Genomic DNA, 72,089 nt, shown 5'->3' with positions numbered 1-72,089 from the left:
ATATTATGTCTTTTGCTTTCCCCTGTACTTTGTTGATTACCGTGGTGGTGTACATTTTGTATTGTTGTGGCGTAACAAGGGATCGAAAAGCATCTAGTGTTTCGTTCGCTGTTGTTAGCCATGCGTTTAATTGTTTCTGGTTGCCGTCAAAAGTCGGGATCATTTTTATTGGGTCGGGAATCTTGCATAACATCTCGAAGCTGATGGCTTGATTTTGAATTTGTTCCACGGTAGGTTGTACAAAAATGGGTTGTGCAATGGTAGCTTGATCTACCTGCATTGGGTTATTTAAGCGTGTTTCGATTTGTTGGAACATTCTGTCATGTTCTTTTTAGCAGAGAATTCATCCATCATTTCTATAACTTTCTGCATTTGCGTACTAAATTGTTCCATATTTGGGCCTTCGTTTAGTGAAAGGTTGTCAATGGATGGAACTTCTTTGATTGGAATGTGAGCTAAATCCCCTGAATCAATAGAGGAGATGCTTTCTTCAGAATCTGAAGGTTCGCGGGTTTTCTTCAGAGCAGTTTTTGTCTTTGGCATTAATAAGGCCGTTAAATGTGAAACAAATTAAAGCACACACGTTCTCTTAGAACTCGTGTGGCTCCAGATTTGTCTGCAATTGTGTTATTTGAAAACGCACACGTTCTCTTAGAACTCGTGTGGTTTCTAGAATTGTGTTTCTCTTAGAACACCACAATTCTGGATGGAGTAGGATTTCGCTTAGAACACTCCTTCCTCCGGGCAGTTAGTGACAATTGAAAATTATGTCCGAGTCTCTCTCTTAGAACGGACTCGGTGCACAAAAAAAAATATGCCACTGACCGCGGCAAGATAATTTCTTTATAGCGTAATCCCCGTAAAGAGAAAAAAACTTACCTTTGCAATCGTGTTTTGTGCGGGGTTCCTGGTTCTTCCAGCGGTGAGGTGCGGTGCGCGGCGGAGACTCAACTCGAATGTCACTGCGCGAGCGGCGCTCGATGCTATCACTTAAACAAGTTCGTTTTTCATAAATCGCGGACTCACTTTAGCTGGATTTACCAATCCTAGCTTTTGCACTGTTTTAACGCACGCGTTACTTATTCACACACTGGAACCGCACGGCTGCGCCAATCTTGTTTGGGACGGCGTGTTTGAGATTTAAAAAAAAAGATATAATTTATTTTTCACTTTATTTAAAACGACGAACGACGCGCGACACCGATACAGGATATAATAGAACTGAAACTGAACACGGGTGAAGGTTCTGCTGTTGTATTTATTGTGTAGATTTGCTGATGCGGCTGGAATCGTCTCCTGGCTGGCTATTGGCTGACCTCGATCGTCCGATATTAGGAATGTGCTGATCGAGGTCTTTCTGGTCACGAATTATATATAATTATTTTAACTTCTGTACGTGTTAGACGTTTTATGCTCTTTCCACTCTCAGTTTTGTTTCACAAATTTTTCTAAATGGAGGGGAACGAAACCTCCGATGTTGATATGACTATCGTAGATTCTCCTCATGATTGTTTTTCTGAAGTTCGTCCTTCAAAGAAAAAGAAGAACCAATTACTGTCAAATTCGACACCCAACCCAACAAAAAATTCGACACAACCAACAAATGATCCTGTTCCACTCACCTCGGTTCAAAATCCAATTAATGCTCTTCAGCATTCAATCATTGAGAATGTTCCTTCCAAGAATCATTCTCGAATTCGACAATACCAGAACGTTTCGGGATCATCGAAAACACGTTGGGTGGTATTCTTCCGTCCCAAAGGGAAACCTTTAAGGGTGACCCAAATTTGCAAAGACTTGAAGTCTAAATACTCAAGTGTCTTGGAAATTACAAAAGTGAATAAAGACAAACTTCGTGTTGTGCTCTCGGATTGCAAAGACGCTAATGGATTGTTGATAATTCTTTGTTCACTGATGTATATCGAGTGTATATTCCGGCACACATTGTTGAAATCGATGGTGTGGTTTCGGAAAAATCTCTCCAACTAAAAGATTTCGAAAACGCAGAGGGTATTTTTCATGATGTAAAACTTCCTCATGTGAAAATTTTGGAAGTAAGATCCCTGAATTCATTTTTAATGGATGGTAACGAAAAGAAATATTTCCCATCTGGTTCTTTCAGAATCTCCTTTGAGGGCACAGCTCTTCCAAATTATGTGCTCATTGATAAGCTTCGTCTTCCAGTTCGATTATTTACTCCCAAAATTATGACATGCACTAATTGCAAACAGTTAGGTCACACTAAAACCTTCTGTTGCAATAAAATTAAATGTTCTAAATGTGGAGTCGACCATGATGAAAGAACTTGCAGTAAGGATGCTGATAAATGCATTCTTTGTGGAGGTGTTCCTCACACAGTTAAGGAATGTCCAAAATACAAATCCCGTTCTATTAAACTTAAACAATCACTTAAGGATCGTTCTAAGCGATCCTTTGCTGATATTCTCAAGGCAGCTTCACCTCAGGTATCCGAGGTTTCAGAAAATCGTTTCTCTGTTTTATCAGAGGATGATGAATCGGATACTACTTTCGATCCAATAATCGCGAGTAGAGCTAGTAAGAGAAAAAATACTTCCTCCTCCAAGCCTGCTAAAAAAAGAGGGTTATCCTCTAATCAACCAGAAGCTTCTTCTCATTTTTCTGCTTCTTCCAACAATAACCCTCCTGGTTGGGGATCCTCTAACTATGACGTTCATTTCCCTGAATTGTCAAGTCATTCCAGATTCGCTTCTCAATCGGCTCCTGAACCCCAATCATTTACAGGAGGTATTTCCTTTTCTTCGATTGTTGGATGGATCTTTGATATTTTCGGAATTTACGATTCAATGAAATGTCTCATTTCTGCTTGGCTCCCTACTATCAGTCAGTTAGCTAAGCAAATGGTTTCAAAGTGGCCCCTCCTCTCCTTCATTAATTTCGATGCCTAATTTATTGAATGAGTCAGAGAAATCTACTATTTTACAGTGGAATTGTAGAAGTCTTCTACCAAAACTTGACTCTTTCAAGCAAATGCTCCATTTTTTGAATTGTGATGTGTTTGCTTTATCTGAAACATGGCTTCGTTCGGACAATGTGTTAAACATCCATGATTTCAATATTATTCGTCTAGACCGTGATGATTCCTATGGAGGAGTTCTCATAGGTATTAAATAATGCTATCCATTTTACAGGATTCCCCTGCCTTTAGTCACAGGAATTGAAATTCTTGCGTGTCAGGCACGTATCAAGGGTAGAGATTTATGCATTGCTTCTATTTATATTCCACCAAATACAATGCTTAATTATCGAAACCTTGTGAATATAATTGAGCTTCTACCGCAACCTCATCTTATTTTAGGAGATTTCAACTCACATGGAATTGGCTGGGGTGAGTCTTTTGACGATCGCAGAGCTAATTCTATTTATGATCTATGCGATGAATTCAACATGACAATTTTGAATACAGGTGATATAACAAGAATTGCTCCATCACCAGGCCGCGCAAGTCGCTTAGATCTATCCCTTTGTTCTTCCTCTTTATCATTAGATTGTTATTGGAAGGTTATCCAAGATCCACATGGAAGTGATCATTTGCCAATCACCGTTTCTATTTCGAATTATTCTGAATCGTCAGGAACTATGAATGTTTTATGCATGATTTGCATGATTTATCTAGAAACATTGATTGGAAGAGATATTCTTCAATTATTTCAGAATCAGTGGCATTAGTTCATGAGTTACCCCCGTTAGAAGAGTATAATTTTCTAGCTGGATTAATTCATGATAGTGCTCAGACGAAACGTTTTCCTGGGAATTCGTTTCGCAGTCGTCCTCCTAATCTGTGGTGGGATCAAGATTGCACAGATCTTCATAAAGAAAAATCGAATGCGTTCAAGGATTGGCGTAAATCGGGTTCCTGCGAACGTTACGACAATTACATTGAATATTCTGAAAGGTGGATCTATGACTTTGCCAAGAAGATATGCCCAGATTCAGCCCCCGCTCCACCTCCCTTCCTGGAGACATCTGATGATATTGCGCCTCCATTCAGTATGGCAGAATTTTCGCTTGCACTTCTGTCATGTAACAATTCGTCTCCGGGGTCAGATAGGATCAAATTCAACTTATTGAAAAACCTTCCTGATAATGCGTAGAAACGTTTGTTAAAATTGTTCAATGTTTTTCTTGAGCAGAACGTTGTTCCACATGAGTGGCGACATATTAAAGTTATAGCTATTCTGAAACCTGGTAATCCTGCGTCTGATTATAATTCTTATAGATCAATAGCAACGCTTTCTTGCATTCGCAAATTATTAGAGAAAATGATTCTGAGTCGCTTAGACAGCTCGATAGAATCCAACAACCTTCTCTCTCCTTCGCAGTTCGGGTTTCGTAGAGGCAAAGGAACTAATGATTGTCTTGCTCTGCTTTCATCAGAGGTTGACATCGCCTTGAGTAAGAAGCAACAAATGGCATCAGTGTTCCTAGACATCAAGGGTGTCTTTGATTCAGTTTCCATTGAGGTTCTTTTTGAAAAACTTCATCTAAATGGGTTTTCTCCAAAATTAAATAGTTTTCTGTTTAACCTAATGCGTGAAAAACATATGAGTTTTTCCCATGGTTCTTCGTCAGTTTTACGAATTAGCTACATGGGTCTCCCTCAAGGCTCATGTCTTAGTCCAATCCTTTACAACTTTTATGTTAATGACATTGATGTTTGTTTATCAGGTAATTGTACTTTGAGACAATATGCAGATGATTGCGTAGTGTCGGTAATGGGCAAAGACAGTATTGATCTGTATAATCCCTTGCAGATTTCTCTTGATAATTTGGTTGATTGGGCTTGTAAATTGGGTTTTGAGTTTTCTACTGAAAAGTCAGAGATGGTTGTGTTTTCAAGAAAACACCATCCTGCTCAACTGCAACTTAAACTTTTGGGTAGAACAATTAGGCTCTCTTTATCATTCAAGTATTTAGGAGTTGTGATTGACTCCAGAAGCACATGGGGTAAACACATAGGCTACTTGAAACAAAAATGTCAGAAACGAATAAATTTTCTTCGATCCATAACAGGGACTTGGTGGGGGGCCCATCCTGACGACTTAATTAGGTTGTATAAAACAACCGTTCTATCTGTTATGGAGTATGGAAGTTTTTGCTTCAGATCCGCTGCCCGTACTTATATTCTGCAACTGGAGAGAATTCAATATCGCTGTTTGCGTATTGTTCTAGGATGTATGCAGTCAACGCATACAATGAGCCTAGAAATTTTAGCTGGCATCCTTTCTCTTTCTGTGCGCTTTTTCGAGTTATCATTCCGTTTTTTGATACGTTGTGAAACACTCAATCCGATAGTGATAGCAAACTTTGAAAAAATGCTAACCTTAGGTACTCAATCTAAGCGAATGTTGCTATATCATGAATTTCTGACCCTGGAAAGCCCATCAGCTTCATCTGGTTACCAATCCATTCCATCAATTTTGTTCAATCCTTCTATTAATTTTGACTTGACAATGAAAGTTTATGTTAGTGGTATTTCAGGTGATCTCCGCCAAATAGTTATGCCTGGAATATTCTTGTCAAGATATAAACATATTGACTCAACCAAAACTTTTTTTTAGCTCCTAAACAACTGAACGAAATGGTATGATAAACACTTCATTCGAAAGATAAAATGTCTACGCGTTATATACTTGTTACTTTTTGATCCAAAAACTTGTTTCAATAGTCTTAAAATTGCTTTCAAAACAGGCTATTGAAATCACCAATCGGTATATAAGCGAGCGGCGCTCGGAAATCCACTCAGTTCTAATTGAACAGCGATTGGAGCATGTTGTCGCTGTTGCGGTTAAGCTCTTTATTTATCATGAAAGCGCGGATGAACGGTGTCACCAAGAGCCTGTTTGTGCACCCTAGGCCAGAAGGGAATCTATCAGGAGGAGAGTGATGCCACAAACGGTTCCCTGGGAAGACATCGCTACACGCACATACACGCGCGGCTATTAACAGGTGGTTATCGAGTTGGCATTAACCACTGGTGGGCTTCCAGTATCGAGGAAAATGTGGAAATATCTAATCGTTACTGAAAATAATCTGCCAGTTCTTCTGGGAATTTTCAAAATATATTCATGTGAAAGAGTTTAATTGAATGTTTTCTATCCATGTTACACTGTGACCAAATATGTTTCAATCAAGTGCTATTAACAGGTGGTTATCGAGTTGGCATTAACCACTGGTGGGCTTCCAGTATCGAGGAAAATGTGGAAATATCTAATCGTTACTGAAAATAATCTGCCAGTTCCTTTGGGAATTTTCAAAATATATTCATGTGAAAGAGTTTAATTGAATGTTTTCTATCCATGTAACACTGTGACCAAATATGTTTCAATCAAGTGCTATTAACAGGTGGTTATCGAGTTGGCATTAACCACTGGTGGGCTTCCAGTATCGAGGAAAATGTGGAAATATCTAATCGTTACTGAAAATAATCTGCCAGTTCCTTTGGGAATTTTCAAAATATATTCATGTGAAAGAGTTTAATTGAATGTTTTCTATCCATGTTACACTGTGACCAAATATGTTTCAATCAAGTGCTATTAACAGGTGGTTATCGAGTTGGCATTAACCAATGGTGGGCTTCCAGTATCGAGGAAAATGTGGAAATATCTAATCGTTACTGAAAATAATCTGCCAGTTCCTTTGGGAATTTTCAAAATATATTCATGTGAAAGAGTTTAATTGAATGTTTTCTATCCATGTAACACTGTGACCAAATACATTTGGTTTTGTGGTTTTTCAATCAATCGCAATTAACAGGATAGCTTCAGAAGATTATTCTTCCCCATCAGTAGGATATTTCCGTATCCAATATTGTATGCGCCCGCAATCGATTATTGCTCAGTCGCCGAAAGTTCCGAGCTCAGAGAGTTCATTCCCCTCTAGTTTGCCTTCCAAATTGCCATCGTAAACCACACCTTCTCTCGATTCAATCACACACAAAAAGCATACTTAAGCGATATTCTGGTGGTGAGACACATTCATTTTTCGTGAGGACATCGACAAGACAACATCGTTGCCTAACGTGCTGGAGGAGGTGGACGGCGAAGGATCGACACATACACGCGCAGAACTCTTTCCGTTAGGATGCCATTCAGCATCGAGAAAGTTCCGGAAAGATCTAATCATTGCTGGAAAATAATCTGCCAGTTCCTTTGGGAATTTTCAAAATATATTCATGTGAAAGAGTTTAATTGAATGTTTTCTATCCATGTAACACTGTGACCAAATATGTTTCAATCAAGTGCTATTAACAGGTGGTTATCGAGTTGGTATTAACCACTGGTGGGCTTCCAGTATCGAGGAAAATGTGGAAATAACTAATCGTTACTGAAAATAATCTGCCAGTTCCTCTGGGAATTTTCAAAATATATTCATGTGAAAGAGTTTAATTGAATGTTTTCTATCCATGTAACACTGTGACCAAATATGTTTCAATCAAGTGCTATTAACAGGTGGTTATCGAGTTGGCATTAACCACTGGTGGGCTTCCAGTATCGAGGAAAATGTGGAAATATCTAATCGTTACTGAAAATAATCTGCCAGTTCCTTTGGGAATTTTCAAAATATATTCATGTGAAAGAGTTTAATTGAATGTTTTCTATCCATGTTACACTGTGACCAAATATGTTTCAATCAAGTGCTATTAACAGGTGGTTATCGAGTTTTTTTTTTCCAAAATATATTTTTTATTAAGGCACATGTGGCGTTAGCCTGAGGGAGCCGGAGTCCAATATTTTGACAATTTTTGTCTTACAACTATGTTAGTAATATGTAACCGATTACTCGCGGTTGGCTCGAGGTTAGTATTACAAGTTTTCTCATAATTGGTATGTTGCAGTCTTCGATGCTCTATACGTGTGCCCGACACGGGCTACTTCCTATTGGGATGCAGCTGACCATTAATCAGCAACGCTCCCTAGTCTGTACCCCATATCTAGCGTGGTGCGTCTTTCTCGACTCGAGGAATCCAGGATAGAATGGTCACTAGCCGGCGCAATCATCAGTTCGTGTAGAGTTGTCATGAGCGGTACAACCTTTGGCTCTTGTTGAATGATCAGTGGACTGCACAACCTTTGGCCCGTGCATCTGTAAAGAGTGTGTGTATGTATTGCCGCGACTAAATAAAAGTTTATCGATCGGATAGGAGGGATATGAAACGGGGACACAACGAAGGAAACATCATTAAACGTTGACATCGGCGTTTCTGAGGAACAGGTATAGATGAAGCAGAAGATCAGGATCATGGCTACCTAAGATATCCCGGACGGGGATATCCGATTGTCTGCCTTTTGCTCTCAGTGCTCTAGAGAGCTGAGAGCGAGCAGCATGGAACCGGATACACGACCAGACAACATGCTCGATGTCGTGGTAGCCATCGCCACAATCACAAAGATTGTTTGCTGCGAGCCCAATGCGATAGAGATGCGCGTTTAGGTTGTAGTGATTGGACATAAGCCGAGATATCACGCGAATGAAATCACGACCTACATTCAATCCCTTGAACCATGCACTCGTCGAGACCTTAGGGATAATCGTGTGTAACCAACGACCGAACTCATCTTCACTCCACATGCGCTGCCAACTAACCAGTGTGTCCTGACGAGGAATGTGAAAAAATTCATTATAGGCAATTTGCCTTTCAAAAAGTGTGCCTTCTGAAGCGCCCACCTTAGCTAGCGAGTCCGCTTTCTCATTCCCCGGAATCGAGCAATGAGAGGGAACCCATGCTAAGGTAATCTTGAATAATTTTTCGACCAAAACACTCAATAGATGTCTTATTCTTGTTAGGAAATAAGATGAGCGTTTATCAACTTTCATTGAGCGGATTGCCTCTATTGAGCTGAGACTGTCTGAAAAAATAAAATAATGGTCGATGGGCAGTGTTTCAATGATCCCTAGAGCATAGTATATCGCACCCATTTCTGCGACATACACGGAACAAGGATCTTTGAGTTTGAAAGAGGCACTGGAATTTTCATTGAAGATGCCGAAGCCAGTGGACCCGTTTATGTATGAACCGTCAGTAAAGAACATTTTATCAGATCCAACTTTCCCATATTTTTCCGAAAATATCGACGGAATAACATTGGAGCGTAGGTGATTTGGTATTCCATGGATTTTTTGTCGCATGGACAGATCAAAAAATGACAGAGGAATTGCAAAAGTATGGGAAGCAAACTTGGTTGGAGATGCCTGGTGAAGGGTGCACGTCGTGGGTAAGGTACTCATGGTATAAAGACATAAAACTTGATTGAGGAGTCAGTTGGAGTAGATTTTCGAAGTTATCAATCACCAATGGATTCATGATCTTGCAACGGATGAGAAATCTGTAGGATAATTCTGTGAACCGAAGAGTAAGCGGGGGTACTCCTGCCAAAACTTCGAGACTCATCGTATGTGTCGAATGCAAACACCCCATGGCTATACGCAAGCAACGATATTGTATCCTCTCCAGCTTGAGAATATGAATCCTGGCAGCTGATCGGAAGCAAAAACTGCCATATTCTAACACTGACAATATCGTTGTTTTGTACAACTGAATGAGGTCTCCTGGATGGGCGCCCCACCATGTTCCGGTTATTGTTTGGAGAAAATTGATTCTTTGCTGGCATTTCTGTTTCAAATACGCAATGTGTCTCCCCCAGGTACATTTAGAATCAAAATATACACCCAGGTATTTGAAAAACATAGAGTGTTGGATCGTTTTGCCGGATAGTTTTTTTTTTGGCAGACTTATCTCACTTCTTAACTAGGCGAACCTAGCCAGAATTTTCACCTGCCCCCGGGCTTCTGAATGCCAAAGGGGGACTAGGCTCTGCGGAATGCACGTATCTGCATGCTCGTGCTGTTTTAGTCCTGACCGAGGAATTGTCGGACAATCGCGCAGGTGCTAAGGATGACCGACTTTTGGATGCCGGCCAATTCCTTCTCGATGTTCAACACCTTTAGCGCTTCCAGAAGTGTCTTCGGGATAATTCCAGTTCCAGAGAGAACGACTGGAACAATTCTTGGGACCTCCCTTAGCCCCCACAGTTCCTTGAGCTCCACGGCCAATGGTCGGTACTTGCAGATTTTGCGACCGTGGGTCTCCTCCAGATTCTGGTTTAGTGGAATAGCGACATCGATGATGGTGACTTTGCGGTCGCTCTTGTCGTAAACCATTATATCTGGGCGGTTGTGGTGGATCGAGAGGTCGGTCAGAACAGTGTGATCCCAGTACAGCTTGAAACGGTCATTTTCCAGGACAGGTGCAGGCAGGTACCGGTAGTTTGGTACGTTGTCTTCCAGTAGAGCACATTGGAGCGCCAGTTGTCGATGAACAATACGGGCCACGTTGTTGTGGCGCTCGGTGTAGGCTGCGTTGGCCAAAACGGGACAGCCTCCCATAATGTGCTCTATGTTTTCACCTGGTTGATGGCACATCCGGCAAATGTCATCAACGTCTTGATGCCAGACGTACCGCCTGCAGTTTCTCGTCGGCATTATCCTGTCCTGGATGGCTATCATGTCGGCTTCTACTACTGAAGAGAGTTCACCACGCGTTAGCCACAGATTAGATGCGGCCTTGTCGACGTGTGGCCGGTCCAGTTGATGGGGGTGGGCACCATGCACTGCCTTCTGCTTCCAAGCTGCAATCTTCTCCTCCACTGTCTGCAGATTGCAGTTGAGTTGGTACTCCGCTTGCGCCAAGTGCAGAGCGCTGTATCCTCTGTCGGCGGCGCAGACAGCCCGGTATAGCGCGTTTTGGTTGGCGCGTTCTGCGAAGTACTCGCGCAGTTGTCGTACCTGGGCAACACACAGTGCAGAAATGTCGACGATTCCAAGTCCCCCTTCTTTGCGTGGTAGTGAAACTCTCTCCAGTGCCGATTGAGGATGGTGCATTCCGGCCTCTTTGAATGCTTTCCTCATCCTCCTCTCAAGGTCCTCTAGGTCAGTTTTGCTCCATTTGACTACACCAAAACTGAAGGTCAGCAGGGGAACCGCGAATGTGTTGATCGCGCGTACCTTGTTCCCCGCGTTGAGGAAAGTCCTCAGGACACAGTTCACTCGACTCAAGAACTTGTCTCGCAGCTCCGTCTTGATGTCGGAGTGGCGAATCCCGGTGAGCTGTCGGAATCCAAGATATTTATAGGATTCGCCACGAACCATGTCTCTTATAAACTCGCCGTCATAGACCTCGTAGCCTCCGGATTCGGTAAGTTGTCCTTTCAGCAGGTGGACACAGCGACACTTGTCGAGGCCGAACTCCATACAGATGTCCCTGCTTATGTCTTCGACAACCCGGATAGCTACACCTAGACGCTGACGTGAATCAGCGTAGACCTTGAGATCGTCCATGTAAAAGGTATGGGTCACTTCTTCGTGGGCGCCGTCGCCATACCTTATTTTATAGCCATGACCGTTTCTATTGAGCGTCCTACTGAGGGGGTTCAGTGCCAAACAAAACCAAAGCGGGCTGAAAGAGTCGCCTTGGAATATCCCCCTCTTTATCTGCAGCGTTCTAGACTGCAACACATTTTCCCCATCACTAAGGTGCAGAGACGTGCTCCACTGCCTCATCGCATGCTGCAGGAACCTAACGACGACGGGATCAATTTTGTAGAGCTCCGATACCCGGACGAGAAACGAGTGAGGTATGGAGTCATAAGCCTTCCTGTAATCGATATAGGCCATGCTTAGGTTCCGCTGGTTATAAACCGCCTGGCCGACTATGGTTGCGTCGATGATGGCCTGGTCTTTGCAGCCATGCGTATTTTTTCTGCATCCTTTCTGCTCTTCTGCGATGATATGGTGTTGTTCGCAGTGGGCAGAAACTTTGGCGGTTATGATGCTGCTTAATATCTTGTACAGACTCGATAGGCACGTTATCGGCCTGTACTTTGATGGGTTCAATGTGTTGCTGTCTTTCGGGAGGAGGAATGTGACGCCACGAGTGGCGAATTCAGGGAGGTTGTGTGGGTCACGTAGCACCTTGTTGAAGCACTCAGCTATCTTTTGATGTGCGACGGTCAGCTTCTTGTGTCAGAAGTTCTGAACACCATCGGGGCCCGGTGCTGCCCAGTTCCTCAGGTACCGTGAGGCTTCGCGGACATCGTTCTCTTCGACGATGATAGCTGGCATCTCTCCAATTTCACCACAACTCTCCTCCTCCCGTCTTAACCACATTTGCCCGTCGCGATGTTGTACTGGGGTCTCCCAAATACCAGCCCAGAAGTTCGTCACATCGCTAATATCTGGCAAACCTTCGCGGTAGTCGGGCTTCTCGTCGCTAATGTGGTCGTAGAACACTTTTCCGTTATCTCTGAACATCCGATTTTGTTCCTGGCGCTTTGCAGAGTCAGAGTAACGTTTCAGCCGTTTAGTTAGGACGCTCAATTGCTGTACCAGTGTGTCGAGTTTTTCCGTCAGCTGGTGAGCTCCCAGCTGGCGAAGTTCAGTAGGCCGCACGATCACAGCAACTTGGCGACATAATTTCGCCGATCTGCTGCCTCTTTTGTACGCCATCAGTCTTTCAATTGCGGCGCGCTTGTTTAGGATCCGTTGCTCCAATCTCCTTCGCCATGGAGGCTCACGCCTTTCACGGAGATGTTGGAGCAGTCCGCCTCTTGGCCTAATACGGTATCCTAAACTTTTGGCGGTCGCCACAGCAGCACAGTAAACTTTCAGTTGCAGCTCCTCCATGTTCTCAGCATCAACCAAGTGCAGCGGAAGAACGTGCTCGTTCATGAGCTTTACTGCACTTGTCAGCCTGCGGGAATGCTGCAACTTCGGGATCCTGGGGCGCGACAATGGGTCTGTGTCGCGGAACTGTGAGATCGCCTCGTCGTAGTGGAAGACCAGATCGCGTAGTAGTTGTTGATCTGGCTGTGGGTCTTTCGGCTCAGGGGGTTGTAGTACTGTGGCCTCCACTGGTGCTGATTAGCGTGCCCCACTCGCGAATGAATTGCTCAGCCGTACTGAACTTCGTCTCGACACATCGCTTGCTCTGTTGTTCCTGGAGCTTATTTCTCTCTGCACCTGCTGCTTGATCTCGTCGACTTGCGTTTGGGAGAGCATGTTGTTGCGTACTATCGCTCTACGCCTCGCGTTCATCGCGTTCTGATCAAGCCTCCCGACGAACTCTGGATACGCTTCCTCGAACATTGTTAGTATTCGAGGGCGACCGCTCATGTCCGTCTCCAAAGCAGTGCAGATGTAATAGGCGCGGATCACGAATTCATTCATTTCGTGTGTCCACATGATCCGGCGCCTAGTGGTACCCACAAGTGTGGACGACTGTCGTCTGGCAGTCGCAACACGTCTCGTAGGCGCAGCGTTTCTTGGGTGATGTCGATGGCAGCTGTTTCCGTGTGGCGGTAGCTCTTCGGGTTGAACCCGGCTGGTGGCCCGCTCTTGTACATCGCCCTCCAGCCGCTGGCCGCTCGCTCTTACTCCCGTTCCAGGACCAGCTCCAGTTCGGGGACCCTCCTCGGGCGATCGCATTCTAAGTATTCTTCGTGAACGTAGCTCCATTTTCTGGGTGTATCTCCTTTGCCCGGGAGACAGCGGGTTGGCAAGGCCTCCATGACCCGGGAGGCCTTCCCCGGGAGAGATATAACGCTCTGACTCGCTCGCACCCCCTCACTTAGCCACTTTCGACACCCGTTCTCGGAGCCAAGACCAGGTGTGTGTTTCCAGTTCACGCCCGATCTAAAAATGTCGTCATATGATCTTCGTGGAGGCGTGAGATAGGAACATTTGAGACCAACAGGCAGGCTCCTACCCTATTTTTTTTTTTTTTTTATCTTCGCTTATTTTTCGTCGGCCTATTTCCGCCACTTTAGTGCCAATCACCGACATCAGGGAGGCGACTCCACCTGTTCCTACCTATCAGACTCAACAACTCATGAGCCGGGCCAACTTCTTTTACTTCCGCTCCGAAGGAAGACGTAACCAGAGATTTTTCACCTCAGAAAATCCCAACGACGCCAGCTGGGATTGAACCCAGGCCGATCGGATTGTGAGGCTGTTACGCTAACCATACAACCACTGGCGCCGTCATGCTCCTACCCTATGTTGATCCCCATTTGAGAACCAGATTTTTTTATTTTTTATTTTTTTTTTTTTGTTGTTATTGAAGTATAATTTTAAAATTTTCTGAAGTTTCATAAATTGCCCTACGCCCTCTCATAAAATCAAGCTTCTTTACTAATAGCTCTGTCGTTTGAGGAGGAAAACCAATCATCAGCGTTGTTTTTAGTTATGAATTGTTATCCGCTTCATTATCGTATTCTTTTGTTCTCATTGTAGTAATAATTAATTAATAAATATAAGACATTTAAAAATCCTACTAACAATCCTCTTGACTCTTTCGAACACATCTTGCTACTTTCCGCTTGAACTCGGGATACGCCTCTCGCCATTCCTTTGCTGCATCGACATTCGCCGGCGACTCGTCGTTCGGATCGGCCAGCATCGAGATCACTGATATTAAGATGGTCTCTACTGTGTGCACCGGCAGCCAGCGCTCGGACGCCTTTTCGTAGCCCCACTTGTCATCGCCAGGCTCATGCAGGATGCTGATGCAAACGTCACCATTGCGATCGATGTTCGGGTGCCAAATCTCTGTGACGAACTTCATTCGTGGTGGCCGCAGAGGGTATTCCTTCGGGAAATGCAGGTGTGCCTTGAAGAAACCGCCCTCATATAACGTGTCTGGAGGTCCGATAATGAGGACTTCCCATCTGAAGATGTCATTGTCGTCGATTAATCCGGCCGAGAATCCTTCAACTGGGTTTTTGCTAAGTTCTGCCAACTGTTTTTTCAGCAGCAACGAAGACTGGAGTTCTGACATTTAAGCTGAACGGTTAAAGTTGGCTTTCACCTAACACTGCACAAAAATGTCGATAGGGTCTTTCTTCCTCTCGTTCCGGGTTATAAATGTTGTTTTCCTGCTGCTGTCGATCGATAAACCTGTGCTTATCCTCCCGATGCCTCCAGGTGTGATAAACAAGAAAATCGATTTAAGAGCAACTACTTTCCTATTAACAAAGGTGCTTTGTGAATTTATCGCGAAAACTAGATGGCTGCCAATGAGCCAAATGAACGATGTTGAACTGCGAACTTGCTATACTGTATGTGTGTGAACAAGCATCACTTCAGTTCAGTCTTGTAGCCACTCAACATGGAGGTTCGAAGAAGACACATTTTTGTTTTTGTTTTCGGTGGACGAAATTTAGAAGTCGTTATACAATTATTACGAGAAAAATGCCAAGATATATGTGTTTTGAGTGCCAGAAAGTGCCTGAAATGCCAAATGCTGAGCCAAAGGATGAAGCGTAACCGTGTACGGGAGGTTACAGAAAAATTTTCTGCTGAAGAACTGGGCTTCGCAACAGCTTCGGATCCAGTATTATCTCTTAGTAATAGGCAAACACCAGAGTATTCCGATCTTCTGATTCCGGAAAATGCTAAGCATTTGATTTTGTAGTTTTTTATTTGTATGATTTTGACGTAGGACTACGTCTTTCATTTCTATACCGGGGTGTAAAACCAAAGTTTCGAGAACGAAAGCGTTACGCAGGAGACCGAGATTTTGAGCGTTAATAGCTCTTAAACAACTGAACGAAATGGTATGATAAACACTTCATTTGAAAGATAAAATGTCTACGCGTCATATACTTGTTACTTTTTCATCCAAAAACTTGTTTCAATAGTCTTAAAATTGCTTTCAAAACAGGCTATTGAAATCAAAAATCGGTATATAAGCGAGCGCCGCTCGTAAACCCACTCAGTTATGATTGAACAGCGATTGGAGCATGTTGTCGCTGTTGTTGTGAAGCTAATTTCGTTTATCATGAAAGCGCTGATGAACGGTGTCACCAAGAGCCTGTTTGTGCACCTAAGGCCAAAAGGGAATCCATCAGGAGGAGAGTGATGCCACGGTTCCGCTTGAAACATCGGTGCAGCCACCACACACACACACACACACACACACATACACGCGCGGAATTCTCGTTGCTATCATCGTTGCTGAAAATAATCTGCCAGTTCCCCTGGGAATTGAAAAATACATTCATGCGAAATAGTTTATTTTAATGTTTTCTATCCATATAACACTGCAACCAAATACATTTGGTTTTGTTATTTTTCAATCAATCGCAATTAACAGGAAAGCTTCTGAATATTTTTTTCCCCATCAGTGGAAATTTTCGTATCCAATATTGGATGCATAACATGAAAAACGGAAAATGTTTCACATCGCGAAAATCAAGTCATTTTCGAGCGATTATTTGCTTTCTACTCATATAATGCTGCGACCAAATACATTTCGTTTTTGATTTATTCAATCAAGTGCGATCAACGTAAGACCACGTCTTTATCGAAACCAAAAATTATTATCGAAACCACGATTTTCGCTAAATGCTCCTTTCAGTTCGACCTGTAAAAAACTTTTCTGTACTCTAATCCATCAAATTTGGAGCCCTGGAAAGGGCCGTTGATTATATGCTAAGCTAATATAGCACGCTCTCCTCGGATACGATGGGCCAGCTGGATGTCCTTGGGCATGATGTGACGCGTTTTGCATGGATAGCACACAAATTGGTATCTTCGAATAAGCCTCCTGCAGCGTCATAGCCGCGGAACTTTGGAAGCGCAAGTCGGTTTTGAAGTCCTGAGCAATTCCACGAACCAAATGCTGCAAAGGTAGCTTGCGGATCAGCAATTCGGTCGACTTCCGATAGCGATGAATTTCACGCAAAGTTCCCGGTCGATAGCGATGTGGCTTCTCCACCTATCTTGCTACTGGTGCGCTTATCCGAGCTGACTTCGTGTGCCTTACCACCGAATGACTAACGAGCTGTCTGCGAAAGACTAACGAGCTCGAGTCCTCACGGTGCGAGAGTAGAGTAAGAAATGGACGAAAGCAAAGGAAGCGTCTTCTTCTTCTTCTTTCTTTGTTTTTAAGAGGCTTTAAACTTTGCAGTTCATTCGCCTCTAGCCCAGTGAAGAGCCACAATAAAACCAGCCCAGAGGGGACTGGCGAAAGGGAAACCAAAAAAAATCACTCATCAGATCTGTCCGCTCGACTCTCGGTTAAAGAATAAGGTAGGAAGGGATCCTATGCTTCATAAGATATTTAATATATGCTGTAAAGAAAAGTAAATATTTACTGATCCGAGGACCAAAGCAGTAACGAAGCACAAGTGACCCAGCGAAAGGCGCGTTCCAAAAACAAAAAAACCAAAAGGCCCTTCTCAGGAGGATAGGAAGGAAAGGAGTGGTAAGGATTTGGGTGGGATTGAAAGGAATGGATTAGGGAGGAGTGACATGGGTAGGAAAAGGGGAAGGAGTGGGATAGGTATGGCTTCTGAAATTGTGAATTAGTTAGTTGGCATTTGTTAGTAATTTATTCATTTTTTACATGTATATATATTTTATTTAATTTTATTTTATTTTATATATGTATATACATACACATATTTATATGTATTCAAAAAGTATTGAGTGTCAGGAATCGCCATCAATTCCACTGAGTGAAATGGAGGACAACTCGCGGCCTTTAGAGAAAATATAATATTAGACTAGGAACCGCCACTCACCCTACCATCTCCAAAAATAAGGTGAGAGTCGGTTTCCGGTCCTACGATTATGAAAGTTATTTAAAGAAATAATCCGATTAAATATAATATGAATAAGTGAAAGCCTGGAGACCGCCCTCCGTCCCATCCCTCCTTAAATAAGGCGGAAGGTGGCTCCAGGTCTTTCGATTTATGAATTATTTTATGAAAAGTATGGTAAATAGTATCAAGAGATCGAGGGCTGGAGCCGCCGTCCATCCCACCTCCTTCAAAAATAAGGTGGACGGCAACTCCGGGCCGTTCGGTTTAACTAAAATAATATTGATTGATATAAAAATGCTGCAGATCAAAGGTTAAATTTATGTAATAGAAGGAATTATTTATTTGTTTTTATTATTACCCTTCGGAGGGCTGGAAACTTTCCTGGTGTGTGTGTTATTTGTGTTAGTGTTATTTTTATTTGGAGTGGAGTGGTATAGAGTGTTAGCATGTGATTGTTGATTGTTGTTATGTGGGTGTTTATTGTTGGTGTGTGTGTGTGTTGTTTCTTTCATTTATTTGATTTGTTTGTTCGTTCCTTGTCCGTTTCCGTTGAACTTCTTTGGTTTGCTTGTTTTCCTCATCAGAAGACTTATGTTCTTCAGAAGATATTCCTTTGTTCGAGATTTTCCTTTTATTGACGTAGGACTACGTCTAACCGGAAGATATAGGGGGTGAAATGGAAATCTAGGCACTGAACAAGTAGGAAAAAATGCAAGATTTGGAACGCTTATAACTCGAGCATTTCTCAATAGATCGCAAAGGTTTTTGCATCAATTGATAGGAAATATATCTACGCATCTATCATAAAGAATAACATTTCATTTTTCTTGAGATAAATAATTGAATAATTGTGAAATATCAAGCATTGTCAAAATGCACTATGTGCCCATTTTTGATTGGTCCATTTTGTGCTCCTCAAATCGTACCGACCAAAACGGGCAACCAGAGCAGCAGCGAAATAGAATGAAGCACGATTGAAAAGGAAAAAGAAAAAAATGAACGAAACATTGGTCGCAGTCTCACACATGCGTAATTCTCGGCTGGCTCGTCAGCTTAAAAATCCCCGCTCCGTTGCCGTAACGATCATTCTCATTCAAACCGTACACCACATCGGTTCGCATCACAACACATCAACAAACCAACCCAAGCAGCCATGTCTGGACATGGTAAAGGAGGAAAAGTGAAGGGAAAGGCAAAATCCCGCTCGTGTTGATCTGGAGTTCCCCGCAAGGGTTGCTAGGCCGAGCGCGTTAGTACCAGTGCATCAGTCCACCTAGACGGCGTTATATAGTTTCGGCCGCCGAAGTGATCGAGTTAGCTGGCAAAGCTGCTCGCGACGATAAGAAAACCCGCATTCGGAACAGAACACATTCGGTTCGGTGGACATCAAGACAACAGGCAGTTGCAGCGAGTGGCGAGTGGCAAACGCAATCGCAAAACGGCATCAGGTAGCAGAAGAAAAAAGTTTGTTCTTTATACAAACTGCTTTGGTGGCAAATCCAGAACAAGGCGGCATCGAGGGCGTTCGAAATGGTTTTTTTCAAAACCACGAGTACTGAGTTTTCTAAATTGGAACCATTCCATAAAACAAGGCGCTTTTCAGGGCCATTAAACCTTCCAAAAAAGAGTTTAGGAAATACAGTTCAATGCTTTCTAAAACATTATCCAAAAAATAACAAAACACAAATTGATTTTTTCATCATTTGTTTGCCAGGATCTGATGAGTATGTGAATTTTGCAGTTGTTCTGAGCTTATTGATTTTCACCAATTCTTAAATTGCTTCTTGATTGAAAGTACAGTAATTTACACTTATCTCGACATTTAGCTAATTGGACGGACCTGTAATGCGACATATTTAGTTGGACATTTTTGTAAACATAGAGTTCGGGGTCCAAATTATGACCCCACATTGAAAGTCGACACTGTACCACTGTCATCGCAAATGTTCAATTACAGGTTAAAATTACCTCCAATCCGATACTGAGTGGTGGTAATGCGACGTGCCATTGAATGTAATTTACTGTAAAATATGTCACCAGCTGGATGGGAAGAAGTTTTCCAACTGTGAAAGCTGTGGCGAGTGGCAAATGCAATCGCTAAACAGAAAGGTTTAGCCGAACAAGATGAGGATATCGAGTGATAACAAAACAATAAACTCTTTAGATTGAAGATAATTTTGTGATCCTGAAAAGGACCCTTTTTAGCCCGCATGTGAATCCAACGAGCGAACAAATCATAATGAATGTATGTGGTTGTACGGCATCGGCATCGTGGACGTAACAAAGGAGGACAAGTTAAGGGAAAGGCAAAGTCCCACTCGAATCGTGCAGGTGTGCTGTTCCCTGTTGGTCGCATTCACTGATTGCTCCTCAAGGGTAACTAGGCCGAACGGATTGGTGCCGGAGCACCAGTATACCTAACAGCGATTATAGAGTTTCGGCCGTCGGAGTGCTCGAGTTGGCTTGCAAAGCTGCTCACGACAATCAGAAAACCCGCATCAAGAACAGAGCAGCTTCGGTTCGGCGCTCATCAAGGCAACAATTAGTTTCAGTGAGTGGCAAAGTGTTTCTCCGGCACGTCGCATTAAATGTAATTTACTGAACCACATGTCACAAGCTGGATGGGAAGAAATTTTCCAACTGTGAAAGTTGTGGCGAGTGGCAAACGCAATAGCTAAACAGGAAGGTTTAACCGAACATGATGGGAATATCGAGTGATAACAAAAACACAACACCAAAGGTTCTTTTCAGAACCATCAACATATTCATAAAGAGTAAACAGTAAACTAATCCATTTTTCAGGTAGATAGGTATTCACGTAGGAGAAGAAAATAAAACATTATATTTAAAATATATATTTAACAAAAGCTGTCTCCTTTGTATAGTCCTACGTCACTCCGGTTATGTCCCCGACATTACCCACCCGTCTTTTTTTTTATTCCTAATTTCAATGTATTCCATTGGATTATCTGATTCCTCTTTGGTTTGCATGTCCTGTCTATCCTCTTCAGATTCTATATTCTTTGGTTCCTCCATTTCTTCTTCTTCTGATTCTTCGGAATCTTCTTCAGATTCATCTATCGAGCTTTCCGTTTCATTGCCTGTAGTAATGGATTGGCTATTATCCTGATTGGGTCTAGCGGAATTACATTGTCATTTGCATTGAGTGCAGCCATCTACTGTTGTTTGGATGGTATTAAGTCTGTCCTGCAGCACACTGGAATAGGTTATTCCATTGTTCTGGAGGTCATACTTTTTCCTAGCTTCGTTGTGAGATATTCCCTCATCTACTCTTATTCTGGTTATGTTGTTTTCTCTTACCCATATTGGGCACGTCCTGTTGGATGAGGTATGATCACCCTTACAGTTGACGCAAAATTCAGGGGATTTACAAATTTTGTTTCCGGAAATATTTATTTTGTGGTCTTTTCCACAGTTTTTGCAGAGTGGAGTATTTCGTCTGCACCGTTTTGTTGTGTGCCCAAAGCGGTAACACTTAAAACATTGCATGGGGTTTGGATAATAATTCCTAGTCCCTGCTCGAAGAAATCCAAAATTTATATATTCAGGAACAACAGTTCCACGAATGGTCAGAATTAATGTTGGTGTGGCTATATTCGAATCATTTTCTTTCCTGGTGATACGTTTTACCTCGATCACTTTTTGATCGGCCAGTTCTCTTAACAATTCATCTTCCTTTAAGTCTAGAACTTCACGACAGGTGACAACGCATTTGCGTTGATTTAGAGTCGGATGGTGAATAATTTCTATTGGGGTGTCATCAATTAGCTTGTTAATTGAAAGTAAATTATCGATAACATCCTTTTCTCTTACTGAGAGTACATATTGAATTCGGTTTTTATCGTCTCGTTGTGGTCTTGCACTTTCTAAGGATCCTGCCTTGGCAACTGTCTTGCTTACAAGAAAGGGGTTCGAGGGGAGGGTATCTTCCCCTGTGGCCCGTAATAGAAGAATTTCAAGATCACCACTCAGTGGGTCAGCCCAAAATGGAGTGGTACGTTGGGTTGGTCTTCCACGGTAACGGTTTGTAGCCCGGCCTCCTGGAGGTCCGGAACTACTGGAAGCCATTTTTGTTGCACACCCCAGGTGTAGCCGGCGAAAAAGTCGTAAAATATTGATACACTTCCCTTATTTGGGATATATGTCCGTAAAAACTCTTGTATGAAATCAAAAATTCAAGCACCTATAAAACAAAACTTGCCGATTGCCAGGAGAAACGCGAAGAAGAAGGGGTACTTCCCGATTTACACCTTCACTTCTAGCCTCTGAGGGCAATTTAGCACTACACTATTTTTTATTTGATCGTGATTTTTATTTTTAATAACTAATGTGTTTCTATTATAATGAAAATTCAGTTCAAAGAATCACCAAAAGCACTTAAAAACACCCGAAAAGCTCTACTCACTGTTGGAGGGATCCCCACAATCCGAAGAAAGATAGCGTTTGTGACGCCACAGATCGCGCCTTTTTCTTGTAGGAGTGCAAGGGAGCACCGCTAACAGCGGTTAAAACGCCGCGGATGAATGAAGATGCTCTGCTGTTTTCTCTGATGAACTGTGAATATAGAAAGAAATCGTTAGAATCGTAAAAATTAATTGTATTGAAATTTAATTTGTGGAATTAGCCTTGATACAGGCTGATTTATCGCATTTGGAAATATAGAGTATAAAAGCAGAAAACTTTATTTAAAAACTCTTTCGTAAGGCGCTAAAAACATGACCGTCTCGATCGAGTGTCAGTAGCACCGTCTTCTTCTTTCTTTGTTTTTAAGCGGCTTTAAACTTTGCAGTTCATTCGCCTCTAGCCCAGTGAAGAGCCACAATAAAACCAGCCCAGAGGGGACTGGCGAAAGGGAAACCAACAAAATCACTCATCAGATCTGTCCGCTCGACTCTCGGTTAAAGAAGAAGGTAGGAAGGGATCCTATGCTTCATAAGATATTTAATATATGCTGTAAAGAAAAGTAAAAATTTACTGATCCGAGGACCAAAGCAGTAACGAAGCACAAGTGACCCAGCGAAAGGCGTGTTCCAAAACAAAAAAACAAAAAGGCCCTTCTCAGGAGGATAGGAAGGAAAGGAGTGGAAAGGATTTGGGTGGGATTAGTGGAGTGGAAGGGGGTGGGAGTGGTATGGGAAGGAAAGAGGGGAGGAGTGGGTGTGGGGTGGGGTGAAATGAAATGAAATACAGTTTGAATAGATAATAAAATATAGTGGTTTTGAATTTAATGGTGTATAGTAGAGCTGAAAAATGGAGAGGTTTATTTAATGAATTTATCCTCCTTGGTGAGTGTGGCTGTAGGAATAGGAAGTTGATTAAAGCATAATGTAATGGATAGAAGATAGATGTGGGTATGAAAGTATATATTATATTATTTGTTATTTATTATTATTGAATGCGTGTATATACATGTATGAAAACCTTCCTTCCGACCCGTACATACATGTGTATACACACATAAACACGCATACATGACTGTGAAGTGGCGAACTTTAATAAGCAATTTCCAAGGTATTTAGTATTTTGATTTAGATTTTACCAAAGAAGTCGGTTTCTTTCAGAAACGCAATTAAATTGGTTTCTTGGGTCTCGTCTCTACTGAGGATATCTCGGAGACTCTGACCTATGTTGTGTCGGACTCGAGCATCTTTGGTATGTTGACATTCAAGTAAAAGATGGCTAACGGAAACCGGAGCTTCGTTGCAAGCACATTGGGGTTTTTCGGCTCTGCAGAACAAGTGTGAATGGGTGAAGTTAGTGTGCCCAATTCGAAGACGGGTAAGGACTTGCCTTTCCCTACTATTGAGACGGTCCTCCCAAGGGAGAGTGGAATTTTTAATTTTATGAAGATGAGTGGGACGGCTGTTTATCCAACCTATGTCCCAACTTTCACGGACTTGCTGTTTTACCCTGCGGACAATGTCAGATGGAGGACAGGGCATGTCTGGGGGTTCTATTTTGCTGCCCTTGCCGGCCAGTATGTCGGCGGCTGTGTTTCCGCGGATTCCTGAGTGACCAGGAACCCAGCAGAAGGAGATGTTTTTATTTGAAGCGGCCTCTTCTGTTTGCTTAATCCATGGGTGTTTGCTGTTTCCACTTAAAAGATCGTGGAGACAGCTAGCTGAGTCTGAGAATATTGTGGTAGGAAGAAAATCATGGGTGCATTCTTGGGTAGCTATTAAAAGGGCGAAAGCTTCCGCACTGAAGATGGAGCATTGCGGTGGAAGAGAAAAGCTACCAGTGTATCTACTCTCAAAGATTCCACATCCAACTCCAGCGGCACTGACTGAACCATCTGTGTATACCTGGTGGTTGATTTGAAAATTGGATGCAACGAGGTTATTGAAGCAGGCTTTGACTTTTGGAGAAGGGTCTCCCGCCCGAACTGCCTTGAGAAGTTCAAGGTTAATGTTCGGCGGTTTGACGTTCCAATTTCTTCCCGTCGCAGATGAACGTTCACATATATCGGGAAGATCTTTGTTCGTGAGATTTTTGAACCATGTTTTAGCCCTATTTATTGATGGGACATTGTGGTCGCTTTCGGGGAGTGACAAGTGACGGATGGCTTTATTAGTGATGGCTTTTGTTACCAGGTGGGTGAAGGGAAGTTGCCCACTTTCTGCCATTACAGCAAGAGTAGGACTGGTGGGAAAAGCGCCAATTGCGAGCCGAATTGCTTTATTGTAAATTGGTTGAATGGTGTTTAACACCCTGTCCCCTCCACGGCTGAAGGTGCCTATTCCGTAAAGGATTTGTGGGACCAACCAAACATTTACAACATTTAGCAGCGTCTTTCTATGGCCAGAGGCTAGGTTGCCTGCGATAGCCTTGATGATGTTCAATTTCTTTCTGGTGGCTATTTTGGTCTTTTGGGAATGTGATAGGAAGTTGAGTTTCTTGTCGAAAGTAACCCCTAGTATTTTCAATGTCCTCATTGTAGGGATCGGGGTTTTGTTGAGCTGAAGATAGGTTCTCCTTCTGAGAGCTTTTCCGATATGTATGTGTTTGGATTTCTCCGGGGAAAGTTTGAAACCTGTTTTTAGAGCCCAGTTTTGGATGGAGTCTAAGGTTTTTTGAAGCCTCTTTCTCTGAATTAAGCCGAAGCAGCTCGTAGAGATAAGAGTGATGTCATCTGCATAGACTATGATCTTTATATGGTCCGGGATAATCTCGAATAGAGATTGCATGGCAATGTTGAAGAGGGTTGGTGAAAGCCTTGTGGGAAGCCGTTTTCTGGGATTTTTAGAGAAGATTGGTGGTTGTTAATAACGGTTTTGAAAGACCGGTTTTCTAGAAAACTTTTAATGAAGAGACCTAACCTCCCACGAATCCCCCAGTCGAAAAGGCTTTTCAGCACTGGGTACCTCCATGCCCGATCGAAGGCCTTGGATAAATCCAGGGAAACAATATCAATGTGGTGTAATTTTTCAGTTGCGTCGTCTAGGATTTTTTCGATTGCTACAAGGCAATCTTCTGTACCTTTTCCCGCACGGAAGGCGAATTGTCTGGGATCAATCAGCTTATTTGACTCTAGAAAAGTCGTTAAGCGTCGATTGATCATTTTTTCCATGACTTTCCCAACACAACTTAGAAGAGTGATGGGGCGGAAATTGTCAAGAAGATGGTTGTTCATGTCTGGTTTCGGGATACAGATCATTAAACCCTCTTTCCAGCAACTGGGGAGGGTTCCACTGTCCCAGACTTTGTTGAGGAGCTTCAGAAGTGCTTTTTTCCCGAGATGGGGTAGATTCTTAAGCATAGGGTAGCTGATGTCATCAGGTCCTGTGGATCCTTGTTTGACTTTGTTCAGTACCCAATCGAGCTCTTTGAGGGAGAGGTTTTTGTTGAAGTCAAATTCCACATCGGTATGAAAATCGATGGGAATTCTTTCGCATTCCGTTTTGTGGGTTAGAAAGGTTTGGTCGTAGTTTTGATTGGAGGAGGCGGATGCAAAGAAATCTCCAAACGCCTCGGCGATGATTATCCGGTCATTGGTGTATTGACCGTTAATTAGAAGATTATATTCTTTGCTCCTGTTCTTGCCATGAAGCCAGCCAATCTTACTCCATAACTCCTTTGTTGACGCGTTGGGATTAATTTCGCTGACGAATTTAACCCAACTGTTGTGCTTGGCTGTGTTGATAGCAGTCTTAGCTTTATTGCGAGCCCTTTGGAACTCTGTAAGCAGAGTGGGTCTCAGTGGGCTGTCCGGATGGGCCTTTCTTAATTTGCGTAGGGCCTTACGTCGACCTTTGATCGCTGCCTTCAGCTCAGGCGAACACCATGGGACACATCCTGCCAGGGATGCCACTGGTTCTGGGGATGTGCACCATTGCAACTTCTAGGACAACTTTGGAGAATTCCTCGGCTGTCCAATCTCGTTTAGCGGAGAGGCGGTTTTCAGTGTCAAACTGATAGCCAGCCCAGTCAGCGTATTCAAATTTCCATCTTGGCCTTGTTGAAAACTCTGGAGAAGTTTGGCCGAAGGAAGTGAAGATTGGAAAATGATCGCTTCCGCAAGTATCATCGTGGATGTTCCAAGAAAGCTTTGAAGAGAGTTTGTCTGATACTATAATGAGATCGATGGCTGAAGTAGTACCAGAATAATGGATTCTGGTGTGTTGGCCGTTGTTAAGAAGGAGAAGAGAATGGTCGGATATGAAATCCTCAATGATGGATCCTTTTCGATCGAGGTATGCACCTCCCCAGGCGTATGAGTGGGCGTTGAAATCACCCATAAGCATGATTGGGGCTGGAAGTTGGGCGAACAGGTGGTCCAGTTGGCCGCGTAGAGTGTTCGGATTGGAATCATTAGTGATGTAGATGCTAACGACGGTGATTGGAAAGGGGTGTTTAATGCGCACTACCACTGCCTGAAGATCAGTGGTAATGGGAAGAAGATCATGTGGAGTGCCATCTTTGATTGCGATTGCAACTCCGTTTTTTGAGGGGTTGGACCCTCTTTGAAGTATGTGATGAACTTTGGAATGAAATTTTTATCGAAGTTGTTTGGTGTCATAGTTTCCTGAAGGGCTATGACTGTAGGATTGGAGCTCGAAATAAGCATTTTCAATTCTAAAATATTTTGTCGGATACTTCTGATATTCCATTGTATCCCGAATTTCTGTATTGGAGTGAATGTGTTAGAGTGATTTAACTCTAATTCCTAAGTCTTAGTTGTGTTGTGTTTGGACTATCCAAAGAGGATTAGTTCGATTGTCCTTTACCCTTGGAAAGAGAAGCTTTCTTCGGGGTGTTGTTGTTCTTGTTTGGTGTGGAGGTCTTTGGGGTGTTTGTTGTGTGTGTGTTGTTGTTGTTTTTTGATGTATGTACGTTGTTGTTGTTGTTTTTTGTTTGATGTACGTTGTTGTTGTTGTTGCTGTTTTTTGTTATGGTTGTGTTGTTGTTATTCGTTGGTGTTGTGGTTCTTTGTTCTTTTTCTTTCTTTATTGATTTGGGTTTCATCTTCAGATTTTTGTTCTGATTCTGAAGAAGATTCTTTATTTATTTTCCTTTTGTTTTTTTTTTCGGGGCTTCGGATGTATCCATTGAAATTACCGATTTGCTATCTGATTCGGTTGTCGAACTTTCGGTAGACGATTCGGTCATGGTTGTGTCAATAACTGAGGGAGTGCTTTCGCGACTAGAAGCGGCCGAAGCGGGCGAGGCGCAGCTGCATTTGCACTTGCAGCCGGCCATTGGTGCCCGAATTTTGTTAATTCTGTCTTGTAAGACGCTTGAAAAGGTTGGACCATTGTTTTGGGTGAGTAGATTCTTGGCTTCTCTGTAAGAGATTCCTCGATCTATTCTTGTCCTAGTTATTTCGTTTTCTTCAAGCCATTTAGGACACTTCCTACTTGAAGAGGAGTGGTTTCCTTGGCAATTGATGCAAAGTGCTGGAGAGTTGCACATCTTAAAATCGAAGTCTTTGGGATGTTCTTTGCTGCAGTTTCTGCATAGCGGGTCCTCGCGCTTGCATCTTTTGCTGGTGTGCCCAAAATTAAAACACTTGAAGCACTGCATGGGGTTCGGATAGTAGTTCCGAGTCCCAGCGCGAATGAAGCCAAAATATATGAATTCGGGAACCACGGTTCCGCGAATTGTGAGTATTAGTGTTGGTGTAGGAATAATGGATTCTCCGTCTTTTCTGATTATGCGCTTAACATCGATCACTTTCTTATCGGAAAGCTCTTTCGCTAGTTCTTCGTTTTTTAAATCGATTACGTCTCTACATGTTACCACGCATTTGCGTTGGTTCAAAGTTGGGTGGAAGATCACCTCTACAGGGGTGTTGTCTATTAGTTTAGTAATAGAAAGCAACTTACCGACAACATCCTCGTCCCTAGTTGTCAAGATGTATTGCAGTTTCTTCTTTTCATCGCGCTGTGGTTTTGCGCTGTTGAAATCTTTTGCAACTGCATTGATGGTTTTGCTCACGGTGAAGGGGTTCGTTGGAAGCACCTTGTCTCCTGTAGCTCTGAGAAGCAGTATTTGGAGGTTGCCATTTGAGGGGTCCGCCCATAGTGGAGCGGTGGCTTCGGTAGGCCTGCCCTCGTAGAAGTTTGTAGCCCGGCCCTGATATAGTCAGCAGAAAAAAGTGTGATAATCACAAAAAAATTCTTTACTGAGGGATCTTCACTAGTGGGATATGTACCCGAAAGTTCACCTTGTTCCGGTAAAGCACTTTAAAACCACCAATTGACGCGAATCACTATGAAAAATCACTTGTTGTGATAATTGTTTCAGCCACTTCACTGTCTGTATGCGTGTTTAAATTATTTTTACCTATATTTTTAATTTTAGCAACACTACAGTTGAACTGCCAACACTGCCCGAAAAGGGGGCGTGGCGTCTATGACGCCGAAAAGCGCGCGCTATTCCGGTTTGCCGGCAAGCGCCCGCTCTCCACAGTCGACGCGAGCTGTTGCTTTCTTCCACTCTTCTTCTGCTGCCACTTAAAAATAATTAAAATTAACTCCTTCGGAATCGCCAGGGGGAGACGTCCTAGTCCGCTGTCCAAAACGCCAAACTGCCGAGCTGAAAGAAAACGCGACCTTCTCGGTCGGAGGTTAAAATCAGTATGTTTTTGTAGCACCGTGAGGAAGCGTCATTTTATAAACCATAAAAGTATAGAATCTAAATCCCACCCTTATTATATTCGTGGGTATACAGTAAGCTTATACAATAAAGAGGGTGGGGTTTACATTCGATTCTTTTATGTTTTATAAAATGACACTTCCCTTGTTTTCGTTCATTTCTTACTCTACTCTCGCACCGTGAGGACTCGTTTCATCGGGACTAAGCAAACAGCTCGTTAGTCATTCGATGGTAAGGCACCACGAAAGCAGCTCGGATAAGCGTATCAGCCGCAGGAAGCGTGAAGAAGCCACATCGCTATCGACCGGGAACTTCGCATGAAATTCGTCGTTATCAGAAGTCGACCGAATTGCTGATCCGCAAGCTACCTTTGCAGCATTTGGTTCGCGGAATTGCTCAGGACTCCAAAACCGACTTGCGCTTCCAAAGTTCCGCGGCTATGACGCTGCAGGAGGCTTATTCGAAGATACCAATTTGTGTGCTATCCATGCAAAACGCGTCACATCATGCCCAAAGACATCCAGCTGGCCCATCGTATCCGAGGAGAGCGTGCTATATTAGCTTAGCATATAATCAACAGCCCTTTTCAGGGCTCCAAATTTGATGGATTAGAGTTCAGAAAAGTTTTTTACAGGCCGAACTGAAAGGAGCATTTAGCGAAAATCGTAGTGTCGATGATAATTCGATACCGATAGGTGCCATGGATATGAATTTCATAATGAAAAATGTGAAATATATGACATGATGTAGTGAATATATCCCCATATCGAAGAAATCACTTTGATGAAACTGTTTAGCGTTTGTCGTTTTTAATTGTTGGGAAAGGACATTATTTCTGCTCACTAAATTCCAAGAAAAAATCCATTCCTTCTTTAAGCGTGATTCATTCTGCTTCGGATCAACGGAACAGTATGATAATTATTTCATACAAAAGATAAAATGTCCAAGAGTTATATGATTGCTATTTATTGAGTCGGAAAATTGTTCCAATAGCTTAATGATAGCTTCGAAAACAGGTTATTGAAATCATTCGTATCCGTATGTAGCGCGCCCACTTGGAAACCCATTAATCTTATTGGAATATGAGATGGGGAAGCTCATACTTACGTCTATGCATTATGCTGTACACTTCAATTAGAGCCCCCGCACACTATAGACTTTTTTTCAGCCGACAGTTTGGTCGGATCGGCCTACTGGTGCAAAAACCGACGCAACTGAATCGGTGTAATTTGCGCACGTGCATACCTCTCCGTACTGATTAAGAAGCCGACCGAACTATCGGTCGACAAGTCAGTCTGCAGTCGGCGGGGGCTCTTAATTTCGTTTTTGCAGGCCGAACCGGAAAAATTTCAGTCGAGTTAACTCTTTTTTACAGTAATGCTTTTGAATCCGGACACTTTGCATTACATTCAATATCATACCACAGCCATAACATTTTTTTCATGTTGAATTTATGCGATTAATAGTTGCTAATATAGTTACTGATAGTTTCTTGATAGTTACTAATCAATCGCATTAATTCAACATGCAGAAAATGTTGTGGCTGTGGTATGATATTGAATGTAATGCAAAGTGTCCGGATTCAAAAGCATTATATAATTTTATAATTTTCAATCGATTATTGCTCAGTCGCCGAAATTTTCATACTCAGAGAGTTCATTCTCCTCTAGTTTGCCTTCCAAATTGCCATCGTAAACCACACCTTCTCTCGATTCAATCACGCACGAAAAGCATACTGAAATGATATTGTGGTGGTGAAACCGATTCATTTTTCGTGAGGCGTCGTGCACAAATTACGTAACGCGATAAGGGGGGAGGGGGTAGATGTTGCGTTACTTTCTGTTTATTAGAGATAGGAAATTGCGTTACGAAAGGGGGGGGGGAGAGGTGGTTCAGAATTCGGATTTTTAGCGTTACGTAATTTGTGCACGACGCCTGAGGACATCGACAAGACAACATCGTTACTGAACGAGCTGAACGGCGAGGGATCGAGGGATTCATTACCTGGCCTGACCTGACCTGAAATGCAATCAGTTTGTTTTAACTGTGAGGGAGCGCAGAAAAGCCGATGCCGATACTCTCGTGACCAAGAGAGTATCAGCATCGAAATACGGTTCCTCGGGAAGACATAGAAGCAGCCGCCACACACACACACATACACGTGCGCATCTTTTTTCGTTTGCTGGTTATCGAGAGAAAACCTGGAAAGAAATGATCGTTGCTGAAAAATAATCTGCCAGTTCCCCTTGGAATTGAAAATTATATTCAAGCAAGTTTATTTTAATGTTTTCTATCCATATAATACTGCGACCACATACATTTGGTTTTGTGATTTGTCAATCAAGTGCAGTTAGCAGGAAAGCTTCTGAAGATTATTCTTCAGAACAAGGTTTTTTGTATCCAATATTGGATGCATAAAACCTTGAGTCTCCAACGTAACACTCTCGTTTTTGAAGTCACCCAAATATTTATTCATTCATTCAGGATGGATTTAGATTCAACTTCAAACAAATGATCTCTAAATCAACGATAGTCCTACGTCACCCTTGCGGTTATACCATAGATATAACCCACTTCCTGTTTTTATTTATTACTATGAATTTAATTTCCATTATAACAACTAAAACAGGTTAATATGTACATACGGAAGATTATAAAAATAAATTTGAATAAAACAATAGGAAATATTTACCAACAAAAGTTTGGTAAAATAATGTCATCAATCAACTCATCACCAGTAAATTATGTCAATATATTACTAAAAAAATAACACGTCGAGCCCCGAGTTGTTCTTCATACGGTTTCTATTCAGGAAGCATTTGATAATAATATCAGAAATAAAAATAATCAGAAATTTTTCTCGTAATAATTGTATAACGTCTTCTATATTTCGTCCACCGAAAAAGGAAATCAACAATGTGTCTTCTTTGAACCTCCATGTTGAGTCTTATAGCCACTGAACTGAAGTGATGCTGCTTTAAAGTCTACGCTTACTATATGCATTTGAAAATTGCAACTTGTTCATTTATATGCAAAAACTCATAATTTCAAATTTAATTTACTCAAATACAAAAAATAACACTCTTTTGAAAGTTTCACCTTATGTAGAGTCAAATGTGCTCTTTAAAATGCCATCAATAATTTTTTATTATGTTTGCCCCAAAAAGAACGACAAGCAAATGAAAAGGTCGTGTTTTCGGGGAAAAAACATCAATAGCTTTGAGTAGCATTAAGATGCATACAAGTTATGCACCGTAAAATGCGTGGATTGGAAAGCTCTAAAGATCATTCAAAGACAGTTTTGATGTAGAATTTTACATATAAAAGTTAGAGCAAAAAAACCTTTTTTTTCATGGTAACCCCAACTCAACCTAGAGAAAAAGCGTTATATCGGTTATTTGAAGAGAAGAAATATTGTTCCACAAAGTTACTTAAAATAACCAGGGCTACAATATTGTCGAACTATGTTTACCTCTATCTATAAAGATAAGAAAGTTAGATTTATTATTTCATCGTAAATTTTGGTCACCCTATTTTTGATAACATAAAAATGAGCGCTCTATTATATGTAACAACTTTGTCGAAGACAGTTTTTGTCTAGAGAATCACTGTCGAGCTCTAGATGCTAATTTCCACTTAAATGCACCTCCTGGACCATAGTGCAGTGGTTAATGCCAACTCGATAACCACCTGTTAATAGCACTTGATTGAAACATATTTGGTCACAGTGTTACATGGATAGAAAACATTCAATTAAACTCTTTCACATGAATATATTTTGAAAATTCCCAGAGGAACTGGCAGATTATTTTCAGTAACGATTAGTTATTTCCACATTTTCCTCGATACTGGAAGCCCACCAGTGGTTAATGCCAACTCGATAACCACCTGTTAATAGCACTTGATTGAAACATATTTGGTCACAGTGTTACATGGATAGAAAACATTCAATTAAACTCTTTCACATGAATATATTTTGAAAATTCCCAGAGGAACTGGCAGATTATTTTCAGTAACGATTAGTTATTTCCACATTTTCCTCGATACTGGAAGCCCACCATTGGTCATGCCAACTCGATAACCACCTGTTAATAGCACTTGGTTGAAACATATTTGGTCACAGTGTAACATGGATAGAAAACATTCAATTAAACTCTTTCACATGAATATATTTTGAAAATTCCCAAAGGAACTGGCAGATTATTTTCCAGCAATGATTAGATCTTTCCGGAACTTTCTCGATGCTGAATGGCATCCTAACGGAAAGAGTTCTGCGCGTGTATGTGTCGATCCTTCGCCGTCCACCTCCTCCAGCACGTTAGGCAACGATGTTGTCTTGTCGATGTCCTCACGAAAAATGAATGTGTCTCACCACCAGAATATCGCTTAAGTATGCTTTTTGTGTGTGATTGAATCGAGAGAAGGTGTGGTTTACGATGGCAATTTGGAAGACAAACTAGAGGGGAATGAACTCTCTGAGCTCGGAACTTTCGGCGACTGAGCAATAATCGATTGCGGGCGCATACAATATTGGATACGGAAATATCCTACTGATGGGGAAGAATAATCTTCTGAAGCTATCCTGTTAATTGCGATTGATTGAAAAACCACAAAACCAAATGTATTTGGTCACAGTGTTACATGGATAGAAAACATTTAATTAAACTCTTTCACATGAATATATTTTGAAAATTCCCAAAGGAACTGGCAGATTATTTTCAGTAACGATTAGATATTTCCACATTTTCCTCGATACTGGAAGCCCACCAGTGGTTAATTCCAACTCGATAACCACCTGTCAATAGCACTTGATTGAAACATATTTGGTCACAGTGTAACATGGATAGAAAACATTCAATTAAACTCTTTCACATGAATATATTTTGAGAATTCCCAGAGGAACTGGCAGATTATTTTCAGTAACGATTAGTTATTTCCACATTTTCCTCGATACTGGAAGTCCACCAGTGGTTAATACCAACTCGATAACCACCTGTTAATAGCACTTGATTGAAACATATTTGGTCACAGTGTAACATGGATAGAAAACATTGAATTAAACTCTTTCACATGAATATATTTTGAAAATTCCCAAAGGAACTGGCAGATTATTTTCCAGCAATGATTAGATCTTTCCGGAACTTTCTCGATGCTGAATGGCATCCTAACGGAAAGAGTTCTGCGCGTGTATGTGTTGATCCTTCGCCGTCCACCTCCTCCAGCACGTTCTTCTTTCTTTCTTTGTTTTTAAGAGGCTTTAAACTTTGCAGTTCATTCGCCTCTAGCCCAGTGAAGAGCCACAATAAAACCAGCCCAGAGGGGACTGGCGAAAGGGAAACCAAAAAACAGGAAGTGGGTTATATCTATGGTATAACCGCAAGAGTGACGTAGGACTATCGTTGATTTAGAGATCATTTGTTTGAAGTTGAATCTGAATTCATTCTGAATGAATGAATATTTGGAGAACTTCGAAAACGAGAGCGTTACGTTGGAGCCACAAGGTTTTATGCATCCAATATTGGATACGGAAATATCCTACTGATGGGAAAGAATAATCTTCAGAAGCTATCCTGTTAATTGCGATTGATTGAAAAATCACAAAACCAAATGTATTTGGTCACAGTGTTTCTTGGATAGAAAACATTAAAATAAACTCTTTCACATGAATGTAATTTTAAATTCCCAGAGGAACTGGCAGATTATTTTCAGTAACGATTAGATATTTCCACATTTTCCTCGATACTGGAAGCCCACCAGTGGTTAATGCTAACTCGATAACCATCTGTTAATAGCACTTGATTGAAACATATTTGGTCACAGTGTTACATGGATAGAAAACATTCAATTAAACTCTTTCACATGAATATATTTTGAAAATTCCCAGAGGAACTGGCAGATTATTTTCAGTAACGATTAGTTATTTCCACATTTTCCTCGATACTGGAAGCCCACCAGTGGTTAATGCCAACTCGATAACCACCTGTTAATAGCACTTGATTGAAACATATTTGGTCACAGTGTAACATGGATAGAAAACATTCAACTAAACTCTTTCACATGAATATATTTTGAAAATTCCCAGAGGAACTGGCAGATTATTTTCCAGCAATGATTAGATCTTTCCGGAACTTTCCCGATGCTGAATGGCATCCTAACGGAAAGAGTTCTTCGCGTGTATGTGTCGATCCTTTGCCGTCCACCTCCTCCAGCACGTTAGGCAACGATGTTGTCTTGTCGATGTCCTCACGAAAAATGAATGTGTCTCACCACCAGAATATCGCTTAAGTATGCTTTTTGTGTGTGATTGAATCGAGAGAAGGTGTGGTTTACGATGGCAATTTGGAAGGCAAACTAGAGGGGAATGAACTCTCTGAGCTCGGAACTTTCGGCGACTGAGCAATAATCGCTTGCGGGCGCATACAATATTGGATACGGAAATATCCTACTGATGGGGAAGAATAATCTTCTGAAGCTATCCTGTTAATTGCGATTGATTGAAAAACCACAAAACCAAATGTATTTGGTCACAGTGTTACATGGATAGAAAACATTCAATTAAACTCTTTCACATGAATATATTTTGAAAATTCCCAAAGGAACTGGCAGATTATTTTCAGTAACGATTAGTTATTTCCACATTTTCCTCGATACTGGAAGCCCACCAGTGGTTAATGCTAACTCGATAACCACCTGTTAATAGCACTTGATTGAAACATATTTGGTCACAGTGTAACATGGATAGAAAACATTCAATTAAACTCTTTCACATGAATATATTTTGAAAATTCCCAAAGGAACTGGCAGATTATATTCAGTAACGATTAGATATTTCCACATTTTCCTCGATACTGGAAGCCCACCAGTGGTTAATGCCAACTCGATAACCACCTGTTAATAGCACTTGATTGAAACATATTTGGTCACAGTGTAACATGGATAGAAAACTTCAATTAAACTCTTTCACATGAATATATTTTGAAAATTCCCAAAGGAACTGCCAGATTATTTTCCAGCAATGATTAGATCTTTCCGGAACTTTCTCGATGCTGAATGGCATCCTAACGGAAAGAGTTCTGCGCGTGTATGTGTCGATCCTTCGCCGTCCACCTCCTCCAGCACGTTATGCAACGATGTTGTCTTGTCGATGTCCTCACGAAAAATGAATGTGTCTCACCACCAGAATATCGCTTAAGTATGCTTTTTGTGTGTGATTGAATCGAGAGAAGGTGTGGTTTACGATGGCAATTTGGAAGGCAAACTAGAGGGGAATGAACTCTCTGAGCTTGGAACTTTCGGCGACTGAGCAATAATCGATTGCGGGCGCATACAATATTGGATACGGAAATATCCTACTGATGGGGAAGAATAATCTTCTGAAGCTATCCTGTTAATTGCGATTGATTGAAAAACCACAAAACCAAATGTATTTGGTCACAGTGTTACATGGATAGAAAACATTCAATTAAACTCTTTCACATGAATATATTTTGAAAATTCCCAAAGGAACTGGCAGATTATTTTCAGTAACGATTAGATATTTCCATATTTTCCTCGATACTGGAAGCCCACCAGTGGTTAATGCCAACTCGATAACCACCTGTTAATAGCACTTGATTGAAACATATTTGGTCACAGTGTTACATGGATAGAAAACATTCAATTAAACTCTTTCACATGAATATATTTTGAAAATTCCCAAAGGAACTGGCAAATTATTTTCAGTAACGATTAGATATTTCCACATTTTCCTCGATACTGGAAGCCCACCAGTGGTTAATGCCAACTCGATAACCACCTGTTAATAGCCGCGCGTGTATGTGTGTGTAGCGATGTCTTCCCAGGGAACCGTTTGTGGCATCACTCTCCTCCTGATAGATTCCCTTCTGGCCTAGGGTGCACAAACAGGCTCTTGGTGACACCGTTCATCCGCGCTTTCATGATAAATAAAGAGCTTCACCGCAACAGCGACAACATGCTCCAATCGCTGTTCAATTAGAACTGAGTGGATTTCCGAGCGCCGCTCGCTTATATACCGATTGGTGATTTCAATAGCCTGTTTTGAAAGCAATTTTAAGACTATTGAAACAAGTTTTTGGATCAAAAAGTAACAAGTATATAACGCGTAGACATTTTATCTTTCGAATGAAGTGTTTATCATACCATTTCGTTCAGTTGTTTAGGAGCTATTAACGCTCAAAATCTCGGTCTCCGGCGTAACGCTTTCGTTTTCGAAACTTTGATTTTACACCCCGGTATAGAAATGAAAGACGTAGTCCTACGTCAAAAATCACTCATCAGATCTGTCCGCTCGACTCTCGGTAAAGAAGAAGGTAGGAAGGGATCCTATGCTTCATAAGATATTTAATATATGCTGTAAAGAAAAGTAAAAATTTACTGATCCGAGGACCAAAGCAGTAACGAAGCACAAGTGACCCAGCGAAAGGCGTGTTCCAAAGCAAAAAAAAAGACGGGTGGGTAATGTCGGGGACATAACCGGAGTGACGTAGGACAATACAAAGGGGACAGCTTTTGTTAAATATATATTTTAAATATATTGTTTTATTTTGAATACGTGAATACCTACCCATCTACCTTAAAAATGGATTAGTTTACTGTTTACTCTTCATGAATATGTTGATGGTTCTGAAAAGAACCTTTGGTGTTGTGTTTTTGTTATCACTCGATTTCCCATCTTGTTTGGTTATACCTTCCTGCTTAGCTATTGCGTTTGCCACTCGCCACAGCTTCCACAGTTGGAAAATTTCTTCCCATCCAGCTTGGGACAAGTGGTTCAGTAAATTACATTTAATGCGACGTGCCGGAGAAACACTTTGCCACTCACTGAAACTAATTGTTGCCTTGATGAGCGCCGAACCGAAGTTGCTCTGTTCTTGATGCGGGTTTTCTGATTGTCGTGAGCAGCTTTGCAAGCCAACTCGAGCACTCCGACGGCCGAAACTCTATAATCGCTGTTAGGTATACTGGTGCTCCGGCACTAATCCGTTCGGCCTAGTTACCCTTGCGGAGCAATCAGTGAATGCGACCAACAGGGAACTGGAGACCTGCACGGTTCGAGTGAGACTTTGCCTTTCCCTTAACTTGTCCTCCTTTGTTACGTCCACGATGCCGATGCCGTACAACCTCACGGGTTTACGGTTTGAAAGAAAATAAGATATTTTTTTGGGGTCCGCGTGTTTTATACTCTAGCGGTACACACTCACAGGATAGAGACAAATCGGCAGACTCAGCCAGAGGGGCGAGTCCAACGAGACGAACGAATGAGCGTTAAAAGGGAGCGATGGCAAAAAAATACATTCATCAAAATCATACTGATTTTAACCTCCGACCGAGAAGGTCGTTTTTTTCAGCAGCTCGGCGTTTTGGCGTTTTGGCGTTTTGGACAGCAGACTGGGACGTCTCCCGTTGGCGATTTGAGAAGGAGAATTATTTAAATTTTTACAGCGTGGAAGCAGAAGGCGAATAGGAGAAGGCATCAGCTCGTTTCGACCGTGGAAAGCGGGCGCTCACCGGCTAGCCGGAAAAAGCGCGCGCTTTCGTGGCGTCACTGACGCTACCCTCATAGTGCCTCTTTTAGTGTTTAGAACCAAATAATACATAGCGTGAATATACGCAAACGAATTTCAACGGTGAAGTGATTGAACTGAAAGTGTATACGACTGAAAAATTTTAGTACGTTTTTCCAAATTTTCGCGTTACAGTGAATCAGTTTTGGGCTATTTCGTTTTTCTCCATTGAGTGTGTTAAACGTTTTCTCGCACATATCCGAATAGTGTTTTGTTAGGTTTGTGTAAACCGAAACCATTCTGCCGGCTATACCCAGGGTGTAGCTAGGCAATATCATGGCGTCCAGTAGAATATGATTCCGATGTTTCAATGACAATATCTGAGGCCCCAAGGAAAACCAAGAGGAAGATATCTTCCAAAAACACATCTTCAGAAGAGCTAAAAACCTCAGAAGATGAACTTCGACAAAATAAAGAGAAACAAAGGAAGAAGACACGAAACAATCAGGAATCAAAGGAAACCACACCACAAAAAAACAACACACAAAATAACACGCAAAACCAAAACACACAAAACAACAACACACAAAATAACAAACAAAACAACAACAAACAAAACAAAAATGACAAGAGATCCGGAAAGAACAGCACCCCTTCCAAGGGCAAATAAGATCCACTAAACCCGCCAATACATTCACTCCAATGAACAAACTAGCTATTCAGTGGAACATTCGAAGTCTCCAAAGAAATTTTCCGGAATTACAAACATTAATCAATAAATATAATCCCACAATCATAGCTCTTCAAGAGACTATGACGCAGAGAAATTTTCACAAAGATTCTATCAAAGGTTACACCACTTATTTCAAAGAAGGACCCAACCCTTCATTCAACGGGGTTGCAACTTCAATAAAAATCGGCACCCCCCACAATTTTCTCCCCGTTAACACCGATCTACAAGCAGTGGCAATACGCATAAACCTTCCGTTTCCAATCACAGTAGCCAGCATATACATTTATCCTACGTCCGATGTGGCTCCTCTACGGGGTCAACTGGACCATCTTCTCAACCAACTTCCCTCCCCAGTTCTCCTTATGGGTGATTTCAATGCACACTCATATGCCTGGGGATGCTCATACCTCAATCGAAGAGGGTCCATTTTAGAGGATTTTCTCTCCGATAATACTCTCACTCTTCTGAACAACGGCCAACACACCAGAATGAATTCTGCTTCTGGCTCTTCTTCGGCCATAGATCTCACCATCGCATCTCCTCAACTTTGTTCAAAGCTTTCATGGAACACCCACGATGATTGCTGCAACAGCGATCATCTCCCAATATGTATTTCCCTTGGCCAACCTTCTCCAGAAGTTTCAACAAGGCCGAGATGGAAATTTGAATATGCAAACTGGGCGGGCTATCAATGTGACATTGAAAGCTGCCTCTCAACCAAACAAGATTGGACACCCGAAGACTTTTCCCAAGCCGTCCTTGAGGTTGCAATACGGCACATTCCTAGAACCAGCGGAAATCCTGGTAGAAAATGCGTCCCATGGTGGACACCTGAAGTAAATAAAGCTATCAAAGACAGAAGAAAAGCCTTACGCAAGCTAAGAAAGGCCCATCCGGATAACCCATCTAAGCACACTCTGCTAGAGGAATTCCAAAGGGCTCGCAAAAATGCTAGAGCTATTATTAAAACAGCCAAGCATAACAGCTGGATTAAATTTGTCAACGATATGAATCCCAACACGTCGTCAAAGGAATTACGGAGCAAAATTGGCAGGCTTCATGGGAAAAAAAGGAACAACGAATACAACCTTCTAATCAACGGTCAGTACACAAATGATCGCAAAACGATAGCAGAGGCCTTCGGAGATTTCTTTGCCTCCACCTCAGCTAACCAAAGCTTCGATACTACCTTCCAAACTCGCAAGGCAGAATGCGAAAAAATACCCATTGATTTTGACACCGATGCAGATTTTGACTTCAATAGAAATCTTTCATTCAAAGAACTAGAATGGGCTTTAAACAAAGCAACACGCGGCTCCACTGGACCAGATGACATCAGCTACCCAATGCTGAAAAACCTACCCTATCTTGGGAAAAAAGTTCTTTTAAAACTTTACAACAATGTATTTAACAGTGGAATTTTCCCAAATTGCTGGAAAGAGGGCCTAATGGTCTCTATGCCTAAACCAAACAAGAATAATCACCTGCTGGACAACTTCCGTCCCATCACTCTTCTGAGTTGCGTCGGTAAAATCATGGAAAAAATTATCAACCGGCGCTTAACGACCTTTTTAGAGTCAAACAAGCTGCTCGACCCTAGACAATTTGCCTTCCGCGAGGATAAAAGTACAGAAGACTGCCTCGTAGCTCTCGAAAAAGTCCTAGACGACGCTGCTGAAAGTAATCTGCACGCAGATGTTGTATCACTCGATCTTAGCAAGGCCTTCGATCGAGCATGGAGGTACCCAGTTCTGAAAAATCTTTTCAACTGGGGGGTTCGTGGTAGATTAGGCTTCTTCATCAAAGGGTTTCTGGAGAACAGAACCTTTAAAACAATCATCAACAATCACAAGTCTTCATTGGAAATCCTTGAAAACGGGTTTCCCCAAGGTTCAGTCCTTTCTCCAACACTGTTCAATGTTGCCATGCAACCTATTTTTGAATTAATTCCCGACTGTATAAACATTTTTGTTTATGCTGATGATATCACTCTTGTTTCTGTCAGTGGCTTTGGGTTAGCACAGAGAAAGAGACTTCAAAGTACAATTGATTCCGTACAAAACTGGGCCCAAAACATAGGATTCCAATTTTCGCCAGAAAAATCCCGATTCATTCACATTGGCAAAACACTCAAAAAGAAATCCGCCCTAAAGCTTAATCAAACCGAAATCCCTCAGAAGAGAACACTAAGAATACTGGGCGTAACCTTCGATACCAGGCTTAACTTTTTACATCATGCTCAATTAGTCAAAAAAACAGCGAACGGTAAAATGAATATCCTGAAGTCTATTACAGGAAGTTTATCCTCTGGACACAGAGAAACATTGCTGAAAATTATCAATGTCTGGTTGATCCCCCAAATTCTCCACGGAGTAGGCATCTTCAGCCGTGGTGGGGACAGAGTACTCAACGCCATTGAACTCATCTACACCAAAGCAATAAAGCTAGCAACAGGAGCCTTCATCACGAGTCCCACTTCTGCCGTCATGGCGGAAAGTGGCCATCTACCTTTCAAATACCTTGTGACAAGAATTATCACAGGTAAAGCCATCCGACAACTTTCACTTCCTGACAATGACCCCCATGTACCATTAGTAATTCGAGCTAAAAACTGGTTCAAAGACCTCACAAATCAGGACCTTCCCGATATATGCGCACTTTCAACTGCCACGGGAAGAAAATGGAACGTAAAACCGCCGAACGTAAATCTTGATCTTCTCAAGTCTGTCCGTGCGGGAGACCCTCCACCAAAAGTGAAAGCCTGCTTCAATCAACTCACGGCAACACACTTCAAATTCGAACACCAGGTCTACACAGACGGTTCTGTTAACTCCGATGGAGTTGGGTGTGGAATTTTCGAGAACAGATACACCGGTAGCTTTTCTCTTCCACCGCAATGCTCCATCTTCAGTGCGGAAGCTTTTGCTCTACTAATAGCTACACAAGAGTGTACCCATAATCACCTTCCTACGGTAATTTTCTCCGATTCAGCTAGCTGTCTTCAAGACCTGGTCAGTGGAAGCAGTAGACACCCATGGATAATACAGACAGAACAGGCTGCTTCAGAAAAAAACGTCTCCTGCTGTTGGGTTCCTGGTCATTCCGGAATCCTCGGAAACACAACCGCAGACAAACTGGCCGGTAAGGGTAGCAAAATAGAACCACCAGTTATACCCTGTCCTCGAACTGATATAGCTCGCTGGGTCAAACAGCAAATTCGCGAAAGCTGGAACATAGGCTGGTTAAATAGCCCTCCTACCCATCTCCATCAAATCAAAAATACCACGCTTCCTTGGTTTGATCAAAACAACAGCAAAGAAAGACGGGTGCTAACCCGTCTTCGAATTGGACACACTTTTTTCACACACTCACACCTAATGAAGAAAACCGAAAGACCACTTTGCGCATGTAACTCAGCCCAAGTTTCAGTTAGGCATCTTCTACTAGAATGCCAACACACCAAAGATGCTCGTGCCCGACACAATATAGGTCAGAGTCTCCGAGACACTCTCAGTAGAGACGAGACACAGGAAACCAATTTGATTGCGTTTCTGAAAGAAACCGGCTTCTTTGGTAAAATCTAAAATACACTCTTATTTCAGTTAGTCACTTCACCGCCGCGTATGCATATACATGTAGATATAAGTAAATAAAATGTATATATATGTATGCATGTACATGCGCATGCATGCACAGGTTTATGTACAAAATTACAAATCTAACAAAAATGGCGTATGTACGTGTATGCATCTATAAACATATAACATACAAAAATATTAAAACAAATAAAAATATATAAACATAAACATCTTCCATATATAACTCACAAATTAACTTTTCCAGCATATGCAGCAGTACTACATAATCAAACAGCATACCTTTTAAATATATTATTGTTTTGTTTACTAAATTCTAACCACACTAATTCATACTTATCCAGCATTTTACTAACACCATTAAAATTCAACTACATTTATAAATCATCCAACATCACATCATTCCTTCCCACTCTATCCCACCCCTTTTCCTTACCTTTCCTTTCCTTATCCTCCCCACCTCCCCCTCCCCCTACATTTCCTTTTGATCTAGAGCTAGGTTCTACGATGCTTTGTCGCCGCTTTGGTACTCAATAATAACAATACAATTACGTTACAGCTCATATTAAACATCTTACATGGCATAGGATCCTTTCCTACCTTCGCCCGGTTTTACATACAGGTCCGCTGAACATGGTTTTTTTTCTTCTTTTTCACCAGCCTCCTCAAGACTGGTGCTCAATGGCTCTTCTCAGAGCTAGAGGCGAATGAACTGAAAAGTTTAAACCCTCTTAAAGCCAAAAAGAAGAAGAAGAAGAAAATACATTCATTACGATTTGTTCGCTCGTTGGATTCACATGCAGGCTAAAAAGGGTCCTTTTCAGGATCACAAAATTATCTTCAATCTAAAGAGTTTATTGTTTTGTTATCACTCGATATCCCCATCTTGTTCGGCTAAACCTTGCTGTTTAGCGATTGCATTTGCCACTCGCCACAGCTTTCACAGTTGGAAAATTTCTTCCCATCCAGCTTGTGACATATTTTACAGTAAATTACATTCAATGGCACGTCGCATTACCACCACTCAGTTGGAGGTAATTTTAACCTGTAATTGAACATTTGCGATGACAGTGGTACAGTGTCGACCTTCAATGTGGGGTCATAATTTGGACCCCGAACTCTATGTTTACAAAAATGTCCAACTAAATATGTCGCATTACTGGTCCGACCAATTAGCTAAATGTCGAGATAAGTGTAAATTACTGTACTTTCAATCTAGAAGCAATTTAAGAATTGGTGAAAATCAATAAGCTCAGAACAACTGCCAAATTCACATACTCATCATATCCTGGCAAACAAATTATGAAAAAATCAATTTGTGTTTTATTATTATTTTGGATATTGTTTTAGAAAGCATTGAACTGTATTTCCTAAACTTTTTTTTGGAAGGTTTAATGGCCCTGAAAAGCGCCTTGTTTTATGGAATGGTTCAAATTTAGAAAACTTAGTACTCGTGGTTTTGAAAAAAACCATTTCGAACGCCCTCGATGCCGCCTTGTTCTGGATTTGCCACCAAAGCAGTGTGTATAAAGAACAAACTTTTTTCTTCTGCTACCTGATGCCGTTTTGCGATTGCGTTTGCCACTCGCCACTCGCTGCAACTGCCTGTTGTCTTGATGTCCACCGAACCGAATGTGTTCTGTTCCGAATGCGGGTTTTCTTATCGTCGCGAGCAGCTTTACCAGCTAACCCGATCACTTCGGCGGCCGAAACTATATAACGCCGGCTAGGTGGACTGGTGCACTGGTACTAACGCGCTCGGCCTAGCTACCCTTGCGGGGAACTCCAGATCAACACGGTTCGAGCCGGATTTTGCCTTTCCCTTCACTTTTCCTCCTTTACCATGTCCAGACATGGCTGCTTGGGTTGGTTTGTTGATGTGTTGTGATGCGAACCGATGTGGTGTACGGTTTGAATGAGAATGATCGTTACGGCAGCGGAGCGGGGATTTTTAAGCTGACTGGCTGGCTCGAGAATTACGCATGTGTGAGACTGCGACCAATGTTTCGTTCATTTTTTTCTTTTTCCTTTCCAATCGTGGTTCATTCTATTTCGCTGCTGCTCTGGTTGCCCGTTTTGGTCGGTTCGATTTGAGGAGCACAAAATGGACCAATCAAAAATGGGCACATAGTGCATTTTGACAATGCTTGATATTTCACAATTATTCAATTATTTATCTCAAGAAAAATGAAATGTTATTCATTATGATAGATGCGTAGATATATTTCCTATCAATTGATGCAAAAACCTTTGCGATCTATTGAGAAATGCTCGAGTTATAAGCGTTCCAAATCTTGCATTTTTTCCTACTTGTTCAGTGCCTAGATTTCCATTTCACCCCCTATATCTTCCGGTTAGACGTAGTCCTACATCAAAACGCAAAAACACAACATCAAAGTTCTTTTCAGAACGTTCAACATGTTCATAAAGAACAGTAAACTAATCCATTTTTCAGTTATATAGGTAGGTATTTACGTAGGAGAAGAAAATAAAGCAGTATATTTAAAATATATATTTAGCAAAAGCTGTCCCCTTTGTATAGTCCTACGTCACTCCGGTTATGTCCCCGATATTACCCACTCGTCTTTTTTTTTCACTACGATATGTTCATTTTCGAACGTCACTTCTTGTACCGCATTATGCTGATTCATATTTTTTCGATTTTCTTCTTCTTTCACTACAATCTCTGTCCACGCACATTTTCTCAACTAGGGATTCTGTTCGATTCCCAGATTACCTTCAAGGAAATCAACACTTTGTAAACACCACGATGGGTGGGCTGCTGTCCCCACTTGGACAGCATCCCACCGCTGTCACCACTTTGAACCGACCGTCTTCGGCACTGGCTTGATACCAAATCATGGACCTTTCGGAGGAAAAATTGAACGCGCCCGGCGCGGTAGAAATTCTGAGTACTAATCCCCCGAGCTTGACTGCCTCGAATGCTTTTATTATTCGTCATGTTTACAATTCTTGTTTTCTTTTTTACTAATACAAAATTTGGCGCGCGCTTCCTCGTGCTGACTCTGCACGCGATTGTGTAAAGAGCAACACAATTAAACTAGGGCAAATTTAGCATACGCGGAAACAAAAATTAACAACAGGGCCGTACATCTCCAAGGTGGATGTACTTTTGTAAATTGACAACAACGCGCGTGTTAAAATGAAATATGGAAAAATGGAGCGAAGCATTCTCCAAGCGTCTCTATAATGATGTCTGAAGCGATTAGGGCCGCTTCAGGGTGTTACAGCAGAGTACAAGCTGTGTGGCATATTTCAGTCTTTTTCCAAGCAGTTAACATTGTTTGTTTTCCGTCATCATAAGGGCTTCGTTGGTACCTTTTACATTGCATCAATGCATTAAACTGACGTTATGGCGAAGCAGACGTTAAGGTTGTGCACCAACAAATTATTTGGAGAATACCAAGCATCTTGAATGTCTTACTGGAATGTTATAAGTTATTTGTGTTCGCGTGCCAGCCGCAAAACTGCCTTCAACTAGGATTGCATTTGCACTAATATTGATCATAATGAAGTATTGCTACTGTTTTCGAGGTTGTTATTAACAAAAAGAGTTTATTTCGCTTGTTTAGTCACCAAGAAAGCAAATGTCGTTCTAGAATTTTGTATGTGATTAGGTTTCGGTTGCCAGTAGCATAACTTCCTCCACTAAGGGTGACAGCTGCGCTTCTCTCGAGCATGAGAAAGTAATGCAACTTTTTTCGAGGCCAGTAATATTAACAGAAGCGTTTCTTTTGAGAATAGCGCAAAATGATGAGAAGTGTTTATATTCCTAGTAGTTTCAAGCCACCAATGTATGGCTCTGTATGCATGCTATGGCGAACGCTTGTTTGGCGCTTGGTTTACGTTGTACGAACGATGCCTAGGTGCGATTCATTTGAGGCAATACTAGATAACATGTAGCATGATATTTGATACTTGCAAGTGTTGTCATTGTTGTTGTTTCCATGGGGTGCCAAAGATATATTGATGTAGTTATGAGATGTCGAATAATAGTGCTGCTGCAACATGTATATAATCGACTGTAGCCGAGTCTATATCAATTGCGAAAAAGGCCACCGGAATAGCGTTCGAGGTAAATTTTCAATGCATTGACATGAAATAAATTGCGACATACGATCAGCAAGTGTATTGTTTTGCGAGGGCAAGAATGAATCATCAATCAATTATTGTCAACTGATTCTACAATGAAAAAACCATTTCAGAGATCTACTAAGCAGTTGTTTTTAAAATTTCACAGCATTATAGAACAATATCCGAAGGCGACTTATATAAAATAACAGCGCAGTTCTACGTCAACAATGCGGTCGTATCTTGGAAACAACCTCCTATAATTTTTCTTGTTGTTTTGACGTAGGACTACGTCTAACCGGAAGATATAGGGGTGAAATGGAAATCTAGGCACTGAACAAGTAGGAAAAAATGCAAGATTTGGAACGCTTATAACTCGAACATTTCTCAATAGATCGCAAAGGTTTTTGCATCAATTGATAGGAAATATATCTACGCATCTATCATAACAAATAACATTTCATTTTTCTTGAGATAAATAATTGAATAATTGTGAAATATCAAGCATTGTCAAAATGCACTATGTGCCCATTTTTGATTGGTCCATTTTGTGCTGCTCAAATCGTACCGACCAAAACGGGCAACCAGAGCAGCAGCGAAATAGAATGAAGCACGATTTGAAAGGAAAAAGAAAAAAATGAACGAAACATTGGTCGCAGTCTCACACATGCGTAATTCTCGAGCCAGCCAGTCAGCTTAAAAATCCCCGCTCCGCTGCCGTAACGATCATTCTTTGTGGACACCGACTGGACAACATCGTTGCTGGACGAGCTGGATGGCGAGGGATCGAGTGCCTTTCTCAAGGCAATGGGGGCGGAGGAGTAATGAAGGAGTTAGAGTAGAGTTTTAAGGGCCTTTCTCAAGGCTAGAGACGAATGAACTAAAAAGTTTAAAGTCTCTATAATAAAAAACCACCACCACCATCACCGTAACGATCATTCTCATCCGAACCGTACACCACATCGTTTCGCATGACATCACATCAACAAACCAACACAAGCAGCCATGGTTGGATATGGCAAAGGAGGAAAAGTGAAGGGAAAGGCAAAATCCCGCCCGAACCGTGTTGATCTGGAGTTCCCCGCAAGGGTAGCTAGGCCGAGCGCGTTAGACCCAGTGCACCAGTCCACCTAGCCGGCGTTATATAGTTTCGGCCGCCGAAGTGATCGAGTTATCTGGCAAAGCTGCTCGCGACGATAAGAAAACCCGCATTCGGAATAGAACACATTCGGTTCGGTTGACATCAAGACAACAGGCAGTTGCAGCGAGTGGCGAGTGGCAAACGCAATCGCAAAACGGCATCAGGTAGCAGAAGAAAAAAGTTTGTTCTTTATACAAACTGCTTTGGTGGCAAATCCAGAACAAGGCGGCATCGAGGGCGTTCGAAATGGTTTTTTTCAAAACCACGAGTACTAAGTTTTCTAAATTGGAACCATTCCATAAAACAAGGCGCTTTTCAGGGCCATTAAACCTTCCAAAAAAGAGTTTAGGAAATACAGTTCAATGCTTTCTAAAACATTATCCAAAATAATAATAAAACACAAATTGATTTTTTCATAATTTGTTAGCCAGGATCTGATGAGTATGTGAATTTGGCAGTTGTTCTGAGCTTATTGATAGTTGGGGACTTCCCTGATTATTCAATTTTCACCCATTCTTAAATTGTTTCCAGATTGAAAGTACAGTAATTTACTATTAGTTCGACATTTAGCTAAATGGACGGACATGTAATGCGACTTATTTAGTTGGAGATTTTTGTAAACATAGAGATCCAAATTATGACCCCACATTGAAAGTCGACACTGTACCACTGTCATCGCAAATGTTCAATTACAGGTTAAAATCACCTCCAATACGACACTGAGTGGCGCTTCGGCTCGTCGCATTGAATGTAATTTACTGTACAACATGTCACAAAGCTGGATGGGAAGAAATTTTCCAACTGTGAAGGCTGTGGCGAGTGGCAACAAATCGCTAAACAGGAAGGTTTAGCCGAACAAGATGGGAATATTGAGTGATAACAAAACAATAAACTCTTTAGATTGAAGATAATTTTGCGATCCTGAAAAGGACCCTTTTTAGCCTGCATGTGACTCCAACGAGCGAACAAATCGTAATGAATGTATTTTTTTGCCATCGCTCCCTTTTAACGCTCATTCGTTCGTCTCGTTGGACTCGCCCCTCTGGCTGAGTCTGCCGATTTGTCTCTATCCTGTGAGTGTGTACCGCTAGAGTATAAAACACGCGGACCCCAAAAAAATATCTTATTTTCTTTCAAACCGTAAACCCGTGTGGTTGTACGGCATCGGCATCGTGGACGTAACAAAGGAGGACAAGTTAAGGGAAAGGCAAAGTCCCACTCGAATCGTGCAGGTGTGCAGTTCCCTGTTGGTCGCATTCACTGATTGCTCCGCAAGGGTAACTAGGCCGAACGGATTGGTGCCGGAGCACCAGTATACCTAACAGCGATTATAGAGTTTCGGCCGTCGGAGTGCTCGAGTTGGCTTGCAAAGCTGCTCACGACAATCAGAAAACCTGCATCAAGAACAGAGCAGCTTCGGTTCGGCGCTCATCAAGACAACAATTAGTTTCAGTGAGTGGCAAAGTGGTTCTCCGGCACGTCGCATAAAATGTAATTTACTGAACAACATGTCACAAGCTGGATGGGAAGAAATTTTCCAACTGTGAAAGCTGTGGCGAGTGGCAAACGCAATAGCTAAACAGGAAGGTTTAACCGAACAAGATTGGAATATCGAGTGATAACAAAAACACAACACCGAAGGTTCTTTTCAGAACCATCAACATATTCATAAAGAGTAAACAGTAAACTAATCCATTTTTCAGGTAGATAGGTAGGTATTCACGTAGGAGAAGAAAATAAAACAATATATTTAAAATATATATTAAACAAAAGCTGTGCCCTTTGTATAGTCCTACGTCACTCCGGTTATGTCCCCGACATTACCCACCCGTCTTTTTTATGTCTTTCAGTGCGGCCATAATAATAATTAGAATTACTGCATTTGGATTGATGCTAGAAAATATCATTAACTTCCTTGAATAGTGGATGTGATATAATTCACTTTATATATGTAAATATATTAATAAATGTTTTCAAACGAATACATTTGTCAAACAAACTGCAAAACTAAATACTTTTATACTGTGCCTTCATTTTTTGAGTTTAACGTTTAAAGACCCTTCGATAAAAATGGCATTGGAACTACATAGTAAAACTGACATACAATTATGACAGATGATTGCTTTTTGATTGGCGCGTGCTCCAACTGGTGAACCGCCAATTAAAAGGCACTCCAACTAAAAAAACGCCAATAAGCAAATGGTACTGTAAAACTGTGAAAAATATATAAAAAATATACAATCTAAGACTCTTTTTGTCGTTTATGAGTTTGTTTTTTTAAGTTACTGCTTGGCATGTTTGCGGATAGCGAAAATATATGATATATTGGTTTGCACATGCCACTAGGGCCTCTTGCTGATTAAGTAAGTAAGATTTCTTACAAAACCTTATAACTTTACAACCATTGAGTCGATTTCAAAAATCGTCATATCAAATGAAATCTTATTCTTTTATGAATCAACTTTAATCTGTCATTCACACGAACTCAAAAATTAAATACTACAGAAGAACTTTAATTATAACGCTCAGAGAATTTGCGACTTAATTTTCCACAATTCGCTCTTTCACACCAAATTTTTATCTTGTCGCAATTTTAAACCTCTCAAATTGAATTGTTAAAATGATAGGTCAAAGAACGAACAGCAGGAGAAATTAACAAATAATGGAGGGTAAAAAATAAAGCAATATTAATCATGGACTTTTAATAACCATCTCAGAAAAATATTGAAAAAAAACATTCCTTTTTTTATTTCTCTTTCAAATTTTGATAAAATTGCACTGAATAGTTAAATAAGAGCAATATTAATATTTGAATAAACTTATGTAATTATAAACATGTTTATATAAACCTTCCCATCTTCTCATTCTTCATTAAAGACCTTGCGTCAAGACAGCTAGAAATCCATACACTCTCAAATCAAGTGTGCCTGAAAAAATCACATTCTTCACGTAAACAAGCGATGAAAATGTGGACACTTTTTAGTCAGTGAATTGTATGGAGTTCCACTGCTGTGCTTACACCACGGCAGTGGAACTTCATACAAATCACTCGTCGAAAAGTGTCTCCTTCTTCACTGCTTGTTTACATCGACGAATATATTTTTTTCCACTATGTTTCGTAGGAGAGTGTATGCATACTGACAGATTTCTACTACGAGGTGTTTAATGAAGGATGAAAGGTGGAAATGTTTATGTTTATATATGATTTATCGTACGATTTAATTGAATGCATAAAAGTTGTCAACAAAACTGGAGTTAAGCACATTTTAAAATTTGAACGAATATTGATGAGAGATTCCCAGCAATTCTTGATGTTTATTCCGTGATTTGGTAACTGTATAAGTTGTTTGAAATGAAGGTTTAGTGTAATTATTTTATTTTGAGGATTATATTCACAAACATACAAGTATGATTAATATGTATTGCATGTATATGATGCGCCTAGCCAGCCCATACATGCAATCGTGGAGACGATATACATACATCCTAAAAAATAATAAATCGTATAATTATCGTTTATATTACATCATATACCCCATATACATGTATATGGCCTCCAATTTCATATGCATATGCCAGTTATATACATCATACAAGTAATGTGTCTTAGATGTATGTATATCGCCTCCAATTTTAGATTTTTAACGTAGGACTACGTCTTACATTAAGGGTGCCAAATCAGAAACCAGGTCACGTTTTTATGAAATAAAGCTAACGTTAATAACTATTTTTGCTACGAACGGATTTAAATGTTTTGTATACCAATCGAATTGGAAATTTTCTAAGATTTTTTTTGTTTGATATGCTATACATTACAATCCCATAGCATTCCCATTTTTCCATACATTTGTTCTGTCCATTTGTGTGCTTTCCCGAGCAGAGCTGTCAATAACGGGTAACTTATGCAGCCGCTAGAACAGAAACAACGAAGGGGGATCGAAAAGAAAAAATTGCGAAGTAAACTCCACCCTTGCATAGTATGTAAGCTGTCGCTAGCGTATAAGTATTGCATCTCCTCTGAGGAAAATTCTCAGAATATTTCTGTGCCCGAAACAACAAAGGTCGCTTATTCTGCTCGTTTTGTGTTTAATGTATCCCTTCGAGCTGTGAAGGTTAGTGAATATTTCACTTGAAGTGCATCTGGCATTGCAATTAACACAACCATCCGAGGCATGGCAAAGCAGGCGAAAAAAGAGAAGAGTACAAATGATTTTAGGTCGCTTCTAAACATCAGTGTTTGTTTTTTTTGTGTGTAGCTTGTTTTCATTGCGCAAAACATAGAATTTAGAAACTTTGTTGACGGTATCGACCGAGAGTCGAGAAACGATTTTTCATAAACGGCCATTCTTGCGATGTTTCATTTTTAGCACTGCAACTGTATGCATCTGTTAGACCCGTTTTTGATGCTTGTTGAATGGCGATGCACTTCTTCTTCTTCTTCTTTTGAATTATAGACACTTGAAACTCAGAGAGTTCATTCGTCTTCGATGGCGATGCACGGAAGATGCCACTCGTTAATATTCAGTGCAATGCGTGCATTGATATAAAGAAACGAATTGTGATATATGACTATAGCGTATTGTTCTCGCAAGGGCAAAAAATTTTTTACTAAAGAGTTATTTATGAAGTTTCGACGTATTCGCAAATAATATTCGAAATGATAAACCATCAAATTTCAAAAGAAAAAAGATTGCGTAGCCCTACGTTCTAAGCGGTCGTGTCTCTGATACAACCACTTGAATTTTTTTTACGATTTAATGTTTGCTGGGCAGGCCCGAAAGCAGTTTTAAATTGTTAAAATATGAATGAAATTTTTTACTTCATGTTATTTGATTACTTGAAACATGTAGTACTGAATTTTATTTAACCATTTCTATATAAATTTTGTGATACTTCCACTAAAGCACAATAAACAATCAGGAATGAAGTATCCGAGTGCAACTCTTTCGTATCATATGTAAGAACTTTGATTGTCCTAGAATCATATTTCAGGTAGCCGTACGAGATAGCTGCGGCTTGATAATCCAAACAACCGGAGTTCAAATCCCATCGGAGCAATTTTATAAGCGTGGCCCCACTCATATCAAATATTTATATATCTGAAAGTCAATTGATTGATTCCTATTTGTACAAACATAATGTTTATAAAGGTTCTATATACATACAAGAATGGTGATTCCCCGGGCCGAACATTTTACTTTAATATTTTCCGCTATTTTTTATGGCAGTGATGAATCGTATATTCGTATGACAACAGACTTATTATGTTATTAGGTTTTGCCTAATAACCTTGCATGTACAGTAAATTACCTCTCATTCGACATTTAGTTAATTGGACAGACTTGTAATGGGATACAAATAATAGGACTTTTCCATCTCTAATTGGATATTTTGTAAACATCGAGTTTGGTACCCGAAGTATGGCCCCAGATTGGAAGTCGCCACAAGACGTCGACATTGTACCACTATCATTGTGAATGTCCAATTACAGGCCAATCACCTCTAATGCGACACTGAGTAGTGCCTCGGTATGTCGAGGATTAGAGGTAACTTACTGTATATGCTATTTAGGCGCATCATATATCACCCAAAATATCAGATATTGGATGCTCTATATACGATAGTTATACGATTGAATGTTTGCTGGGATGGCATACTTGTCAGCTTGGTTTGTCAAGTTCATAATCTCATGTCTACAGTTTTGAGTTAAGTGCAATTGAATGACGAAGTTGAACTAATTTATTGACGTAGGACTACGTCTAACCGGAAGATATAGGGGGTGAAATGGAAATCTAGGCACTGAACAAGTAGGAAAAAATGCAAGATTTGGAACGCTTATAACTCGAGCATTTCTCAATAGATCGCAAAGGTTTTTGCATCAATTGATAGGAAATATATCTACGCATCTATCAGAACGAATAACATTTCATTTTTCTTGAGATAAATAATTGAATAATTGTGAAATATCAAGCATTCTCAAAATTCACTATGTGCCCATTTTTGATTGGTTCATTTTGTGCTCCTCAAATCGTACCGACCAAAACGGGCAACCAGAGCAGCAGCGAAATAGAATGAAGCACGATTGGAAAGGAAAAAGAAAAAAATGAACGAAACATTGGTCGCAGTCTCACACATGCGTAATTCTCGAGCCAGCCAGTCAGCTTAAAAATCCCCGCTCCGCTGCCGTAACGATCATTCTCATTCAAACCGTACACCACATCGGTTCGCATCACAACACATCAACAAACCAACCCAAGCACCCATGTCTGGACATGGTAAAGGATGAAAAGTGAAGGGAAAGGCAAAATCCCGCTCGAACCGTGTTGATCTGGAGTTCCCCGCAAGGGTAGCTAGGCCGAGCGCGTTAGTACCAGTGCACCAGTCCACCTAGCCGGCGTTATATAGTTTCGGCCGCCGAAGTGATCGAGTTAGCTGGTAAAGCTGCTCGCGACGATAAGAAAACCCGCATTCGGAACAGAACACATTCGGTTCTGTGGACATCAAGACAACAGGCAGTTGCAGCGAGTGGCGAGTGGCAAACGCAATCGCAAAACGGCATCAGGTAGCAGAAGAAAAAAGTTTGTCCTTTATACACACTGCTTTGGTGGCAAATCTAGAACAAGGCGGCATCGAGGGCGTTCGAAATGGTTTTTTTCAAAACCACGAGTACTAAGTTTTCTAAATTGGAACCATTCCATAAAACAAGGCGCTTTTCAGGGCCATTAAACCTTCCAAAAAAGAGTTTAGGAAATACAGTTCAATGCTTTCTAAAACAATATCCAAAATAATAATAAAACACAAATTGATTTTTTTATAATTTGTTTACCAGGATATGATGAGTATGTGAATTTGGCAGTTGTTCTGAGCTTATTGATTTTCACCAATTCTTAAATTGCTTCTAGATTGAAAGTACAGTAATTTACACTTATCTCGACATTTAGCTAATTGGACGGACCAGTAATGCGACATATTTAGTTGGACATTTTTGTAAACATAGAGTTCGGGGTCCAAATTATGACCCCACATTGAAGGTCGACACTGTACCACTGTCATCGCAAATGTTCAATTACAGGTTAAAATTACCTCCAATCCGATACTGAGTGGTGGTAATGCGACGTGCCATTGAATGTAATTTACTGTAAAATATGTCACAAGCTGGATGGGAAGAAATTTTCCAACTGTGAAAGCTGTGGCGAGTGGCAAACGCAATACCTAAACAGGAAGGTTTAACCGAACAAGATGGGAATATCGAGTGATAACAAAAACACAACACCAAAGGTTCTTTTCAGAAACATCAACATATTCATGAAGAGTAAACAGTAAACTAATCCATTTTTAAGGTAGATAGGTAGGTATTCACGTAGGAGAAGAAAATAAAACAATATATTTAAAATATATATTTAACAAAAGCTGTCCCTTTTGTATAGTCCTACGTCACTCCGGTTATGTCCCCGACATTACCCACCCGTCTTTTTTTTGTCACTATGTTTATCAGAACTCAAAAGACCGGCAAACAGATAATCTTTCTTTCTTAAAAGTTAAAAATAAAAAAAGCAACTTTAAGTTTCACTTTTCTTAAAGCCGGAAATATTCTGACTTAAAAATAATTTTTAACGTAATATTCCAAACATACATGTATTTACAACAATCTATATTAATTATCATAATTATTAAGAACGTTTTCCGCCATTCGTTCTTGGGTTGTCTGTAGTAAATCGTATATACGCATGACAATAGTTGTACTAGATGCATGTAGGAGTCGTATATTCATCCATCCAATCATCGTGAATACTGTTGCAAGTGGAAAATAAATGTGTGTTCATTGCTTATGACATTATGCATTATGACATATGCATTATGACATAAATAACAACATAATACAGTAATTTAAATTTAATACGACATGCCGAGGCACCACTCAGTGTTGCTTTGGAGGCGATTTTGGCCTGTTATTGAACATTGGCGATGTGAGTGGTACAGTGTCTACGTCTGGTGGCAACTTTAATGTGGCGCCATAATTTGGTCCCCGAACTCGATGTTTACACAAATGTCCAATTAAACGTGTCACATTACAGGTCTGTTCAATAATCTAAACGTCGCATTAAATGTAACTCACTGTATATAAACAATATTTATTCCCAGCTGTTTTGAGGCATCTCGCACAAATTAACAATATCATTCAGTTGTCAGTGCAAGTCGGTTCGATTTTTAGAGTGTAAAAAAAGTTCACTGTTTATATAAAAGCAATCTCGAATCGGTCCCACTTTTTTGCTTGAAGTTACTATCCCCTGCTTAGGCGGCGGTGACACTGGATGCAGAAAAGTGGTCGTACGAATTGTATGCAATAGTGAAGCTAAACAACCACATTGAGTTGTATTGGTGTGGTTACATTGCTTCCCCTTTGCTTCGTTCGTATTCGTCAGCTTCTATCGAACAAAATTGTTTGTTTCTATTCGTACAATCAAATTTTCGTGCGTACTCTTATCCAAAGTAACCTTAAGGTTGATTTAGACGATGCCAGTCAGCGCTCTAGTTGAAGTATCCAGTGAACAGAGAACAGACACTCTGTTCAAGTTACTTGTACCAGTATCGAACAAGTAATAGCTGATTTACACATTGACCAGTAATTGGCGCCAGTTACTTGAACGTCAACGGCACGCCATATTTAGATCACCAGTTGACTGGTGCTGTGCGTTTATACACATTTTCAGCAACTGAACAGCTTGGCTGTCACTTTATCCTCGATGACGAATGACAGTGGCGACATCTGGTGGCGATAACCATTTTGGGAGGCAAATTAATCTTTATCGGTTTTGTAGGCCCGGAGGCAGTTTTAAATTGTCAAAATATGAATGAAAAATTTTACTTCTTGTTAATTTAATAATTAAAACACGTCGTACTGAACCTTCATCAGCTGTTTTTATATACATTTCCTGATATTTCCATGATTTCATTGTCTATTATTATTTTCGCTTCACAAATCGAACACATGAAGCACAATGCCGTCAACGCGAATGAAGATTCTTCCATGTATTCGTTGAGGGAATTGAATTTGATGTTCCTTGTACCATTGAACCACCTAGTGTTGGCAAATGTACAAATTTATCCGGAAAGGTATATTTTTTCAGTTTTGTTTGTTTTGTTCTGTACGGTAAGAACACAGATTTTTCTCATAAAGCACCGATAGGAACTGTATTTAAACGGTTTTATTTAGCTTACCCTGTAATTTGTATGTTTGTATGTTTGTACGTTTATATGTTTGCAACATGTTTGTCTGTAGCGCTTTACCACATGAATAGAAATTTGAGCCCCTTCCTGTTGACCGATTGATCTAGAAATTTGGAACACACCTTTATCTCTGCAGTCATTATAAAACTGGGTATTTCATTATTTTAAAACTCCAAGATGGCTGCCGCTACAAAATGGTTGATTACATATTTTCCCAAACTCCTTCAATATGGGTATTAAATGAAAGGGCTTGGCTAGTAGAACACAATTATTCATGAGGAATGCAAATCCAAAATGCCATTTTCTAGCGGCGGCCAAATCAAATTTTCCATGAACATGGAATACGCAGTTTTATAATGACAGTAGAATTAAAGGTATGTTTCGATGTTTGTTGGGATTTTTCATGATCTACTGTGTTCTACCAGTCGAGCACCTTCATTTGATACCCATATTGATGGGCTTTGAAAAAACATGGCGCCATTTTATGATGGCGGTCATTTTGGATTTACATTTTTCATAATTTTCCATAAATTTCTGAAAATATGTAATCCGCCATTTTGTAGTGGCCGCCATTTTAGATTTGTATTTTTCATAAATAACTTTATTCTACTAGTCAAGCCCTTTCATTTGATACCCATATTAAAAGGGTTTTGAGAAAATATGTGAACGACCGTTTTGTGGTGGCGGCCATTTTTGATTTGCATTTCTCTTGAATAACTGTGTTCTACTAGTCAAGCCCTTTCATTTGATACCCATATTGATAGGGTTTTAAGAAAATATGTGATCCGCCATTTTATGGTGGCGGCCATTTTGGATTTGCATTTCTCATGAAAAACTGTGTTCTACTAGTCAAGCCCTTTCCTTTGATACCCATGTTGATGGGATTTTGAGAAAATATGTAATCCGCCATTTTATGGTGGCGGCCATTTTGGATTTGCATTTCTCATGAATAACTGTGTTCTACTAGTCAAGCCCTTTGATTTGATACCCATGTTGATAGGGTTTTGAGAAAATATGTAATCCGCCATTTTGTAGCAGCCACCATCTTGGATTTTGACGTAGGACTACGTCCTTCATTTCTATACCGGGGTGTAAAATCAAAGTTTCGAAAACGAAACGTTACGCCGGAGACCGAGATTTTGAGCGTTAATAGCTTTTAAACAACTGAACGAAATGGTATGATAAACATTTCATTCGAAAGATAAAATGTCTACGCGTTCTATACTGGTTACTTTTTGATCCAAAAACTTGTTTCAATAGTCTTAAAATTGCTTTCAAAACAAGCTATTGAAATCACCAATCGGTATATAAGCGAGCGCCGCTCGGAAATCCACTCAGTTCTAATTGAACAGCGATGGGAGCATGTTGTCGCTGTTGTGGTGAAGCTCTTCGTTTATCATGAAAGCGGAGAGTGATGCCACAAACGGTTCCCCGGGAAGACATCGCTACACACACATACACGGAATTCTTTCAGTTTGGCTTTCCATTCAGCATCGAGAAAGTTCCGGAAAGATCTAACCATTTCTGGAAAATAATCTGCCAGTTCCTCTGGGAATTTAAAAATACATTCATGTGAAAGAGTTTATTTGAATGTTTTCTAACCATATAACACAGCGATCAAATACGTTTGATTTTGTAATTTTTCAACCAAGTGTAATAAGCAGGAAAGCTTCTGAAGATTATTCTTCTTCATCAGTAGGATATTTCCGTATCCAATATTGTATGCGTAAGCAATCGATTATTGCTCAGTCGCCGAAAGTTTCGAGCTCAGAGAGTTCATTCCCCTCTAGTATGCCTTCCAAATTGCCATCGTAAACCACACCTTCTCTCGATTCAATCACACACAAAAAGCATACTTAAGCGATATTCTGGTGGTGAGACACATTTATTTTTCGTGATGACATCGACAAGACAACATCGTTGCCTACGTGCTGAAAGAGGTGGACGGCGAAGGATCGACATATACACGCGCAGAATTCTTTCCGTTTGGATGCCATTCAGCATCGAGAAAGTTCCGGAAAGATCTAATCATTGCTGGAAAATAATCTGCCAGTTCCTCTGGGAATTTAAAAATACATTCATGTGAAAGAGTTTATTTGAATGTTTTCTATCCATGTAACACTGTGACCAAATATGTTTCAAGCAAGTGCTATTAACAGATGGTTATCGAATTAGCATTAACCACTGGTGAGCTTCCAGTATTCGAGGAAAATGTGGAAATATCTAATCATTACTGAAAATAATCTGCCAGTTCCTCTGGGAATTTAAAAATTGTTACCTTCTCAGTAGTCAAATAAATTATGAGAGTTTGAGGATTTCATGTCTTTATTAGTTGGAAGGTAAAACTAGAATAAACACAAATCTAAAAGCATGTCACTCCTGCTTCTGGCATGGCTACTGTGATCTATCAACAGTCATGGTAGCCAAGGTAGCATCTCCCCCTCTAATTTGGTTGCAGTGATAATCTTGAAACTTGATTGGTGGCCGGGTTGATCGCACGGGACGTTGCAAAGGTGTCGATGTCAGAATCGGCTGGGGAACATCCATTGACAGTAGAGTTTCATCTCCTTCACTCGACAACGTATCTTGAAGATCAAGAACCTCGGCTGACTCAACGTGCTCCTCATCAGATGTTGGTTGATCCAAGTTCAGGACTTCATTAGGTGTTGGTTGATCGTTCTGAATCGAAGATTGGGTTCTGTCCAGCTGAGGTGTTGGTTCAGCTGGAGTAAGTCCAAAGTCGTCAATCAAGATGGATAATGGTGCTGGTGCAGGAGCAACTTCTTCCATTCCCGTTCGGAGTTGATCAATGTGCGAACGTAGCACTTTGCGTCGACCAACTTGGCAGTCCAATAATATGTTGTAGTTGACGTTGCCAATAGCTTCGAGCACAACACCGGGCATCCACTTCCACTTATCGTTTGCAGAGTAAAACTCGAGCACCAGCTAGGAAACTTCGCTTGACTGGTTGATGTTGCGGGTGAAATTCTGGTTTGGGTGACGGTCGTAACAGGTCCAAAGTTGTCCTCATCTTGCGTCCAAGCATTACCTCGGCTGGAGATTGTCCACTCAGAACCGCTGATGGAGTGGATCTGTAGACGTACAGGAACGTTTGAAGCGCAGTAAGGGTTGACCTCTCTCCTCTGTCGACAATTTTGTTCAGCGATCTCTTCAAGGTGTCCACAAACCTCTCCGCTTGCCCGTTTGATTGTGGATGATACGGAGCTGTACGGAAATGGACGATCCCAAATTCTTCGCAGAAATCACGGAATTCAGCACTGGTGAACTGGCTTCCATTGTCCGACACAATGACTGTAGGAATTCCAAATCTTGCGAAGCATTCTCGAAGAAATGTGGTCGTTGTGGAAGTAGTCGGGTAACGAGTTTGCAGTATTTCCGGCCACTTTGAGAAAGAATCCACCACAACTAAATAGTATTCTCCATCCACAGGTCCAGCGAAATCGATGTGGAGTCGTTGCCAGGGTCCTTCAGCTCGAGGCCACGGTTGTGGTTGAGCATGTGGTGGAGATTTTGCAGCATTCGCACAGCTTGGGCATCTACGAACGTAGTTGGTGATGTCTTCATCTATTGTCGGCCAGAAAATGATTCCACGAGCGATAGCGTTTGCCCGTTCGATGCCAGGATGTCCTTGGTGAACTTGCTTGAGGATCCTTTTCTGCAGGCTTTTGGGAACTACAATTCGATCCGCCATCATGATACAGTCGTCAATTACGGAGTAGGAATCTCGACGGCTGAAGAAAGATCGAACTTCTACATCTTCGATACCTTCGCACCGTGATGGCCAGGAACCTTGTGTGTAGGAAATTACCTTCTGGAGCACGGCATTCTTCTTAGTGGCGATCTTCAGGCTCTTGTGGGTGACTGGAAGATCTTGAATAGAGTCATGGAAACAGGAACTAACGTCATCTTCGACTCGAACCATAGCGATGACTGCTTCTTCGTCGGGTTTTGGATGGTTGCTGATAAGCCGGGAAAGTACGTCAGCGTAACCGAAATCTTGAGTTGATACGTATTCGATGTTGAAATCGTATCCCAAAAGTGTCAGGGCCCATCGTTGGAGCCGATTTGCGATATGTACAGGAATGCCCTTTTTGGATCCGAAAATTCTCAGCAATGGTTGATGGTCCGTTTGAAGCGTGAACCGGCGACCCCACAGCAAACGATGGAACTTCGTGCAAGCAAAAACCAATGCCAACGCTTCTTTTTCGATTTGGCTATAGTTCTGCTCTGCTACAGTCAGCGATTTCGATGCATGTGACACAGCCTTGATGATGCCGTTCGGAAAACGATGAAGAATAACTGCACCAATGCCAGTTTTTGACGCATCTCCTGCCACGATAATCTCTTGCTCTGGATTGTAGTGGGTGAGCAACAGACCAGATTGTAGCACTTTTTTGATGTTTTGGAAAGCGTGCTGACACTCCTTACTCCAATCGAACTTCGTGTCCTTTTTCAGAAGGTTGTCTAACGGATGGCGTAGTTTGTGCATCTCGCGGACAAATTTGCCGTAAAAGTTGACTGCACCCAAGAACGATCGCAAGGTGGGAACGTCGGTTGGTGCGGGCATTTCCGAAATGGCTGCAATCTTGGCTGGATCGGGTTGGATACCTTTAGCAGAAACGATATGTCCAAGGTACTTGATTTGATCCTGGTGGAATCGGCACTTCTCCACACGTAGACGGAATCCATAGTCACGCAGACGGTTGAAAAGCATGTGGATGATTCGGTTATGATCCACGAGAGTCTTGCTGTGCACCAGAATATCGTCGAGGAAAACTTCCACACCACGTAGACTCGAAACCGCCATTAGCTGCTGGAATGCACCGGGTGCTGACTTGACCCCTGGAGCCAATCGGTTGAAACGGAATAACCCACGGTGGGTGTTAATCGTCAACAGCTTCTTGGATTCGTCATCGACCTCCACCTGAAGGTAGGCATCCGACAGGTCGATGATGCTGAAGACTTGACTGCCGGATAGCTTGCTGAAGATCTCCTCCGGGGTAGGAAGAGGGTGGTTGTTGGTCTCCAGTGCTGCGTTGAGCCCAGTCGAGTAATCGGCACATACACGCACTTTTCCCCCCGGTTTCTTGACAACGACGATGGGTGCTGCCCAGTCCTAAAAATCGACCGGCGGAAGTGCTGATCAGAGGAAGGCGAAAAATTGGAAAGATTCACCTGATTGCAGTTGGCAGCAAGCGGCTTCGACCATAAGTCAAACGCGTCCAAACAGTCCAGTCCGATGACGTTCAGATATTCAACTGATGTGATGTAGCAGACCGATGCCTTCGTAGTTTTCCCGATAGTAACCGGGCAGGTGAATTCGCCAACCAATTCGAGTGGTTCCCTTGATGCCGTTGATGCTTCTACGCTAGTCACCGTTGATGACGGTGAGCCAATCATTTTCCACGTGTGTGTGCTGATAACGGTGATGTCGGAACCACAGTCCAATTGGAGCTCGGCCGATTTTCCGTTGAAATTGACGGTGATGAACCTTCTACGGCTACGGACCTGCTTCACGATTTGAATAACCTTCGTGTTGAAAGGCTTCTTCTTCTTGGAACCAGCTTTCGACTCCGTAGTTGATGACTTGGAAAAACAACCACAGTAGCCGTCTTTGTGGCCCACTTTCCCGCACTGTTTGCAGGTGTGCTTCGAAAATTTGCAGTCCTTCACAAAATGCATTGCGCCGCATTGCCAACATGGTGATGAAGGTGTCTTGATGTCTGCTGATGACTTCATCTGGTTGTTCGGCTGCTTCAGTGACTGCCGAACTGCCTGGACCGCTGAAGATGTCGGTTTCTTCTCGACCAACGCCGTGTCGTGTTTAAGATTCGACAGTCGTTGGCACTCGGTGACCAGTCCTGCCAGGTTGATGGTTACAGCTTGATCGGACTCGAGCTTCGACAGAAGTCGGGTCCTGACGTCGGTGTCCTTCGATGACTTGAAACCGCAGATGAACACCAGGCTCTTGAACTGATCCACGGTGAGCTTCTGAAGTTCAAAATCCTCACATTGACGGTTGACGATTCCAGCATACGTTACGAAATCGTCGGCTTCGTTCTTCTCAATATTGAGGCAGTCGTAGCGCTTGCTGAACAGAGATTTATGCTGACCAAAAATCTGCTTCATCTCGTCTACAACTTCGTCGAAGGTGAAATCGCGTGGGTGGGACGGCAGTAGGTAGTTGAGGAATTTCTCGTGCACCGGAACACTGAGACTCCGCAGCAAAAGTCTAACCTTCGCGGCATCGTCCAAGCTTCTGCCATCCTGCCTGAATAGATCCTCGTACTTAGAAAACCAGCGATCGAAAGTCAACCCGTTTTCCGGATCGAAGTGAAACTCCTTAAGGTTGGTTGCAAGGGATTCGAGAATTTTCTCTGGAGCGTTTTGCTGTGTTGACGTTGCTTGGTTACCGGTGAACTGTTCCAGTAACTTCATCAAACGGCTATTTTGCTCGGCCATTTGCTGCATCACAACGGACAACGGAATTTCTCCTCCACTTGCTCCAGCTTCGGATCCGGCTTGAGTTCCATATTCGGTGGTCATCTCGGAAGAATCTTCAGGCTTCAACTTCGTCGCCAAAAATGTTACCTTCTCAGTAGTCAAATAAATTATGAGAGTTTGAGGATTTCATGTCTTTATTAGTTGGAAGGTAAAACTAGAATAAGCACAAATCTAAAAGCATGTCACTCCTGCTTCTGGCATGGCTACTGTGATCTATCAACAGTCATGGTAGCCAAGGTAGCAAAAATACATTCATGTGAAAGAGTTTATTTGAATGTTTTCCATCCATGTAACACTGTGACCAAATACATTTGGTTTTGTGATTTTTCAATCAATCGCAATTAACAGGATAGCTTCTGAAGATTATTCTTCCTCATCAGTAGGATTGAACCATCCAGTGTTGGCAAATGTACAAATTTATCCGGAAAGGTATATTTTTTCAGTTTTGTTTGTTTTGTTCTGTACGGTAAGAACACAGATTTTTCTCATAAAGCACCGATAGGAACTGTATTTAAACGGTTTTATTTAGCTTACCCTGTAATTTGTATGTTTGTATGTTTGTACGTATATGTTTGCAACATGTTTGTCTGTAGCGCTTTACCACATGAATAGAAATTTGAGCCCCTTCCTGTTGACCGATTGATCTGAAATTTGGAACACACCTTTATCTCTGCAGTCATTATAAAACTGGGTATTTCATTATTTTAAAACTCCAAGATGGCTGCCGCTACAAAATGGTTGATTACATATTTTCCCAAACTCCTTCAATATGGGTATTAAATGAAAGGGCTTGGCTAGTAGAACACAATTATTCATGAGGAATGCAAATCAAAAATGCCATTTTCTAGCGGCGTCCAAATCAAATTTTCCATGAACATGGAATACGCAGTTTTATAATGACAGTAGAATTAAAGGTATGTTTCGATGTTTGTTGGGATTTTTCATGATCTACTGTGTTCTACCAGTCGAGCACCTTCATTTGATACCCATATTGATGGGCTTTGAAAAAACATGGCGCCATTTTATGATGGCGGTCATTTTGGATTTACATTTTTCATAATTTTCCATAAATTTCTGAAAATATGTAATCCGCCATTTTGTAGTGGCCGCCATTTTAGATTTGTATTTTTCATAAATAACTTTATTATACTAGTCAAGCCCTTTCATTTGATACCCATATTAAAAGGGTTTTGAGAAAATATGTGAACGACCGTTTTGTGGTGGCGGCCATTTTGGATTTGCATTTCTCTTGAATAACTGTGTTCTACTAGTCAAGCCCTTTCATTTGATACCCATATTGATAGGGTTTTAAGAAAATATGTGATCCGCCATTTTATGGTGGCGGCCATTTTGGATTTGCATTTCCATGAAAAACTGTGTTCTACTAGTCAAGCCCTTTCCTTTGATACCCATGTTGATGGGATTTTGAGAAAATATGTAATCCGCCATTTTATGGTGGCGGCCATTTTGGATTTGCATTTCTCTTGAATAACTGTGTTCTACTAGTCAAGCCCTTTGATTTGATACCCATGTTGATAGGGTTTTGAAAAAATATGTAATCCGCCATTTTGTAGCAGCCGCCATCTTGGATTTTGACGTAGGACTACGTCTTTCATTTCTATACCGGGGTGTAAAATCAAAGTTTCGAAAACGAAAGCGTTACGCCGGAGACCGAGATTTTGAGCGTTAATAGCTTTTAAACAACTGAACGAAATGGTATGATAAACATTTCATTCGAAAGATAAAATGTCTACGCGTTCTATACTTGTTACTTTTTGATCCAAAAACTTGTTTCAATAGTCTTAAAATTGCTTTCAAAACAAGCTATTGAAATCACCAATCGGTATATAAGCGAGCGCCGCTCGGAAATCCACTCAGTTCTAATTGAACAGCGATGGGAGCATGTTGTCGCTGTTGTGGTGAAGCTCTTCGTTTATCATGAAAGCGCGGATGAACGGTGTCACCTGTTCATGCACCCTAGGCCAGAAGGGAATCCATCAGGAGGAGAGTGATGCCACAAACGGTTCCCCGGGAAGACATCGCTACACACACATACACGGAATTCTTTCAGTTTGGCTTTCCATTCAGCATCGAGAAAGTTCCGGAAAGATCTAACCATTTCTGGAAAATAATCTGCCAGTTCCTCTGGGAATTTAAAAATACATTCATGTGAAAGAGTTTATTTGAATGTTTTCTAACCATATAACACAGCGATCAAATACGTTTGATTTTGTAATTTTTCAACCAAGTGTAATAAGCAGGAAAGCTTCTGAAGATTATTCTTCTTCATCAGTAGGATATTTCCGTATCCAATATTGTATGCGTAAGCAATCGATTATTGCTCAGTCGCCGAAAGTTTCGAGCTCAGAGAGTTCATTCCCCTCTAGTTTGCCTTCCAAATTGCCATCGTAAACCACACCTTCTCTCGATTCAATCACACACAAAAAGCATACTTAAGCGATATTCTGGTGGTGAGACACATTTATTTTTCGTGATGACATCGACAAGACAACATCGTTGCCTACGTGCTGAAAGAGGTGGACGGCGAAGGATCGACACATACACGCGCAGAATTCTTTCCGTTTGGATGCCATTCAGCATCGAGAAAGTTCCGGAAAGATCTAATCATTGCTGGAAAATAATCTGCCAGTTCCTCTGGGAATTTAAAAATACATTCATGTGAAAGAGTTTATTTGAATGTTTTCTATCCATGTAACACTGTGACCAAATATGTTTCAAGCAAGTGCTATTAACAGATGGTTATCGAATTAGCATTAACCACTGGTGAGCTTCCAGTATTCGAGGAAAATGTGGAAATTTCTAATCATTACTGAAAATAATCTGCCAGTTCATCTGGGAATTTAAAAATACATTCATGTGAAAGAGTTTATTTGAATGTTTTCCATCCATGTAACACTGTGACCAAATACATTTGGTTTTGTGATTTTTCAATCAATCGCAATTAACAGGATAGCTTCTGAAGATTATTCTTCCTCATCAGTAGGATATTTCCGTATTCAATATTGTATGCGCCCGCAATCGATTATTGCTCAGTCGCCGAAAGTTCCGAGCTCAGAGAGTTCATTCCCCTCTAGTTTGCCTTCCAAATTGCCATCGTAAACCACGCCTTCTCTCGATTCAATCACGCACAAAAAGCATACTTAAGCGATATTCGACAAGACAACATCGTTGCTGAGGATGCTGGACGGCGAAGGATCGAGATCTGCCCTGAAACGCGAGCAGTTTGTTTGAAACTGTGAGGGAGCACAGAGAAGCCGATCCTTCAGGAGAAGAGAAGGTGACCATCGAAGCAGCCGCTACACATACACATACACGCACGGAATTTTTTCCGTTTGGATGCCATTCAGCATCGAGAAAGATCCGGAAAATAATCTGCCAGTTCCTCTAGGAATTTAAAAATACATTCATGTGAAAGAGTTTATTTGAATGTTTTCTATCCATGTAACACTGTGACCAAATATGTTTCAATCAAGTGCTATTAACAGGTGGTTATCGAGTTAGCATAAACCACTGGTGGGCTTCCAGTATCGAGGAAAATGTGGAAATATCTAATCATTACTGAAAATAATCTGCCAGTTCCCCTGGGAATTTAAAAATACATTCATGTGAAAGAGTTTATTTGAATGTTTTCTAACCATATAACACAGCGATCAAATACGTTTGATTTTGTAATTTTTCAACCAAGTGTAATTAGCAGGAAAGCTTCTGAAGATTATTCTTCCTCATCAGTAGGATATTTCCGTATCCAATATTGTATGCGTAAACAATCGATTATTGCTCAGTCGCCGAAAGATTCGAGCTCAGAGAGTTCATTCCCCTCTAGTATGCCTTCCAAATTTCCATCGTAAACCACACCTTCTCTCGATTCAATCACACACAAAAAGCATACTTAAGCGATGTTCTGGTGGTGAGACACATTTATTTTTCGTGAGGACATCGACAAGACAACATCGTTGCCTAACGTGCTGGAAGAGGTGGACGGCGAAGGATCGACACATACACGCGCAGAATTCTTTCCGTTTGGATGCCATTCAGCATCGAGAAAGTTCCGGAAAGATCTAATCATTGCTGGAAAATAATCTGCCAGTTCCTCTGGGAATTTAAAAATACATTCATGTGAAAGAGTTTATTTGAATGTTTTCTATCCATGTAACACTGTGACCAAATATGTTTCAATCAAGTGCTATTAACAGATGGTTATCGAATTAGCATTAACCACTGGTGGGCTTCCAGTATCGAGGAAAATGTGGAAATATCTAATCATTACTGAAAATAATCTGCCAGTTCTTCTGGGAATTTAAAAGTACATTCATGTGAAAGAGTTTATTTGAATGTTTTCTATCCATGTAACACTGTGACCAAATATGTTTCAAGCAAGTGCTATTAACAGATGGTTATCGAATGAGCATTAACCACTGGTGAGCTTCCAGTATTCGAGGAAAATGTGGAAATATCTAATCATTACTGAAAATAATCTGCCAGTTCCTCTGGGAATTTAAAAATACATTCATGTGAAAGAGTTTATTTGAATGTTTTCCATCCATGTAACACTGTGACCAAATACATTTGGTTTTGTGATTTTTCAATCAATCGCAATTAACAGGATAGCTTCTGAAGATTATTCTTCCTCATCAGTAGGATATTTCCGTATTCAATATTGTATGCGCCCGCAATCGATTATTGCTCAGTCGCCGAAAGTTCCGAGCTCAGAGAGTTCATTCCCCTCTAGTTTGCCTTCCAAATTGCCATCGTAAACCACGCCTTCTCTCGATTCAATCACGCACAAAAAGCATACTTAAGCGATATTCGACAAGACAACATCGTTGCTGAGGATGCTGGACGGCGAAGGATCGAGATCTGCCCTGAAACGCGAGCAGTTTGTTTGAAACTGTGAGGGAGCACAGAGAAGCCGATCCTTCAGGAGAAGAGAAGGTGACCATCGAAGCAGCCGCTACACATACACATACACGCACGGAATTTTTTCCGTTTGGATGCCATTCAGCATCGAGAAAGATCCGGAAAATAATCTGCCAGTTCCTCTAGGAATTTAAAAATACATTCATGTGAAAGAGTTTATTTGAATGTTTTCTATCCATGTAACACTGTGACCAAATATGTTTCAATCAAGTGCTATTAACAGGTGGTTATCGAGTTAGCATAAACCACTGGTGGGCTTCCAGTATCGAGGAAAATGTGGAAATATCTAATCATTACTGAAAATAATCTGCCAGTTCCTCTGGGAATTTAAAAATACATTCATGTGAAAGAGTTTATTTTAATGTTTTCTATCCATGTAACACTGTGACCAAATATGTTTCAATCAAGTGCTATTAACAGATGGTTATCGAATTAACATTAACCACTGGTGAGCTTCCAGTATCGAGGAAAATGTGGAAATATCTAATCGTTACTGAAAATAATCTGCCAGTTCCCCTTGGAATTGAAAATTACATTCAAGCGAAATAGTTTATTTTAATGTTTTCTATCCATAAAATATCCATATAATACATTTGGGTTTGTGATTTGTCAATCAAGTACAGTTAGCAGGAAAGCTTCTGAAGATTATTCTTCAGAACAAAGTTTTTCGTATCCTATATTGAATGCATAAAACCTTGTGCCTCCAACGTAACGCTCTTGTTTACGAAGTCCCCCAAATATTCATTTATTCATTCATTCAGAATGGATTTAGATTCAACTTCAAACAAATGATCTCTAAATCAACGATAGTCCTACGTCACCCTTGCGGTTATACCATAGATATAACCCACTTCCTGTTTTTTAAATAATGAAATACCCAGTTTTATAATGACTGCAGAGATAAAGGTGTGTTCCATATTTCATACCATTCGGTCAACAGGAAGAGATAAATTTCTTTTAATGCGGTAAAGCTTTTAATGCGGTAAAGCGGTAACAAACAAACATGTTACAAACATACAAACATACAAATTACAGAGCAAGCCAAATAACACCGTTTAATAATTGTCTTCACCATAGCCGAAAAAGATTTTTCCCCTTCCAGTACAAATAAATATGTGGCAACACTGAAACTACCTGGCATTTCGACTTCACACAAATGTCTAATATGACGCACTGTTTGGAAGCAATTGTCATTTATCAATTGGCGCCAGTATCTAGAAAATTTTCTATTCGCTGGCGTGGCCAATTACTTATGCGATACTTGCGCAAGTAACTGGAGCCGGGTGTTTACATGGCTCTAACAACTAGACTCTAGTGATTGGATTCTTCTACTAGCGCGTTGACTGGCACCGTCTAAATCAGCCTTAATTGGCCTCTAACTCGAACAGCGTGTCTGTTCTCTATTCACTGGATACTTCAACTAGAGCGCTGACTGGCATCGTCTAAATCAGCCTTTAGCCACGGCAGTGGACTTCATACAAATCACTCGTCGAAAAGTGTCTCCTTTTTCACCGCTTGTTTACATCGACGAATATATTTTTTTCCACTGTGTTTCGTAGGAGAGTGTATGCATACTGACAGATTTCTACTACGAGGTGTTTAATGAAGGATGAAAGGTGGGAATGTTTATGTTTATATATGATTTATCGTACGATTTAATTGAATGTATAAAAAATGTCAACAAAACTGGGGTTAAGCACCTTTTTGAATTTGAACAAATATTGATAAGAGATTCCCAGCAATTATTGATGTTTATTGCGTGATTTGGTTACTGCATAAGTTGTTTGAAACGAAGGTTTAGTGTAATGATTTCATTTTGAAGATTATATTCACAAACATGAGTATGATTAATATAAATTGCATGTATATGATGCGCCTGCCAACCCATACATGCAGGCGTGGAGGCGATATGCATACATCCTAGAAAAACTTAAATCGTATAATTATCGTTTATATTACATCATATAACCCATATACATGTATATGGCCTCCAATTTCATATGCATATGCCAGTTATACACATCATACAAGTAATGTGTCTTGGATGTATGTATATCGCCTCCAATTTCATATGCATATGCCAGTTATACACATCATACAAGTAATGTGTCTTGGATGTATGTATATCGCCTCCAATTTTAGATTTTTGACATAGGACTACGTCTTACATTAAGGGTGCCAAATCAGAAAACAGGTCACGTTTTTATGAAATAAAGTTAACGTTAGTAACTATTTTTTTCTACGGACGGATTTAAACGATTTACATACCAATCAAATTGGAAATTTTCTTATATTTTTTGTTTGATATGCTATACATCACATTCCCATAGTCTGTATATGGTTTAAATTGATGAAAATTGGAAGCATTCCCATTTTCCCATACATTTGTTCTGTCCGTTTGTGTGCTTTCCCGAACAGAGCTGTCAATAACGGGTATCTTATGCAGCCGCTGGAACAGAAACAACGAAGGGGGATAGCGGAAAGAGAAAATTTGCGAAGTAAACTCCACCATTGCATAATAAGTAAGCTGTCGCTAGCGTATAAGTATTGCATCTCCTCTGACGAAAACTCTCAGAATCTTTCTGTGCCCGAAACAACAAAGGTCGCTTATTCTGCTCGTTTTGTGTTTAATGTTTCCCCTCAAGCTGTGAACGCTAGCGAATATTTCACTGAAGTGCATCTGGCATTGCAATTAACACAACCATCCAAGTCATGGCAAAGAAGGCGAAAGAAGAGAAGAGTGCAAATGATTATAGGTCGCTTCTAAACATCGATGTATGGTTTTTTGTGTGTTGCTCGTTTTCGTTGCGCGAAACATAGAAACTTAGAGAAACTTTGTTGACGGTTTTGACCGAGAGTCGAGAAACGATTTTTCATAAACGGCCATTCTCGCGATGTTTCATTTTTAGCACTGCAACTGTGTGCATATGTTAGACGCGTGTTTGATGCTTTTTGAATGACGATGCCCTTTTTCTTTTGAATTATAGACACTTGAAACTCAGACAGTTCATTCGTCTTTGATGGCGATGCACGGAAGATGCCTCTCGTTAATATTCAGTGCAATGTGTGCATTGATATAAAGAAACAAATTGCGACATATGACCAATTAGTGTATTGTTCTCGCAAAGGCAAAAAATGATCGTTGCTTCTCGAAATGATTCTACAAAACTACGCAAGCCATTAAACCTTTTCAAAGTCCCCGGAACTTTTTACTAAAGAGTTATTTATTAAATTTCGACGTATTCGCAAATAATATTCGAAATGATAAACCATTAAATTTCAAATGAAAAAAGATTGCATAGTCCTATGTTCTAAGCGGTCGTATCTCGGATACAACCCCTCGAATCTTTTACGATTTAATGTTTGCTGGGCAGGCCCGAAGGCAATTTTAAATTGTTAAAATATGAATGAAATTTTTTACTTCATGTTATTTGATTACTCAAAACATGTAGTACTGAACTTTATTTAACCATTTCTATATAAATTTTGCGATATTTCCACTAAAGCACAATAAACAAACAGTAATGACGTATCCGATTGCAACTCTTTCGT

General features: G+C 41.0%; 2 protein-coding genes across 2 annotated transcripts; both read right to left on the bottom strand.

Moving 5' to 3' along the window:
- Window positions 1-14,296: 14,296 nt before the first annotated feature.
- LOC129777287 (ubiquitin-conjugating enzyme E2 G1-like) lies at window positions 14,297-15,116 on the bottom strand. The gene has a single exon (XM_055783497.1). It carries the CDS (start codon window positions 14,870-14,872, stop codon window positions 14,369-14,371), a length of 504 nt encoding a protein of 167 aa, XP_055639472.1. The 5' UTR covers window positions 14,873-15,116; the 3' UTR covers window positions 14,297-14,368.
- Window positions 15,117-22,064: 6,948 nt separating this feature from the next.
- LOC129761251 (uncharacterized) lies at window positions 22,065-45,575 on the bottom strand. Its single transcript, XM_055758966.1, has 4 exons — window positions 45,351-45,575; window positions 27,989-28,238; window positions 27,222-27,943; window positions 22,065-22,217 (listed from the first exon to the last, which is right to left on the bottom strand). The coding sequence occupies exons 1-4, from the start codon at window positions 45,573-45,575 to the stop codon at window positions 22,065-22,067; spliced, it is 1,350 nt and encodes a 449-aa protein (XP_055614941.1).
- Between the last annotated feature and the right edge of the window lie 26,514 nt (window positions 45,576-72,089).

Source organism: Toxorhynchites rutilus, chromosome 1 (genome assembly GCF_029784135.1).
Source record: "Toxorhynchites rutilus septentrionalis strain SRP chromosome 1, ASM2978413v1, whole genome shotgun sequence".
In the NCBI taxonomy this organism is placed as follows: Eukaryota; Metazoa; Arthropoda; class Insecta; order Diptera; family Culicidae; genus Toxorhynchites; species Toxorhynchites rutilus.
This window is presented reverse-complemented; position numbering and strand designations above follow the sequence as displayed.

Bases quoted from the DNA above. Each gene is read 5' to 3' on its own strand.
- LOC129777287 (XM_055783497.1), bottom strand. From the start codon at position 14,872: ATGTCAGAACTCCAGTCTTCGTTGCTGCTGAAAAAACAGTTGGCAGAA.
- LOC129761251 (XM_055758966.1), bottom strand. From the start codon at position 45,575: ATGACGAATAATAAAAGCATTCGAGGCAGTCAAGCTCGGGGGATTAGT. The intron at 28,239-45,350 runs GTAATCTGGGAA...TGACTATATCAG, and splicing joins AAGTGTTGATTTCCTTGAAG to GGCCGGGCTACAAACTTCTA. The intron at 22,218-27,221 runs GTAATTTCAATG...CTATATTCACAG, and splicing joins CCGAATCAGATAGCAAATCG to TTCATCAGAGAAAACAGCAG.